Source organism: Aristolochia californica, unplaced genomic scaffold (genome assembly GCF_029961685.1).
Source record: "Aristolochia californica isolate CCGP_79_NKW_82.1479 unplaced genomic scaffold, dmAriCali1.0.hap1 SCAF_16, whole genome shotgun sequence".
Taxonomy (NCBI): Eukaryota; Viridiplantae; Streptophyta; class Magnoliopsida; order Piperales; family Aristolochiaceae; genus Aristolochia; species Aristolochia californica.
The window spans coordinates 2,282,076-2,343,023 of NW_027181837.1; the positions used below are offsets into that span (position 1 = coordinate 2,282,076).

At 39.2% G+C, this 60,948-nt stretch overlaps 6 protein-coding genes across 8 annotated transcripts in view; 2 read left to right on the forward strand and 4 right to left on the reverse strand.

Annotated features, from left to right (window-relative positions):
* The window catches only part of LOC137953533 (serine/threonine-protein kinase CTR1), a 10,733-nt gene extending 8,178 nt beyond the window's left edge, over positions 1–2,555 (reverse strand). The window contains exons 1-3 of the mRNA XM_068800960.1: positions 1,878–2,555; positions 1,346–1,644; positions 1,105–1,249 (exon numbers count right to left, since the gene is read on the reverse strand). Coding sequence (XP_068657061.1) covers positions 1,105–1,249; positions 1,346–1,644; positions 1,878–2,555 — 1,122 coding nt within the window. The remainder of the gene's footprint in view (positions 1–1,104; positions 1,250–1,345; positions 1,645–1,877) is intronic.
* A 5,399-nt stretch (positions 2,556–7,954) lies between these two features.
* On the reverse strand, positions 7,955–12,772 carry LOC137953070 (receptor-like cytosolic serine/threonine-protein kinase RBK1). Of its 2 annotated transcripts, XM_068800272.1 has the most exons (10): positions 12,719–12,772; positions 12,522–12,591; positions 12,110–12,197; positions 11,543–12,007; positions 10,717–10,971; positions 10,473–10,627; positions 9,990–10,069; positions 9,585–9,720; positions 8,777–8,926; positions 7,955–8,682 (listed from the first exon to the last, which is right to left on the reverse strand). In XM_068800272.1, the coding sequence occupies exons 3-10, from the start codon at positions 12,123–12,125 to the stop codon at positions 8,515–8,517; spliced, it is 1,425 nt and encodes a 474-aa protein (XP_068656373.1). In that variant the 5' UTR covers positions 12,126–12,197; positions 12,522–12,591; positions 12,719–12,772; the 3' UTR covers positions 7,955–8,514. The 2 variants fall into 2 exon arrangements, with proteins under 2 accessions (XP_068656373.1, XP_068656374.1); XM_068800273.1 differs by lacking the exon at positions 7,955–8,682 and having other exon boundaries at positions 8,817–8,926; positions 9,589–9,720.
* A 3,487-nt stretch (positions 12,773–16,259) lies between these two features.
* LOC137953722 (uncharacterized) lies at positions 16,260–17,378 on the forward strand. Its single transcript, XM_068801208.1, has one exon. The coding sequence runs from the start codon at positions 16,477–16,479 to the stop codon at positions 17,164–17,166; it is 690 nt and encodes a 229-aa protein (XP_068657309.1). The 5' UTR covers positions 16,260–16,476; the 3' UTR covers positions 17,167–17,378.
* Positions 17,379–26,130: 8,752 nt separating this feature from the next.
* Positions 26,131–34,762, forward strand: LOC137953731 (uncharacterized). Its single transcript, XM_068801221.1, has 6 exons — positions 26,131–26,310; positions 26,986–27,405; positions 30,188–30,498; positions 30,575–30,631; positions 32,057–32,541; positions 34,078–34,762. The coding sequence occupies exons 2-6, from the start codon at positions 26,987–26,989 to the stop codon at positions 34,426–34,428; spliced, it is 1,623 nt and encodes a 540-aa protein (XP_068657322.1). The 5' UTR covers positions 26,131–26,310; position 26,986; the 3' UTR covers positions 34,429–34,762.
* Positions 34,763–35,714: 952 nt separating this feature from the next.
* On the reverse strand, positions 35,715–37,091 carry LOC137953534 (serine/threonine-protein kinase WAG1-like). The gene has a single exon (XM_068800961.1). The coding sequence runs from the start codon at positions 37,089–37,091 to the stop codon at positions 35,715–35,717; it is 1,377 nt and encodes a 458-aa protein (XP_068657062.1).
* Positions 37,092–38,608: 1,517 nt separating this feature from the next.
* LOC137953729 (uncharacterized) lies at positions 38,609–60,329 on the reverse strand. Of its 2 annotated transcripts, none has more exons than XM_068801218.1 (4): positions 60,046–60,329; positions 57,940–58,202; positions 40,234–40,459; positions 38,609–39,992 (listed from the first exon to the last, which is right to left on the reverse strand). In XM_068801218.1, the coding sequence occupies exons 1-4, from the start codon at positions 60,068–60,070 to the stop codon at positions 38,824–38,826; spliced, it is 1,683 nt and encodes a 560-aa protein (XP_068657319.1). In that variant the 5' UTR covers positions 60,071–60,329; the 3' UTR covers positions 38,609–38,823. The 2 variants fall into 2 exon arrangements, with proteins under 2 accessions (XP_068657319.1, XP_068657320.1); XM_068801219.1 differs by lacking the exon at positions 60,046–60,329 and adding an exon at positions 53,570–54,725 and having other exon boundaries at positions 40,234–40,449; positions 57,940–58,018.
* Between the last annotated feature and the right edge of the window lie 619 nt (positions 60,330–60,948).

Genomic DNA, 60,948 nt, shown 5'->3' on the forward strand with positions numbered 1-60,948 from the left:
TCTATAAATGTTTAAAGGTGGGAAGAGCCCTCTTCTTTCTTCCCAAACATCAGATATGACTGGTTGAGACTATGGCACAACTTATTCTGGCTCCTCCAGCCCATGTTCTTCAGCAGGAATAAAGAATGTCCAACTTAAAGCCCAATTGCTCATTTGCCAGGCTGATAACCGTTTCATCTTTCATCCGTTATTAATAGTAAAAAAAACAACGTACTGAAAGATTAAGGATTCAAAACCATGATCAGGTCATGATGCTTAATAAAATATGGAAGTTTGATTCCCACAAGGAGGAAGAACAAAGAATTGAAAACTTCTAACCACCTATAGAACCTCAGAAATGGAGACACTAAACATAAGCTAGACTCTGCATTTTCAAAACCCTCATCATCATTTGTTTTTGTTTTTTTTTTTTTTGTCATTAGCACAATTTAAAATAAAGACAAAAATATTCTGGACAGAAAAAAAAAATGAAGTTGAGGCTTTTCACTAAGGTAGACTTTCTCCAATCTATTCCATTTTAATATACTTCAGTTATCATTACATTATATTTCTCAATTAAAATGCAACAGGAAACCACAGCCATCCAGTAGTTATACAGAATATTTCTATCCAAAAGAACTTTCATCAACACGTAATTAGAAAAACAGATATTCCGTCAACCAAGAATTCTCACAAGACATAAGGGATAATAGGACCTAAAGCATAAACTCGGAAGTCCAGGAGTCTATGAAAAAATGCATAGTAGATGCATCTCAGATAGGCTGATAGACAAGAGATTAGAGCAGTTCTATTGTCTCTGTTCCACAAAGTAGGACAGATTGTTGCGGCCATACAGTTAGACTGAGACGCGAGAAGATGACATCTAAAGACCTCCAGGGGACATTGATTCAAGTATCATCAATAACCTCAACAGAGGCGAACAGAGAAGAGGAACTGTGCTACTTAAACAAAAAACTGGAAAAGAATAATATGTTATTTTACACCTAAAACATAAGAGAGCACTCAAATATGCAGCGCAAATAAAAGGCAGTAGAGAAATCCACATTGCTCCTTTCAGAAAAAATAAATATTTAAAAAAAACAAATGCATCATACAAATCATCACCTTGAAAAGTATGGCACGGTGCCTACATAGCCCCACGGACAAGCAGCCAATTGGGTGAACTATGGATTTTTTACTTTCTCTCCATCTTTTGCTGCACAGTGTCCAATGAAAATAGATATCTCCATCTTCCGTTGCAGTTTGCCCGCTTCAAATCCAAGCCAATATAACATATTACTTTCAGTAAAGCTAATAGGACATGGCTCGAAGTAATTTCCAGAAGAAACCATGGTTGAACTCATACCCCATAAAGATAGAGACAAGTTTGGCAAGTTTTCCAGCTAACTCTAAGTTGTGTCCAGAAGCAAAATAAAGCTCCAATGCAACATCTTCCAGCTGTTTAAGGCGTATGTCTTTGCTCTTATCAACAAGAATCACCTCCATTGATGAATCGACTGGATCAACAGCTTTAAGTGCTGCAAGAGACGGTAATCTGCTTCCTTCTTCCAATTCATTGCACATTAGCCATATGTGAGGATTCATTCCCAATATGTTATAGAAACCATCTGATATCTTATCAGTATATGATAAGCCACCGGTAACCTGAAAAGGTATAAGTGAGCAAGAAAAAAAAAGAAAAAGAAAAATCAGTTAAAAAAGCTGAAATGAGCTTGCAGTAAACAGAGGATCCAACAACCCAAACAATAAAAACAAACTAATGGCAAATCCAGAAACTTAAGAAACAAAAACTATCTGATGATTCTAAGCACAGCCGTCACTTAAGAAATTTGGAATTCAAAATGTCGAATACGTGGTGAAACGAACAGGAGTCGTACCCACAGACGGTATGAAACAGCGTCCGTCACAGAGTCGGTATCAGTGGAAGCTTCAGAAACATTTGAACCTCTATCCTTCAAAAACGGGATCTCGTCGGTTAGATAGGCCTGAGATGCCAACCGAACAGTAAGAGCGAGCTGCAGATAATAACTTTCTTGTATCTTTTGGACCCAATTCCCTCCGCGACTTTCAGTTCCAACACCTCTTTCCACGTTCTGCACTCTGCTCAGCATCTCTGTATCCTTGGTATCACTTGAAACACTACCATCAACCGTGGAAAACAAGCTTCCAGCGAAACTGGTTCCACCTGCAGAAGCATGCCTGCAGATAAGTCTATCGCTACCTTCAATCATACCTGTCCCAAGCTCTGAATAACCATCGCGAATTCGAAGATACTGCAACGTATTCTGCTTCTCATTCAACATTCCATTGCCGAAAGCTGCAAACATTTCCCGGATATGCAAATGATCATCCGAGAGAACTTCGGACTTTTGGTTCACACAAGTGTCTCCAGTTGAAGCCTCCAAAATGACCGGAAGACACTGCCGATCATTTTCAGCATTAAATTTCGATCTAACTACCTTATTCCCGTGATCCTGGACCTGTTTTGGTGAAGTAGAAAGACGGGTATCGGGCGATTCTGTTAGAGAGATGTAGTTGCGCCGACTTTGAGGCATTTTCACGAGCCTCACGAGATTGAGTTTCCAAACCACCGAAACCTCTCCTCATCGTTCAAGCGCCTACCCTTTCCGCAGACCAAATTGATAATAATAAAAAACAAAAAGGTAAGTGCGGAGTAGCTTTGACAAGTACTACATCACAGGAAGAACGAGAAGAGATTACCCGAATCGTTCAGCCGACATTCAAAAATAATTTTTTGCTTTTTCGGCGAACGATTGAAAAATAAGATCGAGCTACGAATCACGATCAAGGCCGAAGTAGCTGACGTCATCAGGAGCTCCATTCAATAGGAAGAGATTTCATTTCATTCAACGAAGCACTCAAGTCGTCGAACAGAAAAAAATGCATTCCCGCGGTCCTCTGCGGTTCCATGCAAAATTACAAAACCTTATTGCGGTTCCGACAAATCATCTCTGAACGAAGTAGCGACCGTTTGGCAGCAGAAGTCCCTCTCCCCCTCTCCCTCTCTCCCTCTCTCGTCGAGGCTCGGTAACTTTTTTAAAGCTTCGAAGTGGACAAGGAAAGCGAAAGGAAAATTGAAAATTACGCGCGAGACTTTATCATGAGCGGAGGGGCGTGAAATGCGCACCCGTATGAGGTTGCGACCACGCAAGCACTAAAGCCGAGGAATGGAAGGGTGCGTGTTACGCATCGCGCGCAGATTAGAGAGGCGCGCGTCGAAGTAAACAGAGATACGGATTGGCTTGGCCTGCTACCCGCCTCAATTGGCAGGTTGGATTTTAGTGCCCTTCCGCTCTTGTCGCATGTCGGGCATCCACAAGTCATCCCAATAACGGATTTTGGCCCTACTCAAAAAGACTTTAAGTCCTTACCATGAGAAGCGTCTGCATATTAGTTTTGAACTGAATTCTATTCTTAAATCTTCTAACATATAATTCTTAATATCGGCTCTTATGTAAGTCATTTTTTTAATTAAATGTCGATCGAATAAATATTTTATTTTTATTAAAATATTTATTTTAAATTTTTACTCAATAAATTTGGACGGGCGCACTCCTCCCATGCATGGAAAGGTCGGGGTTCTCTTCTTCTACTTGAAATGTCTTTTACAGGATGAAAATAAGATCACCTATTTAAAGCATACCAAGTAAGTGACCCAAAGTTCCTCCACAAAATCAAATATTTATGCTAATCAGAATTTCTAATGAGTCGAACTAGCTTTTTTTGCCTATTTACAAAAAACTAACTTAACAATCATAGATCATTATAAAGTGATTGATCAATTAATCATGCGTAACAATTTATATTTTTGAAATAAATGACTTATAGATTAAGAGTTAAAACTCAATTAATAAGAACCTTACGCACCTATTGTTTTAAGTTTCAAGTCAAAGGCTTCTGAGAATGGTCAGATGAATGATGTTTCTAAGTGTCGATGTTAAACAAAAATTAATGGAACTGTTAAATAACCTTGTGTCATTGCCATAACTTTGGTTGACAAATATTTTAGGATGTTTTATATACTTTTTATGAAGTCAAAGACCAAGAATAAATCGATCAGATTAAAATTTTAAGCGCTTCTAAACTCGATGATTATAATTAGGTCGATGATTCTAGTTTTTTTATTAATTTTAAATATAATTAAAAAAATTCCATATTCTTACGTGAGTTTTAAAGAAAACCCGACGTTTTATTTTCTTAAAGACATCTTGAAAATTTTGCTATTTGATCGTATGAAACCGCTTATAAAGACACAAAACTATTTTTTTTCTTTGTTATCAATAAAAAAACTTAAAACTAAGATGTAAAAATTAATTTCAATTAAGATATAAACCATGATTTATCTGGTTTAAGAAAAAGCTTCTCATGCGCTTCTCACCCAAATGATGATATGCCACTATCTCTTCCCAACCCCAATGATAACCCGTGCCTCATTTTATCTTCTTCAAGGGATAAGCGTGAAGTGAGTTTGAGATATCTCAGAGAAAGTGCAGAAACTACCATTAATTGGTCGATCGAGCTCTCCTAATTTAGCAAGCCGAAGGCATCTTGTGGACTAAAAACCAAAAGTGCCTGCCAGAAAAGCTGAGGAGGGTTGGTATTTACAGAAAGAATCAGCTTTCAACGGTTCCCGATTCCCGAAGAGGCAGGTCGGCCATGGCGCACTTTCTTCTTCAGGAGGCCAATGGGGATCGATTTTAAAGCAATCAATATAGAAAAGGCTTCAGCGAATCAAGAAATGAGAGAGAACTGATTGGCTCGATGAAAACGGAGTTTGAGGAATGACTACCGTGTCGGTGCTGTCTCCGCCATATATATATATTTTTTGGGAAAGCGTCGCCGCCGAGCTTTGTCCGTCGCCTCACGCCTGCCGATTGGGCGAGACAGCGGCTCTCTAATGAGAATTCTCTACAGAACCTCCAAATTGTTCATCTTCTACGTCATCAGATTTACTGGTTCGCTTTGTTTCCTCTTCAAGTAGACGATAAAGATTTCTGGTAAATTCTGTAAATTCATAACATAACTCACAAAAGATAAAAAGATTTTGGGAGTCTCTAGCTGATATTTTTAGATCTACAAGAATCCTCAAGGAAGCAAATATGATTTTCCCTCTTATCTTCAATCCAATCCCTAGGTTAAAACTAGAGAAATTGGATAGAGTATGTGACTCCTTAATCTATTTTCTAATCATGGCCATTACTTGACAATTCAATATTATGTTAATCCATTTTAGCTTCTTTTGTTTGTCTTCTATTTTGGGTAGGACTATCTTTGTCTTGATTGATCATATTAAGTTAAATAATGCTTTTTGTGGGCAATTAAAGAGTTTGCATGGGGTAAGTTAAATCGATAATCCACATTTTACTCATTGGCCAAAAGTAGGGATAAGGTCATGAACTTCTCATCCTATGGGGGCGGAGTTCCACTAAATGGGAAAGAGATGAGTTGGTAAAAATGGTTAGGATTCTACTCTCATCTTTGTGTTTTCATGGGGATAAGTTTATCGGTTAGGTTTGGAAAGCTACGTCAGGGTTTCAAAGACTCGTCTCAAACCTAACCATTGGGCATCTTCATTAGCAAGTCACACCCAGATACAACAATATCATCATTATACACAATTAAGATAACAATACATGTGGTTTTCCTTAATATAAATATAGACTACCTAGAGGTTGCTCGATGTACATTTCTTCTTTTAGCTCCTCATATAAGAATGCAATTTTTACATCAAGTTGTAAGAGGAGCCACCCTCGATTCATTGCCATAGAAATTAAAATATATATTGAAGTAAGGTGAGCAACAGGTAAGAAGGTTTTAAAAAAATCAAGTCTAAATGTTTGTGTATAGCCCTTGGCTACTATCTTGCCTTATACCGCTCTATAATACTATTAACATTTTATTTAATGGTATAGACCCAATGACACCCTACAACTACTACCCTTGATGGCAAGCCACAGGCAAAACCATAGCCCCCTTAACTGAATGGGGTACAAAAGATATAGACACGGACATAGTGAAGGATTTGTAGGACGGATGTAAAGAGTCAAGGCAAACAAATTTAGATATGGGATGAGAGGTACAAACTTAGTTACTGTTTTTTGAAGACTAATAGCGTGATGTAACCCGCACATAGTTAAATCTAGATGCGAAGAGGAAGAAGACAGGTCCTGAGTGATGAGTTCATTTATTGGAAGATCATCAGGTAGCACTGGCATAGACAGTAGATGATGAGACATCTGAAATGGAGGGGTGATTCCTATAGGAGGTGCCTCTATAATAGCAATAGGAACTGGGTGATTAATAGAAAAATCAAAGAAGGAAAATAACTTAAAAGAAGAAGAAAAATAAGGTGTATTTTCAAAGAAGATAACATCAAAGGATACTTTTTTTTTTTTGATTGGATTGTAACATTTTTATCTTTTTTTATGATGAGAGTAACAAAGAAAAACACACTTCACAACTCGAGGAGATAATTTGTCCACAGAAGGACGAAACATGTACATCCAAAAATACGAGGCACAATATTAAATAATTACTTCATAGAGGGACTTGTCCTTATAACAAAAAAGAGGACGATTAATCAAGTAACAAGCTACTAAAACTGCATCTCCCCAAAAATATTTGGGAACGTTCAAATGAAATAATAAAGTAATGGGTTACCTCTAGGAGATGCTTGTTTTTACACTTAGCTACCCCATTCGGTTGGGATGAGTACACACATGAGGTCTGATGAGTAATTCCACAAGATGCACCAAAGTTACTAAATTTATGATTTAGAAAATCAAGCCAATTACCAGTATGCAAAGTATTGACATGTGCATCAAACTGATTTTTATTTAATTGAAGAAGTTCACTAATGCATCAAAGACCTTAGATTTTTCATATAAAAGATACAATTATGTGACTCGACTAAAGTCATCAATAAAGGACACAAAGTACTTAAAACCAAAAGAACTATGGACTCTATAATGATTCCATACATCTGAATGAAACAACTCAAAAATACAAGAACTATGAATAGTACTAACTGGGAAACTAGTTATATGATGTTTTCCCAATTGACATGACTCACACTCAAATGAAACATTAGGTGGCAAGGATAATTAAGATTGACATAGTTTCACCGGTGATAGATACCCCCAATCTTAAGTGCAAGTCATGAAGAGGTGAAAAGTGTTTACTTTTTGTAGAACCTCTCTCACCTCAGTGAAATAATCTGTAACTATCCGATCACCTCTCTACAAATTAATGTACTGAACATATAACTCATAAATACGTGCCAAATTACTCTTCTCTGATAAAAGAGAGGCTAAAGTATTCTATATCTCTTTTGTTGTCTCACAACTTACGATTTGGTCATTAAATCTGGATTCCATATTGTTCAATAACCAAGTCATAACTTGGTTGTCTTCGGAGCTCTCAACAAGTTTGAAAACAAAAGAAAACATGGAAGTTATATCTCGAATGTTAGTTTTTTCATTGATGGCATCATATCTAAAGAAAGCTTTAGTTTGTTTCTTCATTTTGGCACCATTCCATGTTTCATTGAAAATGATTGGACTCAAAATGTTTTTACTTCTTAGCCAGGAACATGATTTGACTCACGATTGACCTAGATATAGAACTTCTTCAGGAAAAAACAGAAAACATCGAACCAGATGAACTGACCTGTGCAAGAACTATGCAATTCGAATTGAACAGAACCATCTCGAGTCAGAAAGGATTAGAGTCTAGAGATGCTAATGGAAATTACTTTTTATTAGGACAAAGTATAAAATACAAATAAAAAAGTTAAAATCAGAAAATCAGATTCACTAGGTCATTTTATGGAGACAGAAGGTGCAAATGCAAGCACAAATTTTTTTTCTTCAAAGTAATTCCAAAAGAATAGTTATATGAAAACAAAAAGCTGAAAAGTGAAAGCAGCCCGGCAGTTTCGGATGGACCATAAGTCCAGGTTAAGATTGTGTTCAAGAGATTGTACAAAAGATGCAGATCACTAGTAAAATCTCAAATAGTAACAGGTTTGCAATTTCCTGTTCAGTTTGGTACAAGTAATTCTTCTCTCTATCATTTTCCCTGTCCTATTTAGAGATCGTTACAATCAATACACACTAGATGTGAGCAAACTGCAAGTGGTCTGCATGTCTGTAGTGGAATATAGATGAATATATAACAGATGTCTTGCTATAGCCTGTAGCAGTGGAAGACTCTTTTATCTTCACTGTACTGCAGAGAAATGCAGCTGAGCTAGAAGACAATCAAAATCCTCTACAAATTTGCCTCTTGCAGAGGCATAAAAGCGCATATCATCAATCAGATTACTGCTACACGCAGTGTGATCAGCCAAACACATTGGTAAAGGATTGGAAGCATGGCACCAAGATGGCAGCAGTTGAATGAATCTGATTCACGATGGATACAAACTTGAAGACCGAAGGAAAAACTGGAGAAAAGCAAGACACGCTCCGCTAAGTGGATGCAGAGAAATTTCTATTCCAAAGCAAGTTGTTTATAGCGGTTGAGGTCACTGAGATAGTTGGAGCGAGAGTAGTCTTCCAAATCAAAAGTGTCAAGTAGAAGTGCCTTTACTGCAACAGGTTTTGCTTCTCTTCCTGGCAACTCTACCAAACCATCCTCACCCTTCAGCAGTCTTACAACCTGCATACCCAGCCATTTAGATGGAGAAAGAGAGAGAGAGAGAGAGAGAGAGAGAGAGAGTGCAGGAGAGAGTTTTAGAGAGAAAGAGACTTGCCTGATTCATGTGGGGTCTCATATTTGCCGCATGGCGAATACACGTTGAAGCAGTTGTCATCAGGCGCTTCATCTGGATAGGGTCATATGTGTCCTGTAGAATTGGATCCACTAATGCTTTGTCATTCTTGGTCTCTAGCAATGGTTTTGCCTAGTCAAGAGGTGAAATATCACCAAAACAAAATACAGAGTTAGTCATCAATCATGAATCAACTGAAAAATATAAACAAGAGAAGAATACACTACACAAAAATTAATTCATAAAGTAAACTCCAATTTACGTGTATGTTACACCATATGGCATACACCATATGGCCTATCTAGTATTGAACTCTGTTCCAGGAAAAGCACTAGCAAGTATGACAGAGGAGGTCCGAGATGATATGATTAGCTGGCATACACGTATGGGTTAGTTTGGTCTTGAAGTCAAGGTTTCAGGTTAATAAGCTAAGTGAGCTCTACTGAAACTTCAGCAGCATGAGAGTCAAATCATCTTGGCCTGGTCCAGTTTTAACCTTAATTTAATACTTGATTGAAGCTTAGTGTTTTTGTTTGATAACTTCTATTACTGAATATATATTATTTGTTTGCTGAACTGCTGAACTGGTAGAACTCTCCTCTGTTTAGCCAAAAAATGCTTTAACAAGAGGCAACTGCTCTAGAAAATTGGTACCCATCATCCTTTTCTGCTCCTTCATAAAAATATGAAAAAGAAAATATCTTAATTTGGCAAATCACCACCACAATCATCATACTTAAAAAGTGATTTATTAATTTCATTTTTTCTTTCACTTTCTTGGAAAACATACCCACATGACTAGGCTTTGCCGACAAGAGTCAACTGCTCGACGCCCTGTGATAAGCTCCAGAAGCAACACTCCATATGCAAAGACATCAGTTTTTTCGTCAACAATACCATGCATAAAGTATTCCGGGGCCAAATATCTGAAACAAAAGGGGACAAATCCATTAACTTTTGCTAAAAAGTTTTTTGTGAACAGTCTAATGCAGAACCTCAGGTGCATTTCATATGGATGCAATCCTGAAACAACCACGTTGATCATATTGAAAGTTTCTGTAGATGCTGTTGAAGAAGCTTTTCAAACATAATAGAATCAATGATAACTTGCAGTTCCTAAAAGCAGCTGTATGCATGAAAATAACAACGTACATGGCACGATGATTTGGTTGTACACAACATTCTTCTAACTTACCCAAATGTGCCTTCAATGGGGAAAACTATGTGGTGTGTCCAGTGCTGCGGAAGCCACTTTGCCAATCCGAAATCAGATATCTGCACAGAAAAATGGTAAGTCCCATTTCAAAAGAAAAATTAAAAGGACATGACACTTTCCCGATCCAAATCAGTTTACTAAATTGAACCTAGGACAGATTTCCTCAGTTCAGGCAAGTACATCAATGAACTGACCAATGCAGATGTTAGGCAATGTCTGATTTGCTCATTAAGCCAGACAAATATCAAATCGTAGTTTCTTAAACACTGGTGAGTCAGCCTATGCAGATGAATCATGTGCAAAGAATCTCTCCATCCCATTGGAGGATAATAGCAAGTTTTCAATATCTCTAGGGTCATACTGGTTTCCATGAAATTGTGACAAATACCAGAATGCAGACACACTAGTTCTAAGAATATATGCAAACATCCTATAGGCAAGATAATGTAGACAGTGAGCCACCTGAGGTTCATAATCTTGAGTGAGCAAAATGTTGGATGCCTTGATGTCTCTATGAATGATTCGTCTGTGGCACCCCTGGTGAAGATACGACAAGCCTTCAGCCACTCCTAGAGCGACCTTTAACCGGATCCCCCATTGAAGACTCTCCTTAGAACCTGAAAAACTGAAAGTCTTCTCAGCAATAAACTCAACCCATTCACAACCAGTAGCTTACAGGGGGGGAATGGAGAAAAAGGGGACATACCATGGAGCAAGGAAGCCAGGCTTCCATGTGGAGAGAACTGTAGGACGAGGTGGAGGCCCCTGTCCACTCCAAATCCAAGCAACCGCGCAGCATTTGGATGATTGATATGAGCAATAATCCCAAGCTCAGACAGAAAATCTCCCACTCTTTCCTCCTCGCTCTCTTTCTTAATCAATCGCTTCACTGCAACAACTTCACCATCTGGCAGGCACCCTTTGTATACCTCCGCATGCCCACCCTTCCCGATCAATTTCTCTGCAGCAGTATTTGAATTATTCCTAAATCAGTATTAGTTACTAATTGTTGTTTACAGGCGGACTTGAAGTGGGTCCCTCCGTATACGAATCCCGTTGACTGAAAATGATTGACGGCGACAGGAACTCGAGCGGGAGCAAGAAACCCGTCGATCGCGGCGAAGAAGCCGCCGTCTTTGACCGTAGTCCAAAAAGTTTGACAGAGGAACGACATTGGGGCCCACTTGGCAGCGCAAACAAAAGCACAAGGGCGGCAAAGATTGTCATGCGCCGTCGCCGCGAATGGCGGGTAAGGGCACGCCTGTTGAACAAAGATTCTCGTTACGTTCCCACACGCCAGATATTATTCCCTCCTGTGGGCACGTTTTCACGCGTGTCGGCTTCAGGTCGGATTACCGAGGCACGATCCACGATGAAGAAGGGAGTGGATTCAGTATAAACGGCTAAGATCATTTGGTTCGACGAGATTGGGCCGACTCGAGGATTCGCATTTCAGAATCTTAACTTCAAGGGTATTATTGTAAATACATGAATTAAGGGGCGGAGGAGAACGGACTACAGAGAGGTCTCACCTGGGCTGAAGTTACCGGTGGCAGCAGCGAGCTCCTCGTAATCGAAGCACCTCCATGGAGGTTTCCGAATCTCCGACAGGTCGACGCCTTCGATACTGTTTTCGACCCAACGAAGCTGAGCTAATTTCCTGTTTAAATTCCTTTTCGAAATCTCCGAGCCCATCAGTGGCGGGAAGGTTGAAAGCCGTTTCATGGATTTCTTCTTCAGGACGCTTATGAGACTCTTCCACTGTAGTCCGTGAGATCCTCGAATGAAGGATTCGCTTCTGATGGCTTTCTCCGTACAGGAACTGTTTGAACTGCTACTGTTGTCAGAATCGGCGCCAGAGACCGGCACGTCGAACACGCTTCGAGGGGAGTGATCTTCCATGGTGGAACTTGAATCAGATTTCTCTGCATCCCTTTGAACTTCAGATTTTTCTGAACCCCTTTGAGAGTCTATTTTTGGGTGTTCATCATGAGCTCCTGATTCCGGGCAAACGTGATGTGGTTCAACACTCAAAAACAACGAATAAACTAATTAACAGAGTAGAATTTCTCGATTGCTCCCACTATCCAGACGCTTACCTCGCTCAAAAGTCATTGTAATTTTGCTCGGAGAACCTCTGATACTTCGCCTCTTTGGAAAGAAACCAAAATTTTGATTTTTGCCTACCTGGGTCGTCACAAATATGTTGTCAATGATCAAAACAACATAAAAAGAGGAAATTCTAGGACAACATGAACCCAGCCTAGAATTATCCGTTTTTAACATGAAGAGGAAATCTCACTCGTTGAAAGCTGGCTTATCCGTTTATTGTAGACTAAACGGATTTTAACTCAAGATCACAAAATCACTCCGTTTTTACTACTGGGGTTGGCTGGATACCTTCAACGAGATATGAGTTAAACTCGATCTCAAAAACCTCCTTTCGATCGACTCCAGACACGGAAAGAAACCCGGAATGCAGAATTTTCAGCAAGACAAAATGAGTTTTACCTTCTTCTCGTATTCCCAACTTATTTGGGTGTTCGGCAGATTAACGGATCTCAATCCGTCCTCTCTTCCCCTGTTTTACATAGCAAAAAAAAAATGTAAAAGGCTTCCAAATTTTTTTATAAAAATAACCCGAGGAAGACGAACGAAAGGAAGAAAAAACAGAGAAGAGGATTACAGTTGCAGAGGCAGAGGCTTACTTGAAGGCTGAACGAATACCCGACAAGGCATTTCTTCCATGGCAGGTAACGGGTATTCTCAATATCTCGTCGAGGGAAGACGCGAATGTAAGTGTATTTATAACAACAATGGGAGGATAGGGCTAGCTTTCCATTTGTATTTTTATTAATTCTTACCTTCAATCTTATTACTAATTTAACCTAAAAATTATGAGTTTGGGAGTTTGTTCATGGGTTTGTGCTTTCAATTTGCTACTACTTTGCCCACATTTGTGAACACTTATTTTTCATCTAATTTTTTACCGACTTAGTCGTGTCACCTTCGAAATCTATCGAATAAGTTTAGGGTTTTAGTCGAAGGGACGGTAATTGGTGTGGAATCATCCGTTTTCTCTTAGTCATTCTTTCTTGAATCAACCTTAAGTTCTATGTTCGAGTACTCAGAGTGACTCGACCTGACCTAAATTTTTAACGACTGAGTTAATTTCCAAATATCTTAATTTTTTTAATTTTATTACCAAGATTTTTTCTATTTTTTATTTTTTAATTTCTAAAAGCATAAAATTTTATTTTTTGGAAACAATAAATAAAATTTTATTTATAATTCTCTATTTTATATTTTAAATTATTAAATAGAAAAATTAATTATTTGGGGTAACTAGAAATTTAGAATGTTTTCATTCCTCATATACTAATTTATTTTCTATTTACAGTTACAAATATCTTGACAATCAAAATGTGTTAGGATTCCTTTTGAAATTGTCTTTTTTTTTAATCTTTAATCCATTTACCAAAGTTTTTATTCAAGCTGTAAACTTAAAGCTAGTCAGATAATCTCCAATGATGTGCATAACCGATCGAGGAGCAATTTTACCTAATTATCTATTCTACCAGTCTACTCGTCTGCTTATAAAAAAGAGTTATAAAAATTAAATTTTTTATTAATATAAAATAAATATAGGTAAAAAATTCTCATCTTATTGTCAATATAAAAATAAGGGTATTTTCTATTTTTTAAAATTATTTTTAAAGCACCCATTAGCGAGTATCGCTAATCGACATTATGCCTATTAAACCTACATTAAACCCAAATAAGAAGGGTTTAAGGTGAAAATTATATTAAACCAAAAAAAAAAACAGGGTTTTGGTTAGTTATGAGTGGAGCAGGGGAAGTGGGTGAACTAAACCCGTTATTTGTAGTTAGAGAGTTAGAAGTTAAAAGGCTCGACCAACCCTTTGGACTGCGAGAGATGTGGACGCGAGCTTTACTTTGGAATTTCGATTACGTACTCCCTCGGTCCACCAATTCCACGTCAGCAGTCAAGATCCGACGTGACTCCCTCTTTGACCTTTAATCTGAAGCAAGCTCATGATCATGGAGTAGCAAGCAAGGGCAACCGAGAGATTAACACATGGAGATGTCGCCCAGAAGAAAAACAGAGATTCAGTAAGCTCATGATCATGGAGTAGCAGCAAGGGCAGCCGAGAGATTAACACATGGAGATGTCGCCCAGAAGAAAACCAGAGATTCAGTACGCCATCTGCAAGAACTACTTCTCCGGTAAGATTTCGACCAAATTCGATCCTTTAATCCCATCTATCCCGGCCGAATTACCGAGCCGAAGGGAAGAACAGATGAAAGGGAGTCTCACGAGCGTCTGACTTGAGGTGAAACTCTGAATAGTTTGTCGCTGTTGAAAGGGAAAGGGAGCAAATGGTTGATGGTTGATCTGATTAGGTGAGCGGAGAGACTTTTTGAACAGAAAAGATGTGGCCCACGTAGGCTAGGGCTGGATTTGGTACTCCTAACTCATCTCTGGGGAAAGATAACGGGAATTAGGGTTGTTGGCAAGAAACGACATTTGGTCAATTTATGCCACGGGTCCGCCAAACAAAAGGGTAGGGGCCTAGCCAATACTCCCCAAAAAAGCCAACCTGATAAGTGTAGAAAGGTACCGCTTACACCCACCGTTCTCATTCCCCGTCGTTGCACTCCAGGATTCGAACGCAGAACGTGGTGAAAGGTACGAAAACTATGTCAAACGCCTAGCCAATACTCCAACTGACCTATCAAAATCTTCACACATTTCATTTGTATTATTTTATTTGTAATTATCGTTTTAATCTAATGTTTGTTCTTATAAAAAAGGAGGAGCATATTGGAGTGAGATATCAGGATCTCTCTAAGTGCCCTAATTTTGATGATAACAAACCTTGAAGATTAATCATAGCATACAAGTGTAATTTTATTAAAAAAAAAAGAAGGGCAGTTTATAATTTGAGTAAAAATTTCAACTACAAACATAAGAGTCAACTACTTCGATAGGAAAATGAAATTTGTAGGTCTCCAAGTAATTTAAGTGACACGCCATTGTGTTTAGTAGCGGATACACGATTTATTGAATATTTTTGAATTTTTTGGACCTAGGTTTGTGAATTTTTAAAGCTCCCAAGCCTTCTCACATCAAATTTCATTTTTATAATAATTTTAAAATCATATCTATAATAGAAATTACAATTCGAATACTTGATCAATCACAAAAACAAGTTTTAAAAGTTATTGTTGTAGATGTCATTTGACTTTAATTTACTGAATTCAACTCCAAGGTGCAAACACTTTAGTGTTGGATGTACAATCTCAAGTAGGGTTTTGAATTACTATAAAAATATCAGTGTATTCTTGATTGCTCGTGTTGATTGCTTTGATTTGAGATGAAATTTAAATTTACCTGTTAAAAATTTGGTAAACCTATTCACCCCCTCCCGAAACTTTCGGTTTATCCTTGTAGGATCTATATTGCACCCTTGTATCGAGTTACATTTTACAACCTCTTTACAAATATATATAAATAGTAAGTATTAAATACTATAGATTACTATTAAACAATTATAAATAAAAATGTCAAGAAATTTAAATTAAATTAATCTTCTCACACTAAACTAATGTTATTTTTTATAGTAAATATTAAAGGATTGATTACTAACATTAACATAATTTTAAATTAATCATTTTTTTATAAATAAATCATTTAAAATAAATATTATGCTTAAGTTACTTACTAGAATTAGCATCTATATTAAGTATTTAATGATATGGATTATTAATAAATATTTGATTAATTTTTATAATTTCTTTTGAATTTTAAAATTTTTGTGCCCCTTATAATCCCTAACCTTTGGTAGGCCAATATAGATGTCAAATGCTTAGCCAATTGATATCAGAGTGGGAACCCACATCGTGAGTTCGAATCCCGGTGTAAGCAAACTTAGCGGAGGGGGTAACCTAGAGGCTGGATTAAAATTACTGGTAGGGTCACAAAAAAGTAGGTCGGGCTAGTGTGGGTCATCGCTATATAGCAGAGTTCCTGAATACTCTCGAAAAAGGCAACCTATTAGGGAGTGTAAAGCCAAATACCTAACCCAACAAGGGTGGACAGAACTACCTAACTCTAACACCCACCGTTCCTGTTCCCTACCATTTTTGCCGGGATTCAAACATGTCTGTTAGGTGCGAAAAACACAACACTTAACCCATATCACAAACTCTAACAATAGAATCCAATACGTCTCCCCACATATCCCATATGAATCAGTTATTTGGATAGCCGATACATATCGGTTTTCCGACACGCCCACCTGTTAACGAATACGTGCTTGATTGGAGGCTTGAACATTGAAGGGTAAGACCGAAAGGGGGAGAAGACCCAGGTATCTTCCGTCTTCACGTCTCTTAGCAGTAAGCCTTCCTAATACCTAGGACTCGAGGGGAAGGAGATCAAATGGTAGAGTTGGGAGGAGGAGGATTAGTAGCTAGAATGCAAAAGAGCTGGAAGGAGATGGCTCCCGACACCCTGATCCAAGGTGCCATCCTCTTGCTAACACTCGCCATGTTTTACTTCCTCCAGACGGTCCCCCAGAAGGCCATGGCCGTTTTCCGCCGGCGAAACCGCTCCTCCATACAAGCCAAGCGCCATTTCGTCGCGGGCGCCCAGCAGCTGGCCCGTGCACGCGCTGCCCGGGATCGCCACTCCATAGCCTCGTTTGCAAAAGCCGCCTCCCTCGAGGCCGACAAGGCCCTCGCCCTCGATCCCAGAGATGCCGCTGCTCACATCCTCAAGGCACTCTCCCTAGATCTTCAGAATCATAAAACTGCAGCTCTTCGCTCCCTCGATGCTGCGCTTTCAACTCCGGCCGTCAAATCCCTCTCCAGTCGAGAACGGGGGGATGCACTCTTCAAGCGAGCCCAGATACAGATCGACATCAACCGGCGGCGGAGACTGGATTCTGCTGTGACTGACCTCGTTGAGGCGGTCAAGCTCAGTCCGGAGAACGCCAAGGCGTTCTGCTTGCTGGGCAATTGTTATGAGCTGAAGGAGATGAGAGGGGAGGCAAAAAATGCATACGAGGCAGCAGTTAGAATTGATGCCTCTTCAGACGAGGCAACAGAGGCGTTAAAACGGCTAAGTTGAATTTTAAGAGTTTTTGGTTAAAGAATTTGTTCCTGATTTGCACTGGTGGAGCTCCATATAATCTGGAACTAGTGAGTTTTTCTTCGCGTCTTTCCATAAGATTTCACGATACTTGGCGGAATGCACTCTTCTGTATCTATATATATACTTTAATGTGATCGAAACTGATTCTTTTACAGTTCTCTACTCTAGACGTAGTGGTAAAGTTTGATTTTTAACTTAATTACTTTTTTGTTTCATTCTGGTAATAGGATCATGATCTCTTGTGGAGGTTTAGAGAGAGATAAACTAGAAAAACTTCGAAATTGAACAGGTCCAGTTTTTGTTTTTGGGTGGCTATTTACAATGTTCTGCTCTACCCAGCATCCAAATCGTTCATTAATTTGGTGTATTCCCACATCTCCCTATTAACTGATGTTCTTTGAAGAATTAATCTTTTTCGTGACAAAGGATTGTTGACAGTTGTCTTGGTCGCTTTCTTTCCATTTGGAACTGATTTAGCTATTACTTTCCACAGCCAATCTAGATTACTCAGAACACCCAAGTCAAGAGAAAGTCGCTTTGTCTGAATGTTTTGTAGTGTGAGGTAACAACCCCAAATTTCTCTGGAAAATAACTTGCACTTTAGTCCTGCGTCTAACAGAAAAAGTAGCATTAGTATGAGGAAATAATCACCTACCAATCACCACACTTCCTCCTTTCAGATAATTTTAAAAATTTGTTTCCAAGCCATCCTTGGTTCACATTTTTTTTTTGTTTTTTGTTTTTTTTTTGTTTTTATGAAATGTGATTTTATTAAGAGAGCAAAAAAAGAGGAGCTAACTCCTAACAACACGAGAATGCAAGGAGGCTCCTTGCTTGGCTAAAGCATCAACTACAAAATTTGTTGATCTCAGAATGAGAGACCAAAAACAACAAAAAAGATTGACAATATCCAAAATTTCAAAAAAGGCATCCCAATGGCGCCACGGAGGTGAAGAGGCATTCTCGCACCAGCCGATCACCACCATAGAGTCTCCCTCGATTAGGATTGGCCCGGAGCAATGATCACGAAAAACACAAAGTCCATTAAGAAGACTTTGAAGCTCGGTTGTCATGGAGTTCGCAATACCGAGAGGGCCGGAGAAGGAGATGATCTGGCTCCCAAGAGAATCACGAATCATGTCACCGAAACCCACTAAGCCAGGGTTATGAAGAGAAAATCCGTTAAAATTCAACTTAAGGACACCAACAGGTGGCGGGGTCCACTCACAGATGATAGGGGACTTCGAAGAAGTGTGGAGCTGGGCAAGGCACTTCCAATTATTTTTGATGGATGATCCCGAGTCTTTTGTCTACCTACTTAGTGTTGGTTGGTAAATGTTTTCTTTGATTTAAAAGTATTTCTATTCAATTTGGAATTTAGTTCTGCATGCTACATTTTTTGTGTCCTCAAATCTGTTTTACAAATTGATGAAGTGATCCAAAGAAAAAGTAAATGTCTCAAAAGATTTATGCCAATGAGGAGCATCTGATTTTTAAGCTAATAGATGGATTCAGTATTATATGAGTAATACAGGATTATATCATCCAGGAGTATGAAAACCTCAGAATGCTGGTTTAAATTTTGGATGGCAATATTGTTCTTTTTTATTATTCACTGTCCGTGTGTTGACCGTTTGGCTAAATAGTCATGACATTTTTAATAAAAGGTCTTGAGTTCAATATCACAAGAAACCCAGTGGCAGTGGGCCCTTTCATTGTTTGTTCACCGTATAAGATATCTTCTTGTTTTTGGAATTTTTTGTACAAAGCCTTTACATGAATAGCGCCCAAAGACACAATGAAATGGTTTTGTTTAGTCTTGGGGAGCTTTCAATGGCTTTGCTTTACCAAAACAAGTACAAGGGTATTTTGGTCATTTGCCTCATCTTTATTTATATGTATTGATGGAATCTTGTTTTGTATGTCCAACTATGTCTATGGACCAAGTTTCATGTAAAGAGGACACGTAGAATAGAAAATATAGAGAGATTAAGGTTTACACTTAAGTACCCCTCTTATTAATAGAGGTTGGGGATGTGCAGGTCCCCCAACGTAGTTCAGTTTCACTTTCTCTTTATCCAACCCTCTTTCTTCTTAACTTTTTCATAGTATCAGAGTAGTAGGTTGCATCTGGGAAGACTTTTTGTCAACTTTTTCATCCTTTTGAAGCAGATATCTACATAAAGGAAGGATCTTTATCCAATTTTTTGGCTACGGGTTAGTAAAAATCCAATTTTTTGGCCTTTTCTCCAGTTTCAGTCCAATGGTAATAACATCTTGAGTGAGGAACTGGTCCAATCTACTACGAGGATTGAAGCGACTGGTGCATTTGGATGGGTGGAAATTCACCCATATATGTGCTGCCCGATCTCGAGAGAAGATAAACTTCTTGTTTAGCGGGAATAAAAGATGAAGTTGGTTCTAGTTCTACTGTTCTAAGAACAGATTATAATGTTCTAAACTGCCCAAAAGAGGTATTTTATGTTGATCTAGAGATGTTCACCAATTTCCAGACCTGTCGGTGCTGACATCATTTTTGGCATATGCTGATGTCAGCCCTAGTGCTGCTCTCAGTGCACTGTATCATCTGGAATTTGATCCATGTGTTGGATTTTTGGATCTCTTGACTTGTGCACATCATCTATCTGCCCTAACCGTAATTTTATGTGGTGGGGCCCACTTAAGCTGATTGATTTGGAACTTTTTGGAAGTTTTATTTGATTTTTTTGGTATTCTTATATATCTGATATGCCTGATTCTGGTAAAGTTTATTATCATCTCTGAAAAGTTGAATGGTGATAATTACCTTACTTGGTCCAGATCTGTTATAATGTACTTAAAGAGCAGAAAACACTGAAATTTATTAGGGATGACCCTCTGTCCCTCAAGATGATGATTACAGACAGTCAAGTGATGACTTGGATTGTCAACAGTATGGAATCTACTATTAGGTGCCAAGTTATGAATTTTGAAGCTGCCAGAGCCCTATGGCTGTCTTTTGAAGCTCTTTATGGACAAGAGAGCAATCTTTCCAGGGTTTATGAACTATATACAAATCTCTTTGGCTTGAAAGGGGTAATAGAACTGTGATAGAATATTATAGTTCTTTTCGGAGTATTTGGCAGAAGATCAATGTCTTTCATCCATTTACTACGGATGAACAGAAATTTTGAAAATAGCAGAGTCAACTCCTTGTGGCTAAATTTCTAGATGGTTTGGGTGCTGAATTTGACAATTTAAAGGCACAAATTCTAGCCTCTGATGAAGTACTTATCCTCTCTACTACCTTTAATAGGGTACTTACTGGAAAATATACCAAAGTGGGTGAAGCTACTGCCCTTAATATATAATCTACAACATTTGATTCCACTGAGACGTCCAAAGGATGCATAGGAACTGGCAGAAGCGGAGGTAGAGATAACTCAGGCAGAGGATGAGGCCAAGGAAAGGGTAAACTTGAGCGCAAGTGCGTTCACTGTGGACGCACAAATCATTACTTGGATAGATGTTGAATAAATTTTGGGAAGCTTGCGTCGGCAAACACTATTACACACGAGAGTACAACCCCAAGGTTTGAAACTACAACATCAGTCCCTCTAGGTGCTCCAGATGAATTACAAAAATTAATCCAACAATAACAACAAATCTCACAACAGTGGTAATAGATCTCACAATGTATGGCACAACTATCTATTCCTTTTATATCCTTGGCACATACGACTTCTCCCACAGGTATGTTTGCATTCTTAGTATCTCATTTCCCATCTTGGGTCCTTGATTCCGGTGCCACAAAACACATGTCAGATATGTCCTCACTATTTTCAAACTTATAAAGAGTTTGGTCTCTTTAAGCATGTTACCCTTGCTGATGGGTTAGTTTCACCAGTATAGGCAATGAGAAATGTTACTCCTGCTCCTTTTCTTTCCCCTCAATCTACACTGTTAGTTCCAAAATTTCCTTTAAATTTGTTGTCCATCAGTCAGGTGGCTAAGCCCATGAATTGCTCTCTAAACTTTTGTCCTAGTCATTGTGTCTTTCAGAATCTTGTGACGAGGAAGATGATTGGTTCCACTCGTGAGAGAGGGGCACTGTAGAATCTGGACAACCACAACCCAGATAGTACTTTGCATGCACTATGCACAGTTGATTCACCTTTTTAGTGACATCTCAGACTCAATCATCTATCTCCTGTAAAATTGATTCAAGTAGCTCCAAACTTTCCTTCTAGTATTACTTTTCAGTGCGAGTAATGTCAATTGGACAAGCATCACCAAAGCTCTTTTCTTGTTTCATCTCATAAGACAAGTAAACTATTTGAGCTTGTCCACTCAGATGTCTTGGGTCTTTGTCTGTGACTAGTCAGTTTAGTCATAGGTATTTTATTTCGTTTATTGATGATTTTAGCATATGTACTTGGATTTATTTCATGCGAGAAAAATCTGAAGCCTTGGATGTATTTCAACTATTTTATAATGAAATAAATAATCAGTTTGCAACCTCCTATTTGTATCTTGCGTACAAACAATGGTTTTGAATTTATGAATCATAAATTTGACTATTTTTGTCAATCACAAGGACTTATTCATCAGACTTCTTGTATGTTCAATCCACATCAAAATGGAGTTTCTGAATGCAATAATCGTCACTTACTTGAGGTAGCTCGCACTATGTTAATTCATATGAATGTACCTAAGCCATACTAGGGTGATGCAGTTCTTACTACATCTTTTTTGATAAAGAGAATGCTGTCTTCTGCTCTTGATGGCAAGATTCCTATTCAGATTGTTTTACCCACTGCACCTCTTTTTCTTTTATCACCTGGTGTGTTTGGGTGTGTATGTTTTGCACGTATCTTTGATCCCTCCAAGGATAAATTGTCTCATTGTTCTGTTAAATGTATATTTCTGGGATATTCTCGGACACAAAAAGGATACAAATGTTACTGTCCGTCTATGAGGAAAACATTTGTATCTGCAGATATTACTTTCTTCGAGGATGTTTCATTTTTTGAATCTTCCAGGTTTGAGTCAGTTCCTCCTGTACCTAGTCCTGTTATTCTTATTCCAATCGATAAATTTGTTCCGACTTCACATGATGATCCTACTAAGAAACTACTGCAAGTATATCAACGCTGACAACAACCATCTCATCCTGCTCTAGACCGCCCACTCCCACCAAATCATGATTCTTCGTCTTCTCTTGATCCTGAGGTAAGTGATCTTCACCTTCCTATCGCTCTTCTGAAAGGTGTTCGCAAAGGTACTCGCCACTCTCTATTCACTTAGTCTCTTTTGATTCCTTGTCTGATTATTATCGTAAGTTTGTTTTATCCATCTCCACTTGCACTATTCCCTCTTCAGTGCAAAAGTGGAATATAGAGTAATGGCCCATAACGTCAGTGAACTAATGTGGGTAAAATCTGTTATCCAGGAATTAAGCTTCTATCAAAAGGATCCTAAGACTAGGTATTGTGATAACGAGGCAACAATCTTCATTGCAAACTATCCGGTCTTTCATAAAAGGATGAAGCATATAGAGGTAGATTGTCATTTTATCTGGGATGTGGTAATGAGGAAAGAGGTAAACACTCCATCTGTTCGGTTTGGTGATCAACTCAATGATATCTTAACTAAAGCATTGGGAAAGCATGGATTGTTGAACTTTTGTGGCAAGCTGGGACTATTTGATATATACTCTCCATCTTGAGGGGGAGTGTTGAAAAACAAGTACAAAGGTATTTTGGTCATTTTACCTTATCTTTATTTATGTCTTGATGTAATCTTGTTTTGTATGTTCAACTACATCTATGAACCAAGTTTCATGTAAAGAGGATACATAGAATTGGAGATATAGAGAGATTAGGGTTTACACTTTAAGTAAGGGCATTTTTGTAATTGTACCCTACTTTTATTATAAATAGAGGTTGGGTGACATGCAGGCCCCTCGATGCAGATCAGTTTCATTTTCTCTCATTCTCTCTTCTTAACTTTTTCAGTCTTTGTGATTGCTTAGTCAATTGATTATCTGCTTCCACTAGGCTGCAGATTTCAGCAACAACCTTGTGGATGAGGGGGTGGGTTTGGGGTTCCTTGAAATAAAATTTGCTAATCTTTTACCTCTTGGTTATTCCCTTTTACCTGTGTGCCATTGCATGAGTCTTAAGGTATCTCCTTAGCTCTCTTAGCATTCCACATGCATGTAGTTCTTCTATTATTCAACCAATCTTATTGCCATTTCCAGAAAGCCAAATTCCTTTTGGATTTCAAATATCGTTCTTTCTAATTTTTTTTGAAATACAAAGAGTAGTTTCTTTTCTGTCTTTGAGGATTTTAAAATTCATGCACACATATTTTGAAAATTGTTATCAGAAAGATGCTGCATTAGACAAGTAAGAAACCTGTAGATGTTTTTTAACTTTTTTAAAACCAATATCTCATAATATGTTTCTTAGATTTTGAGCTTCATGAAGATTTTTGAGTTTTTTTTGTGTTATATACCTTTTCCTCTTTTCCTTTTTCCTGATTGTGATTAGCTTGATCCCTATTCTCGCTGTTTAAAAAACAATGTCACTTTTTTTCTCTTTTTTCTTTGGTTGGGGAATATGCTATTTTCAAAACAGTCTTTCAAAAAATGTGAGACATTTTGACACACACACACACACAGAATGATATTCTCATCCTTGTAGCTGTAGAGAGTGGATCAGGCTTGTTTCCAGGCCAATGCACAAAAAATATATCCAGACATGATGTAACTGTATTCCACACCATCCGTGTTTTACTCTCTTTTGTATTTCCAAAACACCTATGCTAGTTTTTATGACAATGGCGAGACCGGAGCAAAATGGAAAACAAGAATATAGGAGAGAAGACTGTCATCTTGCATGATGTTATCTTTATATTATGCTGACTAATGTAAAATAGTTGGAAGACCTTCTAATTTTTGAATGACTACACTCTTCCCCATGCATAGTTTTTTTGTTCAATTGCTACAATGGGTTTGGTCTTTAAGTTCAAGCTTCACGAGGGTCTAGAGTCCAGATTGTAGTGGTCAACCTCCAAAAAATTATTCTGACCCCCCTTAAATGTCAAAATCACAATAATTTCCTAAAAAATCATATATTTCTGTTATTGCCCTGAATTTAAAAAAACTATTGCAGTACCCTTGGCTTGATTAATGTGAACAGAACTATTTTTTTTAGAAAGGGTGTTTTTTGTTAAGTCCGAAGGCAAAAAGAAGAAAATATCAATGAGGGGGACTCCCAACAATGAGGGTTTGGAGGGTCACCCCTTCTTTAGTTAGAGAATCAGCTAAACCATTAGCCAAAAACAAACCAAATCCTTAACATTTCCAATGACTCAAAGGAAGATCCTCTTTTCCTAAACACCAGCCAATGACAATTCTGGAATCACCTTCAACATGGATGCTACCATGAAAACTTTTGTGGAAAATCTTCAAGCCATGTCTTAAAGCCTGGATTTCAGCAGTTGTAGAGTCTGAAAGCCAAAGGGGTGCAGTACAGGATGCTAACTTTTCACCTCTTGAATTCCTAAAGATTCCCCCCAAATCTAGAAGAGCCTGGTTACCAATAGAAAAACTGTCGAAATCCAATTTTATAATCCCATCTTCAGGCAGCTTCCAATCTGTGGTAGGGGAATGCTTAGGCATTGAAAGAGAAGCAACTATAGGAGAGCACCCTTCATATCTTCCAAAGCCTCAAGAGCACTCGCACTCAACCAAGCATTCACATGCTTCAAAATTCTGGTAGAAACAGAATCCCAAGAGGAAGAATGTTGATTGAAACAGCTTTGTTTTCTCTCCAGCCAAATTCCCCAAGGAATGCACATTATGCAAGCTTTGCACATGATCTTACCCAACATAGGAAGAGATACTCCAAGACAAGAAACAAGGTCCAGCAATGCATGAGCAGGTGGTTAATTGATTCATCCATCTGACAACAAAAAAGACAAGAAATGCTTCGAATGTTTGAACCACTCCTAATCAGATTGTACCTGGTAAAAATTCTACCATGAAGATCACTCCAGATGAAAAACTTTAACATATGCAAACCAGAAGGCTTCCATGCAACTGATGCAACATGGAAGGAGTCATCAACGATTGTGAGCCTCTCATAGTAAGAAGCTACAGAGAACTGCCCATCAGATGAGGGCCGCCAGATCAACATATCAGGTTACAAACTTCAATTGCCTCTTCATCATTCAGCGCCTGTTTGAAATGTATACTCCAATCTACTATCTGGATGCTCCCATTTTCTAAAATCTCTGGGCGAGAAGCATTCTGATTTCTGTCAAGGCTGAAAAGACTAGGAAATCGATAACCAAAACTTAATTCTCTCCTAGGGGTGGGTGCAGGTCGGGTTGGGTTCAGTATATTGAAATCCAAATCCCGACCCTGAAATCCGAATCCAAAAACAAATCGAAACCTCAAACCTGACTTAACCCAATCCCCATCCCAACAACCTTGTCCCTGCCCTGTCCACGTAAACCTGACTTAAACCCGACCCTGTCCCCTCCCCGTTCCTGCTCTGTTCCTACCCCATTTCTTATCCCCTCCGTGGACCAGGTCTGACTCGAAACCCGATGGGTTTTTTAAAAATAAGGTCCGGCATGAATTAATATAAATCAGATGTGAGTTGACTCATCAAATCGACTTGGCTCTTCTGTTCTAGCTAAATCACATCCTTCTTGCCCCCATTCCGGTTCCCGAACGGGCAAGTCCTGAGTTGATTTGACTCAGATTTTCATGTATCCAAGTTCGGTCCCGAGTCCGAGTATAGGAGTCTCTGGGTCGGATCTACCCAGACCCGAGAACCGAAACAATGGGTCCACAATCAACAAATCGGATCTTTAGGGTCGGCGGCTTGGCGCCTCTTGGTCCCTACGATTTGGCCTTGTTCTGAAAGACAAAATTACTCTTGGAAACTGGAAGGTGCCGCTGTTTTGTTGCAGAGATTTTCACTAAAACTTCAGCTGCTGATCGTCGCCGGCGGGTTTCGTTCCAGTTGTTACTTCAGTTCTTTCAGCGCTATTGCGTGCGCAGCCGTTTTGACTTCTTTCTCATCGGTCTATTTCCATCGTCATACTAGTTGCTAATAGTTGCGAGTAAGTTTATTGATCTCTTGTGCACTCTTCCGAGTGCTAAGCGAGTTATTCTTTGATAGAATGTTTTTCTCTTTCGTTCTCGTGAGTTGCCTCCCCTTTTTGCCTCTGTCTCGTAAGAGTACTTGACTGCTGGAGACAGGGAAGCGTCCTTCAAAGTGCCAAGACGGAAGTGAACTGAATCGTTGTTGGCTCCATTTAAGCAGCCAAATTTTCGTCTTGGCGATTGGTGGAGACCTGTCATTATTGTCAATTCTCTCCTTCTCAGAGATGACAAAAACTCTAGGGAGTGGTTATGCTCGCTAGATGTATGATGATATTCTTGGTTAGGGAAATGGTCTCTTGCAGTTTGAGAAGTATAAAGTCACCCTGAGTGAAATCTAGTTGAGTTTGGGAGTCTTCTGAGGACGTAAAGCATTGTATTATCAACTTCAGCCTAAAGATTGCATTAGTAAATTCAATTCATGAAGAGCATGGGAGAGTGGGCTTGTATCAGCTAAATCGACACACGAAGTTCTAGTTTTTTTCTCATTCCCCCCTTCTTGAGGTTACTGTTTTCCTTAGTGAAAATTTGGTGGCCAAGAAGTGGAAGTATATTGTTTCTTTCATGAGTTAGAGTAGTTAAATGTAACCAAAACAAGAAGAATGAATGCAATCTGTTTTGATTTAATTTGACAGCATGGCACCTGCTCAAGCATTTGTTGATATAGAGGCAGAAATTCCTGAAATTTCCCTGAAATCCATCAGCCAGAGGGAAATTGAGGATATTTTTGAAGTCAATGACGAGGAAAACTTTAGATGCACAGACAATTGTGAGGATAGCACTTTTGACATGGAAACTTTATTTGGTCAAGATCAAGTAGAAGAAACGGACAAGTTGGACGTTGACATTGCATATTGTACAGATACCACTGGTATGATTGTGCAGGAGGAAGATCCGGATGCCACTGAATATTCAAGTTCGTTTGGTGGCACCATATCTGGATCACAAGAGGGTTTGAAGTTTAATTCTAGTGATGTTGAAGTGGAGTCTCAATATCATGTTGAAAATGAGGCTTCTGCCATTTTTTATGGATTCAGCAGATTGTTTCCGCTATGGTATGTCTACCTCTCAAAATTCTATTTACAGTTGATGTTTTTGTTGTGCTTATTTATAGCTCAGATCATGTATGGTCTTATCTTGATTGCTGAGACTAACAATTGATGTTTTCGTTGTTTTTATTTATAGCTCAGATCATGTATATCCTGATCTTGATTGCTGAAACTAAGTCGCAGTATAGTTATTTGTAGGATTGGCTACACTAATGTGAGGGAGTATTTAAGCAAACTATAGGGCAAATAACTCTAAGAGGGGTCACTGATGATTGTAAGCATGTTTGAACCCACTCTCATGTAAAGGCTTCCAGCTTATGGGCTTTGGATCTCCAATAGGAGGCTGTATTTTATCAATGGCCTGGCAGATGAAGATTGCTTCCTTGTGTTTGAGGCGAAATCTTGTTCAATGATTCAATTCCTTATGAATTTTTTTTACAGAAAGTCATTTGAAAAATAAAATCACAAAGTCACCAGTTTGATTGAGTGATTGTAAATACATCACTTACTTTTATAAGGAAAGGCTTTTATTACAAACTCTAAACCTACTCCTTTGAAATGAACTGAAGATGCTTATAATTCTTCTCTTCAGGTTACTGGTTTTGGAGTGCAAGAGCTTTGATGAACTTTAGGTCTTGGTTGTAGAGCAGCAGTACACCAATAATCCTTCTCTCTGTGCTTCCTAATTTCGTTTTTTTGAAACATTTCTGATCCCCCTTTCTGGTTTTTTCTTCCCCTTCTTCTAGATTTTTTCCATACTCGTTATGATGAAAGGACATGGATGTTAGTTACAAGACTTACAAACTCCCAAGGGTCAGGAAAGGTTTCTTGTTTTTTGGTTATCTCCTAGGTTGTGTTAGGTCAAGTTGGGTTGGGTCGGGTTGGCTTGTGCCAAACCTGGTTTCGTTCAAGTTGGTTTGATCGAGTCAAGTTGGAGTCAAGCTTCTTGATTTGACTGCCCAATGACGGGCTTTCTGTTGGATTCTTTCATTGTTGGATTTTCAGAGCTCCAGTGGACATTTTGGACTAACTTTCCCTTTTGTATAAATGACCAAAAGGCCCATAGACATCAGAATTACAAAAAAAGCCACATTATGCCCACTTTGACTCATATACAATAATTCTAGGCTGAAGATACTTTGTATGATTGTATGGTAAATTTACCAAAATAACCTGAGTCACTCTGCAAATGCTTTTTTGCGGGAGCTGAAGAATGGCTTTTATGTTTTTTGCTATGGGAGTCACGCTTGAATCAGGGTCAGATAGATTTGTGTTGATGCCCCCCCCCCCCCCCCCCCCACCCCCCATGATGCTGATTTTTATTAAGACAAAATCTCAAAAGAGCAAATTACAATGGAGGGAAGCCTTCTCAAACAATGAGAGATTATTGGGAAGTTCCGAATTTTGCCAATTTATCAGCCAAAGAGTTGAGGCCCCTTTTGGAGGCATTGGTTTGTTTTCAACCAGATTTCTGATATTCTTCCTCTATTTAATTGTACTTTGGCGCATGTGCCTCGTTCTGAAAAATCTCTAGCTGATTCCCTTGCTAAGAGAGGCCCTACCCTCCAATCCCTTGTTGTAAAGGGAGGGCCCCCTCTAGTTAGGTTGGTATTTCTTCCCTTGGAATAAAATTTTGCCTTTATATAAAAGAAAAGTCGGTATCACAAGATCCTGTTTATCAGTTGGAGATTCTCACTCCGGGGGCTCTCCTCCCCTCTTCTTTTGAATCTCTTTCTAGATAAATGAAATCACCATTTTCAAAAAAAAGATTTTGCTGTCTGATGCTTGAGAAGATAAATGAGATAGTACTAGTGGTATCTTGAATGGTCATATGTTCAAGTAATTCTTATTCATGCAACTTCTGGATGAGTTAGTACAATGTTTATGTTCATCTCACTTACTTAAGATTCAACAAAGTATGAAACTGCTTCTGGAAAAAAAAGCTTGATGAATTAATGTTTCTCTTTTTGTTTCTTCCCTCTCTTAAGAACAAGTTTCCAGCCCATTTAACTGGGAAGTGAAAAGCATGCCTCAAAAACTTTGAAATTGACCTTAGAGTATGGACAGAAGAACAATGAAGATTCTGTAACTTAGGGGAGTATGTATCCCAATGATTATATACTAACATGACACAAGCTTTGATGTTTGAAAGGGCTTGAGAAAGTCACTAATAAAAAAAAATTCCCACAAAAATTCTCTGTGGGAATTTTTTTTTAAATTTCCTGATAAAATTGACTGATTTTCAGCTAAATAATTTTTTTTTAAATAGTGTTGAGTTATATTAAAAGGCTCAAAAGAGTAAGGTTACAAGGAGGGTGAACCATCCCAAACAATGAGAGGTTACTGGGATGTTCCAAATTTAGCTAACCTATCAGCCAAAGCCAAGGAGTTGGCTGATCTAGGAATGTGATTCCATGTATAAGTAATTGAGGTTACAATATCTGCAATAGAGGAAATAATTGGCCAATGCCACCAGGGGGGGAGCTGGAGTACCAACTAATGACAACTTTTAGAATCCCCCTCAATCAGCGTCTTCCCATGAAGACGGTCCTTGAAAATCTAAAAAAGTCGAGTTGTGTCTGAAGAATCAGCTAAATAAATTTGAATGCGTTGTTTCATTCATATCTCATCTAAGCTGCTAAATCCTATTATGTGCCCTACTTATTATTACTCCAGTACATCATCATTGTTTTAGTCCATCATAAAAATTGGAACTTATGAATTGGTTTATTGGAACTTTGAGTTTCGGTGCTTACACTTTTTAATTGTTATGCCTGTTATGCTGCAGGAAAAGAAGGTTGACTGTCCATTGGAGACGTTATATTCGTCCTTTGATGTGGCGATGCAAATGGATAGAGCTAAAAGTTAAGGAACTTCAGTTGCAGGCATCAAAATATGATCAAGAACTTCTAGCCTATGCTAATGAAAAGCAAGCAAGGATGGGCGAAGTTGCCATACAGAGTTCGGTTGCTAGGTCAATGCCTCTGTTTGGACAAAGTCACAGGCAAAAAGCCATGAAGAGGAGAAAAAGGACAAGAATGGAAGAAACAGTTGATATACCATCATATTTGCAACGCCACAATCTTTTTGCGTATTATGGTACTCTTGGTTGCTTTATAAATATTGTCACCTTAGTCAAAGTATAACTTTTTAACTGAGTGATGATGTTTTGCAGAAAATAAGAAACATGAAGCTGATGGTGGTGCTATTGATGATGATCGTAGTAATCAAGGTATGCTCTTCTGTTCTGTCCCTTCAAAAAAAAATTGTTGGGCCGGTTGAAATTAACTAGCCTGATATGTGGAACCTGTACAACCATTGTTATAAAACCCTAACCAGCAGTTGGACTGTTTCAGATGTCATTACTTAAAAATTCCAGTTGAACCTAGTTCAATTGGCCGCTCCGCTCCAGGTTTGATAACACTGCAAACAAGTATATGTGAAGTTGGGACTATTCCTTAACAGTCTAGATTGGAGATTTTTTTAATATTATTATACATACAAAGGTTCAGTAGTTGGGTACTAGAGAAATGAAAATGGTGTAATCGATGTTGTCCATGCCCTTATTTGCTAAAAAACCTGGGCTTGAGAGCAGTTTTCGAGCTCCAGCTTGAATTATTTTTGTGTCTGAGATAGAGAAAGTTGGACGATAAGAGAACGGTAGCTCAGGCATAGAAACCCATGAAACAAGACAAACAAATTTAGTTGGGGCTCAAGCTGAGTTTCCCTCATAGATGTGCATGCATGTATAGGCTCATAATCAGCTACAGATTGGTGGTTCCCACATGGCTGTGGACACCCCTTATAAGCAAAACCCTAGCAAATCTTACAATAATTCCAAAAATGCCTCTGTGCCATCTGCTTTTGCTGCTAGTGCTTAATTTCAATTTAAAACTTCAAAAATTATCAATTTACACGTTTTAATCCTGTTTAATGAAATGTCATACCTAATAATTACATTGAAAATGTGACTATTATCTTTTTGTCCAGATGCATAAACTATTATACAGGAGATTGCCACATTTAGTTTATGTTATAATGGCCCCCTTTCTAACCCAAAAAGATGATAATAAAGAAGAATGAGAAATTTTGGATAATCTAGGGCAGGTGGCTTACATCAGTGGTCATTATATTCTATTTTTCTATCAAACAAGCTGGCAAGCATCGTCATACATTAGAAAGTAAAAATGAAATATGACATTTTCCAGTTGATAGCAAAAAGTCAAAATATTTAAAGCAACACTATAGGTGGCAGTTTGAGAGAAGAAGGAAAGAAAACAGTTGCTTCTGATTATGTGCTTTTGTAATGACATTTTCTCTAAATTCTTTGGTCCTCTCACATGTTGTTTAGCTCTATTCAAATTCAGCAAGTTTGTGGTCTTCATTTCGTATGATGGGCAACACAGAATTAGTTAATAGGATGCCTGAAGAGTGGGTCTCGGTTTTATCTAAATTTACGTAAAAAAGGGTATTTTTAATCATTTATATGATCCTCTGATTCACTGGAGGCACTCCATTTGCATATGCAAACTCTGTTTTTTTTTTTTTTTTTTGAAAGGTATTACATATGCAAACAGTTTCAAATTATGCTGAACTACGTCATTCTGATGCTTCTTTGGTTTCTTATTATTTTATTTGTTTCTATTGTTTTGATTAGTGACTCCTGCAAACATGCCCAATAATTATGCTGATGATTTGAAGTTTATCCCTGAATCGTTCCAACATAAGTCAGGAGATGGTAATTCCTCTTTGGAGCAGTTTCTTTGGAACATTGAACTCCTGCAATCTCGGGTTGCAAAGTTGAAAACTCAACTTGATAAGGTGGTCTCTAAAAATGTTGGACAATCTTCTTCAATGGAGAATTTGAGTAACTGCTTGCCTAATGACTTCCCAAGTGCCTCTACACTGAGCCCTACCATCTCTCCTGCCAATGGGGGCCAGATGCCTGTTGGAGCATTATATATGTCACCTAGCCACCATATATCTGAATATGAAATTGGAGATTTGGTTATGACGGGAAGTGCAGTTTCAAGTTTTGGAGATGCCACTCCTCTTCCAGATGTCATTGAAAGCACAGTGGGGCTATTATCTGCTGCTGATAGGTCCCTTGATTTGCCTCTATCTGGAGAGTCTCCTGAATACGTAAGCTTTTTTATTTTCTGGATAATGTACCTATCTTAGCAAGAAAATATTAATACTATAAAACCTTCAAAATGGGAAGGAAAAGAGTCTGTTAATGATTTCTAAAAGAGGGCATATGTCTGGGAAGTTTCCAGAGGACTTTGATGATGGTTAATCAGGGTAGACCATTAACATAGAGGCTGATGCAGGGGTAGATTTGTAATTCAAGTGATAGGAGGGGATATTTCACTTTTTTTCTCTTTTTAAATCTGTTTAGAATAATCTCATATGGATCAAATATTATAAAAATCTAATGCTTCTTAGATAGGAAAAGGTCTCCTACGGCTAGACATTTTTGGGTGGACCTGGACCCGGACCCAACTTTAACATGGTATCAGAGTAGGTATCTTTACATGGGTCTCCACTCCAAAACATTCCATATGTAGGAGACACAAAGATGACCCACTAATGAGGTTGTATGTTACGAATGTTTTCAGATGAATCAAATATTAGAAAGCTTCAGTGCATATTAGTTGGGAAGAGACATCCTAATTTGGCTAATTATTTAGGAAATAATTTTTTTTGTGTAACATTATTTAATATTTGAGGTAGCCTATATTTCTTCGGGAAACTTGTAGTTGTACCCCTCTTTTGGGAACACTGCACTAATACCCCTTTTAGGATTCCTAGAATTGTAATCCCTCATGTGGAAATGGAGCATTACTTTATATGTTGAAATGATAAATTGTAGTCTTGGAAACTAATTGAGTATGAAAAGCAAAATCTCCTGTGCTCTTGCGACTCACTGCTGCGAGGATCTTTCATTTCCTCTTACTGTAATTGAGACATTATGACCTCCTAAGACTTTGACTTGATGTGTATGCATGATTCTCTTGAAGGTACAACTATGTAATGTAAATAACATAGATACAACCTTCCACATGTTCCTGTGACAGATTTGGAAATATTGTTAGCTCTAGCAACTGTATGCTGACTTTTGCTTCTTCTGGTGACGTCAATTTTTTTTACTGTCCTATAATTCTTACCAGCCTACATATTCTCCATGTCTTGGGCAATGCGGATAGCCGGGGGCGGGGTTGTCTGAGATAAATTAATATTGGTCTATCAGTGTGTGTCAAATTTATATATAGACAGATCCATGCATAAGGATTCCACGATGCCCCACTGATTAACTAGTTCCCATCTGTTCTCGCACTTGGTGAAGGTTAAGTATTTCTTGCCAGGGCAGTGGGGATGTTTCTGGTCACAGATCTTTCATAAAACTGTGTCAGACTTATAAGTTTTGGAGGCTTCTTTTGTTGGCTTATTGAACAGGACAAAGCTGTCTGATCTCCAGGTTAGCTTGTCATGTTCTCATCTTCAAAGTTGAACATAATATTCTGAAGGTGGTGTTTACACCAAAGAGGGTTTCATGCATGAGATAACAATGCGTAGTTTGCTATTGAAATGGAAAATTATTTTGTGACTTTGATATTTGAAGCTTACGTGCTTTATATTTTGTGGAGACATTCGACTTACTTCAGCTGTTGACTGCAGTTTGCTGATGACATTCTGATACATAAACACGCAGTGGAGGAAGAATTGCACGATTTTGAGACGGTTGCACTGTCTGGAGGAAGATTGCAAGAACCTTTTAAAGGTCACGATAATGAGAAAGTTGGTATGAATGTTTCAACTCCAGAAACAGACCCAATGCCACCACTTACTTCTGCTGAAGAACCTGAAGAAGGTTCAGCTCTAAAAGATGGAACAGATAAATCAATTTCAAGGACTTGGCTGGCACATGGGGTGTCTGCTCCCAAGAGTAAGAGAAAGAGGATGGCACTCAAAACGGGTTCAGGCCGCTGGAATCATGGGAAAGTTTACAAACGGAGGAGGTCTAAGTGAACTCAAAGGTTTTAGTGTGCTTCTAAACCTGTTCAGAGATTGGTCTCCTGAATGAGATTCATTCTTAAAAAATCTCACATTGACTCCCATTCAGGGTACAATATCTGCTGGATAAGTTTCAGAGGCAGGGTGAGACTCTTGGAAGCTAGATCTTTTATTTTCACAAAGCTACTTTCTTTTTCCCATAAAGCAAGAAATTTTTTGTTCTCCACTCAAACTTTTTTTCTTAGGCAATTACTGGCATAATTGTATTGTTGAAAAACAATTACATTGGCATTTTAATCATTTTATTTTATCTTTACATATATGTTTTGATGTAACCTACTTCTGTATATCCAATTATGTCTACAGTCTAAGTTACATGTAAAGAGGACACAGAGAATGGGACATACGAGATTACAGTTTCGCTTAAGTAAGGGCATATTTATAATTGTACTCGAGTATCGTTATAAATAGAGGTTGGGGGAAATTTCCAAAAAATTTCATGTAGTTTCCTAGTAAAGCACAAATAGGATTTTATCTTAAGGTTTATAGGAAATGTGTATCGTAGGAAAGGTATTTCTAACTTTTCTTTGGAAATAAATTTCGAACCAAGAGTACTAACAGGGCTTTAGAGAAGAAAAAAAAAAAAATGATTTTCTCTTATGGGGATGCCTATGAAAAATGTGGGAAAAAATAGAAGAGAAATATACTTTCTTGGAAAATATAAAAAAGAAAATTAATAATGTTTTAAAATTTTTCTCAAATTTCTATTTCTTTTTTTCCACCCAAATTCTATCATTTAGTGAAAGAAATTTAGTAATTTTCTCAATGATTCTCCACTAACTAACAATAGAAAATAATTTTCTCTCCGTTCTTCTTTTATTCTTTTATGTGGGTTCAAACACGTAACCCCATATAAAATAAAAAAAATAAGAATTTGATTGTTATTATTTTCAAAAATAGTTATTAAAAGGTAATTTTAAATATTATCTTATTTTTACTAATTATTTTTTAATAATAATAATCAAAAAATTTCCAGGGGACAGACCATTAATAAGGACATCCCTAACTTGGAACATGGGCACATGTAACAAGAAAAGCCCCTCCTTAAGCCTACCATGTGATGTGCCTCTTTATTTTAATAATGGTTGAAGCTGCATTGATTTAAAATATTGCATCGAGGGCAATTACGTAATTATTTTATAAAAAATCCTCTCAATTAAAAAAAGAAATTCTCTACAAAATAATTGATATTTTTTCTGATCTTTTTCTCTTTACACTACTCGCCGTTTCATGAGTAAAATTCACGACCGTTTTCCTCCCATAGTGTTTTTACGATTCAAGACCTGCTGAAACCTCTTATTACTATAATGCCACACTCTCCTCAGCGGCCATCTCCTTCTCCTCTTCCCCTCGATCCCGCTGCTCACGCGGACATCACGCGACGATGACGTACGGATTCCAGGCGGCTTGTAGCTGCGGATCAATGGCCAATTTATACCGGTGAAAAATGGGTGGCGTTTGATCTCCGCTGCACCCCTGGCGCAGCCTAGTCTCCTTCGAGGATCCTTCACCAGCAGCCGTTCAATTAAATCCTTGGCCTCCGTCATCCCTTCTTCTTTGGCGGCGGAGGCGTCGGCATCCGGGAACCGCAGCCCCTTTGTGTGGATATTGCACAGAGTGGCCTCCTTGCTCGCTCCCCTGAATGGCGAACGCCCGTATAGCATCTCGTACAAGAAGACCCCGAAGGCCCACCAATCCACGCCACTGCCATGGCCTTTGCCGTTCACCACCTCCGGCGCCAGGTACTCGTGGGTCCCGACGCACGACGTCGAGTATGCCTGCGTCGGCTCTACCACAATCTCACTCTCTACCTCCGTTGTCCGTCGGCGGCGCCTACCGAAGCAGTCGCATTGAAAATTTCCATCGTCAGGCGTTACCACATCAAGAGACTCGACCGTAGGGACAACGTCCGCCTGGAAGCACAAATCGAAGTCCGACAGCATGATGTGCCCATCCGCGCGGACTAAAATGTTCTCGGGCTTAAGGTCCCTGTACACGATCCCTTTACAGTGCAAGTACTCCAGCGCCAGCAAGACCTCCGCCGCGTAGAACCGCGCCGTGGCTAGTGTGAAACGGTTTCCCGGCCGCGCGCGCATCAGGGAGTGGAGGTCCCCCCGCGCGCAGTAGTCTATCAGCAGACAAGAATAATGCGACACCTCGAGCTGCGCATACAGGGTTGGCAGAAAAGGGTGATCCAAAAGGGAAAGCACGCTGGCCTCCGTCCTCGCCTGCGCCAGTTTCTTACTCGACAGCGCGTCGCGGTCGACCACCTTGAGGGCGAAGTCGGCGTCCTCGAAGTCCTTGAGTTGACAGTGAAAGACCCGCCCCAAGTTGCCGCTGCCGAGGCGACGCAAGAGCTTCAAGTGATGAAGCTGGAGAACCCCATGGGAGGAGATATTGATGGCGGCAACAATGGCCAACCAACGGGGGTCGGACTCACTGTGCCGACGACGCTGCCCTTCCGACAACACGCGGATCGGGTCAGCAACGCTGAGACTGCTACGCGCGCTGGAGGAAGCGAATGTCCGGTCGGTCGACGCATTCGACGTGTAACTGGTGAAACTCAAATCCAAATCGGAATCGGAGGGGAAGTAAGAGTCCCGCTCTTCTCGCTCCATCGAACTCTGCGTCCTGTACAGAGGTCTCCTCAACTTCGCCGATACGTAGTAGTCTGGAGCCAATTGGGTTTCTTCCTCCATGGTTTGTCGATGCAACATGAACAACCTTCCCCCCTTCCAATATATACAGTAGAGAGAGGAGAGAAAGATTGGAAGGAGTTGACTCCCCTCATTTTTGCGCACTTAAAAAAATAGAAAAGGATGATGGAGGAAGGGAGACGGGAACATGCTGACATGGTTCTTGGAACTCCGAAGCCGCGTTCTACTGTATCGGAAGCTGTGAGAAGAGTAAAAGCCGACGCACCGAACGGCTTCATCGTTGATGGGTCGGTCGTTTTTCTCAGTTAAAAAATCGTTTTAAGAAAAAATTATCTTTAATCTCTCCTTCTTCCTCCCGTCACCGAGTCAATGGCTCGCCTTTGGATCCAATGCCATTAATCTAAAATTGTTGAATTCAACTATTGCTGTATCTAATAAAAGCACCCGTTTATTTGATTTTCTGCAAGTATTCTTTGGTGCGAAACTGAGATAAAAAGCACCCATTGTTAACACGGCTGAGATAACCGCCGTTGGTGGTGATTGAACAGCTGAGATAACCGTTCTTTAGATGGTTGATATAGTCGTTAATTATGATCGAACAACTTAGATAACCGTTTGATGGGACAATTGAAAACCATTTCACACCAAATAATTTTTCGTATTGAATTATGTATCTGATATAATTCATCCACGGTCTCATTTCTGCATAAGATAGTAACAGGAGCAGAATGGTTTTCTCCCTCCTGCTGCCATCTTTAATAAACAGATGCATTGCATTTGATCAAAATCGGCTCATTTGGACAGAGCAAGGAGGAGTTTTTGTAAGCATCCAACCTTTCTTGATGCTCTCTATTGAAGTCTCATCACGTTCTCACATGCCCAGAAAACCAGTAACAAGAACCATTTTATTTGTATACCAACCTCAGCCTCTAATCATGAGCTTCCAATCATAACTCCACATAACTAATTTTTCTGGAAGGAGGGACAAGGGGGGTGCACCCATCCGCTGCCCTTTGCCCCACCACCCAGACAAGCTCCATTGATGAACTTGAGCTGTGATTGGTAGGAGATGATGCCTCAACGTGTCAGAGTTGGAGAGTGTTGGTTAAAAAACAAACCTGATTCCTACACCCGACAACAGTTTGATCTAGATCCAAAGCAGCAATGGTGTTCGTCACTTGTGATTTCAATATGTCGTTGCTGCAAGCAAGCAATAGAAAAATTATTAGAAAAATGAAGGAAGAGACATATCTCATCTTCTGAGCTGGATTAGCTTACGAGCATTGAAGGAGAAACGGTGGCTACTAAGATTCTTCCAACTAGGAACTGCTCAATCATTCATCATGTGTTAACTACAAATTGGTCTTTTTTTTTTTTTTTTTTTTGTTGAAAAAGAACTACAAATTGCTCTTAACCTGCATCAGAATCATCACATGGAAAGTGTCAATGTTGATGGTTGACATTAAAATTTCCCTAAAACACCAAACAGTTTATAAGACAGCTTTCATTTAAGAGTAATATGTCCTTCATCAGTCTCAAAATTGTGACTCACATAACATACATTCAAGTGAGATCATACATCCAGATTTTGACACTTGAACTCACTGCATTTCCAATTGTGCCTCGTATCACACAGCTCCATTGATACAATATGTAATAATCAAAGATATCTGTACTGTATGTCAACTCCTTGTTAAAAAGACTCGTGACAACAATTAGACAAGCTCATAGCGGCATCCTCAACTTCGATTGGTTGAGAGGGTTCAGAAAGAATCTGCATTTCTTCCACCTGTTTGACATATCCAGTCCCTGATGAGTTCACAACAGCATCCCCAACTGGGAACCATTCAGAAGTTCCAACAGGCACCTGCCATACTACTTCTTTGAAATATCCAATCTCTGAGGAGCTAGCGTTGGCATCCCTGACCGATGCTAGTGCAGATGGTCCAGCAGGCTCCTGCAGTACTACTTGTTCATCATATCCAATGTCTGGTGAGTTCTCACCAGCATCCACAACTGAGCTTGATTTGGATAATCGAGCTGAAACATGAATTGAGTCTTGTTTGACACATTCAAATCCTGAGGACTCGTGATAATTGGCAGAAAACTTATTTTCGCATCCTTCCTCTTGCTTTGCATGTTCTAACTCCATCGGTTCACTCTGTGGCTTTTGGCAGTTTCTCTCCTCAACTTTAATGGGGTGTGAATGAATTTTCATGCCTACACCACTCTCAGGCGCAACCATGCTTGAACTGGAGATTATCAAACCAGTACCAGCATCATCAGAAACAGTATTTTCTCCTGGGACCAATGTTATATCTTTACAAATGTTTTGATTGTTAGGAGCTTCAACTTTTCCATCTTCAGAAACATCGCTTGCTGTTATGTCTAAAATTTTCTTATCCGTACCATGGGCATCAGATGCGTTTTCCATATTTGGGATTGCACCATTTTGGTTGGAATCAAATCCCTCATGTGACACAAGGAACTCCTTATTCTTTGACTTGCTTTGTCCATCTCGAGAATCTTGTATGTTAGTGCTTCCTTGAACATTTCGTTTGTCCTCTGAGCTTCCAATTTGTCCTTCTTGAGAAGTCACTATAGCCTTCAAAACTTCCAAATATTTCTCTGGCCCTGCCAATGAATCTTCTCCATTTGCATTTTCATGCTGGCTTTGGTTGGTTTTCGAGCGATCACCTTTAATCCGATGGAACCTCCTTTTAGACCATTTCTTTTTGAAACCAGCTCTCTTAGGCTTTAGGGGTTTTGCTGCTTCACTTCGTGTTTCTAATTCCCTTGCCTTCTTTTTGCATGGAAGCACGGTATAGGCATAGCCACCTTCCTGTTTGCCTCCAGATTTACCTATCAAAAGGAATAGTAAAGCACTGAGAATAGATGGTTCATGCGTAAGCACCTTAAAGCGTTCATATGATTCAAAATGCAGGCTGCCCTGGAATATTAAAAATGAGAGAAAAGGACCACATAAAACATTAGAATATTGTACATAGGACACTGAACACCATTTTCACCTGCCTGTGTACTACTTAATGCCTCTTTCTGTTCCCCAGTTCTGAGACAAGAAAAGAAAGTATAACTTACACACCTGTACTTGACTGAATTGCCAAAAGGGCAGTTCGAGCAGCCTTTATTTCTGCTTCTTTTTTCGTTCTAGCAGCAGCTCCAATATATTGAATCCCACCAATCTCGACAGTACAGGAGAAGGGCAACTTGCCTGTCGTGACTTGCTTGACTGTTGTATAAGCAGGAATTGCATAGTTCATTTTCTGTGCATACTCCTGGAGCAAATTTTTACACAAACCTGTTTCATGCTGAAGACAATAGTATTAGATGTAAGAAAAACAACCCACTCAAAGTAAGGGTCCTAATGATTCAAATAACTAAAACCCATAAAACACGAAATTGAAGTATAGAAATGAGAAACAGGTGCAGAAATAATTCCAGGCAGATAAACAGCAGCCTGGATCACAATATTTTGTCATAACTGATATCAGAAAATGGGCCATGGATCAGTAACCTCCAGCTATTAAATTTCATGCTTCATTGCAGTTTGACAGTCACAATCAGGTGGTAGAAACAGAAGTAATGAGTAAGACTCCTCCATGGATGCTGACCAGAAACTTTTAAGATCAGCAGTGCACAGAGTAACATTATTGCAATATTTTTCTGTCCTTTTTTTAGTGCTGTGTCACTGAAAGGTAGTACTGTCGTTGATGTAGGTTAGTCTTTTACTGAGAAGGGTGATGTACTTAATGCAATGGGGAATATTTTGCCCTATTTTAGTCTTTCCTCACTCCAGAAGCCCACCCACTTGATTTGCTTGTCCCTAAGAGGGAGGAAGATTTTTATTTTGATTCATATATGACTTTTAATTTAGCGTTGGTTGTCATGTTCATGAGGTTGAATGTAACCTTTTGTTTAGTCTTTTTCTCACTCCAGAAGCCCACCCACTTTAAATTTGTGGAAGAAAAAGAAGAATTTGAACTTTTCTTTTAGTTTAGTTTTGAACTTAATGATATTATATTAATTAATATCATTGTCTTCAAGATTATGGTTTTGCACGTGGTAATTCCACCTATGTCGGAGCATGAATTCCACCTCTATACACCTGATGTTCTAAAAGATGATCTCGTGCTAATGTTTGCCTTCTTTCTGGCAAATGTGGGATTGACTAAAAAAGGGTTTTGGAACGATGTCACCCATGAGTCTCCATATTTTATTGTTGTATTTTGGCCGATCTCAATATGCGTGCAAAATGCATCTCATGATCCATGGTAGTGCGTTGTATGATATCTTTCTCTATCTGCTATGGAAACAACTTTTTTGTCTTTTTCTTCCTATGTCTGAGACCTATAGCATATATCAATTTTATAACCAATCTCCTAAACTTAGTAAGATCATTCAATGCCAAGTAATTTAAATCTTTCACTTTACACTCCATTCTAGTCTCTTCTTATGCAACATACCCAGAACTTTGTTCCATATAAAACTCCACATTGAGACCTCCATAAAGAAATAATTTTTGACATCATGTTGAATATGGGTCCTTCATAGACAGCCACTGAGATGATAATTCTTTTTCAATAAAAAGCAATGATTTTCTTTGAGATAGTGAAACAGAAGATTTTGACCTTGAGAAGTGATTTGCCTTGGAAAAGACAGTGCCTTGGAAAAGACAGTGCCTTGGAGAAGTTGTGATTTGCCTTGTCATCATATTCCAAGATCAGCTAACTCTTCAGCCGATAGATTAGCTAAATTTGGGACCACCCTACAATCTCTCACTGTTTGGGACGGTCCCCCTAATATGTAATTTAGCTCTGTTGTAGCTTTCTCTATTAATAAAATCAGCACTATTTCAAAAAAAGATAGTGCCTGACTTGCCCATGGAAATCGGTGATTTGGCCAGAAAAATCACTGATTTTCACAAAAAAATCATTGATTTTCATAAAGAATCACTGATTTGGCTAGAAAAAGCAATGATTCAGTGGGTGACTCCAGTGCTTGTGGTCGACTCAGCCTGATTTGAGCGACTCCATAGAAATCCATGTTTTGGCCAGAAAATCACTGATTTTTAAATGAAGCACTTTAATTAATTAAAATCATAGAGTTCTTTCAATTGATAAGCTTTTTATTCCTATACTATATATGAATATTCAGGTACATGTAGTAGGAGACAAATGTTCCTACTTTAAATTATCCATTTCTTTAACTATTTACCCGACCATTTACCCATTTACCCAGGGGTAAAGGGGTAGATAACAGCACAGATCAAAGGTAAACAGAACGGGTAACGGTAAACCCTTTACCTGTTCTGTCCATTACCTGTTGTCATCCCTACTCTCTAGTCCCGGTCAACAAGGTTGGAGGAGCTACATTGTCGAGCACAGCACCTTCGGTAATTGAATCCACCTATCCTTGCAATAGTTTTTTTTCTGGTTACTTGTACTTGGTAATTCATCTAGTGGAATTTGTAATGGAACTAAGGAAGAAAGGACCCAATCGGAGAAACACTATTTTTTTTTTTTTTTAAATAGTTGAAGAAACACTATTTATGAATTGGAAATACAACATACACTCAAAGAATGTGACATCAGCAAAAACATAAACTTTCAAAGAGATTGCATCATAGCAATTAGACACAATAGCCTTTCCGATACAATCATATCCCAAGAATATACACTTTTTTCCCCGAGTGAAGTGAAATTTTATTATTCCCAAGAATATACACTTGATAGACCATAGGGTCAATTTATGCAAGGTAGTGTCAACAACACCCAAAGACTTGATGAGGAAGTTAAAACAATACATCTTGAGTGGAACTTGACCACTCAAAATAGTAGAGGGCATACAATCAATTAAGAACCTAGCAGTTAAAACTACATCCCCCAAAAACCCTGTAGAATATGCATCTAAAAAGAAAAGGTTGAGTAATGGCATTTTTACCTTTCAGCAACCCATTTTGTTGAAGGTGGAAGCACACGAAGTTAGATGTATAAATGTCACAAGATGAGCAAAAATGGAAAAGAACTATTTATATACTCAAAGCCATTATCAACATATAAAATAAGAATACTAACACGAAACTGATTCTTTATTTCATTGAAGAAATTAAAATATACATCAAATACCTCAGGTTTGTCTGTCATGAGGTAGACCCTAGTTAAATGATTGTGATCATCAACACAGGACTCAAAGTGCTTAAAAACCAAAAGCATAAGGGACACAACTAAGATCCCATACATCTGAAGAAACAAAATTAATAGGTTTTGTACTTCTTTTGACTCGAAGTTGGAATTGTAGTTTTGTGATGTTTTCCAAACAGACAGGCTTCACAATCAAAGGACAAAGATGAACTAAAGGAAAGTATTATTGCAGTTTTGCTAAGGACAAATGGCAGAGATGAAGATGCCATTGGGATGAAGACACTGAAGCTTTCATGCAGTAGTTTTCTTGTCAACATCTTCATCCCAGTAATATAATTCATCTTGATAGCCCTACCAATCATCGTCCTCATCTTGAGATCTTGAAACGATGATACAAAGGAAAGAAATGACAAAACAATCGATTTGTCTAATATTTGGTAGATAGATAATGGACTAACTAAAGTTTTGAAAAATATATAATATAGATGATAAAGACAAGGAGGAAGTAACCCGAACTACCTCCTCAGCACAAATGCATGAGGAACCATCAGCAAGTATAGCATGAGCAAGAGAAGATGGACTAAAAAGGGAGAGCTAAGATGAGGTACCTATCATGTAAGCTGAAGCCCCAGAATCAATGAGGAAGTTACTTGCAGGAAGAACATGAAGTGCAGGCATACATGTGTGAGCCAAGGTGGCAAATGCTGAAGTAAGACAGACCAGTCTATCCAATTGGTTTTGTGGAAGGAGTAGTAGTTAGTCCCAATCGCTGCATAAGTCTCATCAGCTCTTATTTAATATTCATAGTTGGTTTACTCTAGGCATTACACTGGACCACCAATGGTGCAACACAACATACAAATAACCTAGGGAACAAAAATTGAGCTTCAACCCATGCACACATTCTGCTCTGATACCATTGTTAGGATGAACACAACTCCATCCTAAAATGACTAGCTATTTAGAAGACCATTAACCTTTCTTATCACTTCTCGATATGTAATTTTTCCCACTTAACAACTAATAAACTAAGTGAGAGAGGACCAAACTTAGCTATTATAGCTATAAATATTAAAGACAAAATTACCCTTGGGGTTACAATCGAAGACTCCCCCCTCAAGCTAGAGCGCATATATTAAATGGCACCAATCTACTAAAAAAAGATGAAATTTTTTGTTTCCCTAGGGCTTTGGTATAGATATCTCCAAGCTTATCAATGGAAAAAAAATGGAACTATACTTTTACAACTCATCACTGTCTCAAATGAAAGATTGGATTATTGGTAGTGAAGATGGTTGTTTGGGTAGCACACCACATCAGCATCAGATACTTTGCTTCAAAACCAAATCCTACCATGATAGATTTAACCCATGTCAACTCACAGGCAGTTGGGAGATTGGTGCTGATAAGATTCTGCATCATGTGATTGCTTGGCTTTGCACTCTAGGTGTCGTTGAGGACATTTAAGGGAGGTATCAATTTGGGAAGTTAGTGGCTGATGCTTCTGGGAGTAAACATCCATTGGTTGCTGAATGGAAACCGCAATTTTTATGGCACCTCTTTTGGCCAACCCTAGTCCCTCCAGATGTTGAGGAGTTTTTAGAAATTCCAACAAGGAGGTGTTAGCTTCCTTTGCTGGCCCGCTTGGTATGTCTGAGTCAACATTTGTTGAGATTCAAGCTTTGCATCAGGGTATAAGGATACCTTGTGACCATTTTCACGGAGGCTACCTGTTTAAGGCGATTCTAGCAGCGTCATCAGTTGGTATTCGATCAGAAAGGATCTTTGGCGCCATTGGTCTAGTTTCTACGAAATTCAAGACTTGTCTTTTGATGTAGCCCATTTCAGGTCTCATGTTCCTCGCTTTGCTACTAGGTTGGCTGACTCATTTGCTAAAGAGGGGGTTTCCCTTGCTTGATTGTTTGTTATCTTCGGACTTTATTAATGAATCAATTCACTAGGCAGTGTGTGTCATTGCCTTGCATGCAATTTCAACTATGACTCTTGCATCAAACGTTGTTTAATACTTTTCCAAGTAACCAAACTTCCTCCAACGAAGGTGCAATAGCTAGAAGTAGAACTTATATTTAGTTTGGAGCTTGCATAGTCTGCATAAAAAAACTGTGCATTTTTAGTACAGCCCTTTTCCATGAGTTCTCTTCAAATATTTCAGAATTTTGAAAACAGCCTCTAATTATATTGTTGACAAACCAGTACAAGGCCATTTTGGTCATTTCACCTTATCCTCATATTCATAGTATTATGTAATCTTGTTCTCTATGTTGAATTATGTCTATAGTCCAAATTCCTGTACATAGGACGTATAGAATGAGAGATATAAGGAAATTAGGGTTTCACTTAAGTGAGGGGCAATTTTGTAATTCAGAAAGGCCAACTTAATTAAATAGGTTGGGAGTCATGCACGATCCCCAATGCAGCTCATTCTTGAGCCTTTCTCTCTCTCTTCATCTCTCTCTACTCTTACTTTTACATATATTCTCCAAGAAGTCTCTACATATTTGACTCACACTAGATTGAAACCCAATTTAAAATTGGATCGAGCGGGATGCGACGTCGTTGGGAGGAACGCTCCCCCCCAACCCCCACGACACATCTTCCCCAAGTATCGTTGCCTGGGAAGTTTCTGAACCTCCACTACCACCGACGAGAACCACGACGACGACGACGATGACGAAGCTCCCCAAATCCTCCAGCATTGTTGGGGAGCCCACCACTGAGAAGTCGAATGACAACCTCCTAGACCTTGATGTTGGAATATGTTGGTGATCTGTGTTATGACCTGGTCTTCCGCACCTTAAACGGTTAACCTTTTCGGGTCGCATTGGCTAGCTGTCTTACATGGTATCAGAGCAGGTTTCGCCCGTCCCGCCTTCGAATCCCCGCGCGTTCGCATGTTTGGCACGGGGATTTTGCATTTGCATTTGTATTTGGAATTTATCCTGGGTTTAACCCAGGGGTTTGGTTTGCGTGGGAGTGTTGGAATATGTTGGTGATCTGTGTTATGACCTGGTCTTCCACACCTAAAACGGTTAACCTTTTTAGGTCGCATTGGCTAGCTGTCTTACACTTGACCAAGCTACGCCGAAGGAAGATGGGCAATGGTGTACAGTAAAGGGGAGAAATTTAGAGAAGAAAGTAAACGGAAAGAAGGGGATGCTTCGTGGATTTGTGGAAACTCGGAAATCTCGATGGAGCTGAAGCTAGGGAGATTCAACAAGGTGATTCTCTTAACCATCAGAATGGAAGAAGGCGGTCTTTCATTTTGATCCCGCTGGCCGCAATCTCCGATTTCGAGCATTGTTTCGTAGATGAGGAATCGGCGAGGGCTCCCCGACTCGGGGAGATCAGAGTAGGAGAAATCTCTTTCTCTGTCTCAGTGTTCCGAAAGAGGGGGATTTGAGAGCTCAAAACCGTCCAGAGAAAGAGGACGCTTATCATGGCTCGAATCTACCTCCTAGAGATGTTCGGAATGTTGTCCTTTTGAAACTTCACGATGGTGGCCAAGTCCGACGTTTGGAATAACGAATCTCTCGCTTCTTGGATCTGCGATAAGGTACAACTTGATTACCTACCCAAATCTTCCTAGTTGGGCCCTCAGAAGTGGTTAATTTCTCTCAACTCGAGGGAAGATGAGGAGACTGCCCTGGAAGCCAAGATATGGGAGCACGAAACGGAGGTGGAAGTGTCAGAATGGGAGGTGACCGCTTTGAGTCATCCCCTCAACCAATGGATTTCCATCAAAGACCTTCCGATTGAGCTTTGGTCGGAGGAGGTTCTGCGCTGAGTCTTCCGTACATTCAGGAACGTAATACATTGGGCAGAAGACACGACGGAGAGATGAAAGCTCGACATTGCCATGGCTTTCGTTGCCCCAACCTTGCGATGGTCCGAGACTCTCTTCGTGGAACTGATTTTTGGCGGGCATTTTGTTTGGATTGAGGTCTCTTTCAGAGACATTGGGATTCTGCGATCGCTGGACTCAAAGGGGACGACCCTTTTCGGAGTCGGCCTCACCTCCCAACCGGGTCAACTCTGGGTTCAACCCTTCATGCTCAGGTGAGTCAACATCTTTACTGAGTTACGGTTCTAACTCATTTCCAAATTTAAATTCTCGGGGAAGCATTTCGAGACCTGTATTGTCAGATGACAGTCAGGCTTTCGAAGCCTCTATGGAGCCTTCAAATTCAAACCCAAATCGTGTATCCCATAAAGAAGTAGCTCCTTACCAGGCTCAATGTCCAAAGCTGGACAGATTCTCAAAGACATTATGGAGTGTCCAAATTCAAAGCATGTGTCCCAAAAAGGAATAGCTGGCTCCTTACTAGACTCAACGTCCAAAGCTGGACCCGTTTTCGAAGCCTTTATGGAACTTTCAAATTCAAATTCAAAGCGTGCATCCCGCTCCTCAAGGTCCAATCCAACCCATGCACCCCGAGACCTCGAGATATGTTAATCCCGGGAAACCCCCCGATCAAAGCCCTTCTATTAATTTTGGTAATGACTCTCGGTCTCGGCCTGACATCATTACCGGGACTCATCTCATTGGCGAGTGTGCAGAGGAAGTAAAACAAAACTCTGCCAACGGAGGTTTCTTTCCCAGCGTTGTTTCTTTCAGGGAATGGAATCCCCATGTGTATGCAAATGATTTTGGTACCTCCAGCTTCCCTCCTACCCCTGTTGAGCAAATCTCTCCTCGTTTGAGATCAGGAATGTCGTCAACATCCCCTTGCCCCTTCACCCACCCATGGATCCTGAAAATCCTGATCCTGAACCACATTTAAACCCAAATTCTCCCCCTGTCATCGCTACTTATCAAAGAAGAAGACGGCAACAGGATATTGCTATCACTCGGGAAAATTCAAGTTCGGCAAATCTCCAAATTCCTGAGAGATCTGATAATACTCAGCCCTCCCCTCTCTCACCTGATAGACCTGATCGTCTAGTGGAGGAACTCCAAGTTGAGCGTCATAGATATGACGACGAGACATGGCAGCAAATGATGAATCAGGCACGTCTTATGGGAGGGGTATATAGAGGTCAGCTGCCTAGGGACAGAACTACGTTGGGAGTCCAGAAGCATGGTAACAAATGATTGTCTTATCCTGGAACGTTAGAGGAATCGGTGCCGTCCGGAAGCGGGGAGTGATTTCGAGCTTTCTCTCTCAATTCAAACCCTCTATTGTTATCTTCCAAGAGACAAAATGTCAAGAGATGTCTGATGCCATTGTCAAGGAGCTCTGGTCGAACCCTTCAATGAAGTGGGTGGCTGTTAATGCTGCTGGCCACTCAGGTGGTATCCTAGTCGCTTGGGATTCGACTTATTTTGACTCTCTTCAGGTGTTTGAAGGTCGTTTCTCATTGGGAATCCAACTCGGGGATCTTTCCTCCGATAGAATATGGTGTGTGGGAGGGAGTTTATGGCTTGACTAGATATCGTGAGTGTGCCTTCTTATGGGAAGAGCTCAGTGAGCTTTATCAGTTTTGGAGACTCCCATGGCTTTTTGCGGGTGATTTCAATGTTATCTGATACTGCAATGAGAAGAAACCGCCAACCAACCGCATATCTGCCTCTATGCGCTCAGATTTCATTGGCGGATGTGGGCTGGATGAGATTTCTCTCTCTGGGAAAAATTATACATGGTCGAACAGCCAACAACAGCCAATTCTATCAAAATTAGATCGTTTTTTGGCATATCCAGACTGGTTGCAGCTCTTTGGGAATGTCTCTGGCCGTGTTTTAAACAAGGTGGGGTCAGATCATTGGCCTATCATGTTGACCACCTCTTTTGAGAAATGGCTGCAAAAAAAATTGATGCCCTTACTGATGGTCCAAGTCTGGGCAGACAGGAGTGGGCTTTCCCTCTGAAGCTCCGATTTTTAAAAGAACAAATCAAAGAATGGGCCACAAGCCATCGTTGCTCTCTAGTTGCCGAGAAGGTTTCTCTCCTTTCTCAAGTTGCGGACCTAGACCTAGCGGAAGAACAGAGGTATTTAACTCCAGCGGAGTTTTCTTCCCGAGTTTCTCTTAATTCTATCCTACATCAAGAGAAGATTCGTTGGAAGCAACGTGCCAAATTTAAATGGCTAAAGGAGGGAGATAAAAATACAAAAAATTTCCATGTCGTGGCATCTGCAAAGCGAAGGTCCAATCAAATTACCTCATTATGTACCAATAATGAGGTAACATCGTTTTGGACTTCGATTACTAATGTGTTGCTTAAGTTTTTTATAGACCTATATTCGGAGGAATACCCTAATAGGCTAAAGATTGAACACATCAATCTCTCTTGGCTCTCTCCAGCAGATGCCTCTTTTTTAGAGCTACCTTTTTCGGTCGGAGAAGTTGAACATGTTGTTTTAGGCATGGAAAGTGATAGGGCACCGGGCCCTGATGGCTTCAATGGAGATTTTTTAAAAAGACTTTGGCCTCAGCTCAAGGAGGATATCATAGCAATGATTCATGGCTTCTTCAGCAATGGTATCACCTCTTGCAGTATCGGCGCATCTTTTATTATTTTGGTTCCGAAAAAAGCTAGTGTTGAGAAGCCAGAGGATTTCCAACCTAACAGTCTCGTCACAAGTGCTTACAAGATTATAGCCAAAATTTTGGCTCATCGTTTAAAATTTCTGCTCCCAATAGTCATCCATAGAGAGCAAGGCACTTTCCTCTAAAGGAAGAGAGATTTTAGACTCCACTATGGCAGTTCATGAACTCATTGATCATTTTCGCCGTAACAAGAATCCAAGAATTGTCCTAAAGTTTGATCTCGAAAAGGCCTTCGACAGAGTGAATTGGATCCTTCTCGATGAGATAATGGAAAATTTGGGTTTTGGCAAAAGATGGAGATTCTGGATCAGAAGTTGTGTGGGCTCAGCCTCTTATTCTCTTCTCTTCAATGGCTCAGTTTGTGGATATTTCAAAGGGGCCAAAGGAATCAAATAGGGTGATCTGCTTTCCCCGCTTCTATTCAATATGGTTGGTGAATTCCTATCTGTTATGTTTTACTCGGCGGGCAATCTTGGGTGGCTCCCTCTTACTAGTACCCAACAGGCCTTTAATATTCCCATACTCTAGTATGCAGATGATACCATCATATTTGGAATCGGTAACACTGATGGTGCTGGAAAGATTAAAGCGGTTTTGGGTCTCTTCGAATTAGCCTCTGGTCAGAAAGTCATTGGGAAAATACCTCTCTCATGGGCTTCAATGTTAGCCTTGAGCTCCTTGCAGAGATGGCAAATATATTTGATTGCACAACAAGCTACCTACCAGCAACCTATCTTGGCCTGCCATTATTCAATGGTCGTATTTGCATAAGTCTTTGGAATCCAGTGGTTCAGAAAATGAATCCCGACTAGCAAAACCTAGAAGGGGCGTCTACTTAGTAAGGCTGGGAGGCTCATCCTCCTCAAGTCTTGCATTGCAAGCATTCCAAACTATGTTCTATCTTTTATGTCATGTCCTACATCCATGTGTAAGTCTATGGATAAGCTCAAACAAAGATTTCTATGGAGGGGATCGAGCGATGCCTTTAAATATCATCTGGTCAGATGGGATGATGTATGCTTGCCAAAAAATATAGGTGGACTAGGGATTCGGAAATCCAAGGATATGAACCAAGCACTGCTACTAAAATGGTTATGGAAGTTCAATACCCTTTCTTCAAATCTTTGGAAGGAAATGGTTCTTGCCAAGCTTGGTGGTGACACTCATTGGTGGATGTCAGGAGGTAATCAGAGAGGTTTATCCTCAATATGGAGAGCATTATACCTTCTACTTCCAAAATTTTCTTCCGCTAGTAGATTCTATGTTGGAAACGACAGATCCCTCAAGTTTTGGGAAGATTTGTGGATGGGGCAGGTGCCATTACAGATTGCCTTCAGCAGTCTATTTCTCCTCTCTACTCGTAGAGACATATCAGTAGTCGATGTTTTTGAGGGGGTGGTATGTGCCTACACCCTAGAAGGGGTCTTTCGGGCTTTGGATGCCAGTCGCTTGATGGACTCAGTTATCTCGGTTAAAATTCATCCTTCGGAGGCAAACAAGCTCATTTGGTGGCCAGATAAAAGTGGCACTTTCACTGTATCATCTGCATATGGTTTCATTAATGGTTGGAATCCGTCTCTGAGGGAGCATGAGATCTATTTCGTATGGTGTCTATGTGCTCCTTCAAAGATTCTTCATGTGGAGTGCCTGTCAAAGCAAGATTCTCTCGATAGACGTGCTTAGAAGAGAAGGTCACCCTCAATTGACCCCCTGTGCCCTCTTTGTAACACTAAAGCTTAAGCCACAAGCCACATTTTGCTTCAATGTATATTCCCTTGGAAGGTGTGGACTTCCATTCTTAGTATGTTGGGGTTACAATTCTGCATGGCAGCTGATTTGATCTCGTTCAGTAAGTCGCTCATTGGTACCCCTCTGCCTGACCTCAGAAAAGTGATGCTCTCTGCTTGTGCTAGTTTCATTCCGCGGAGGCTTTGGAATGAGCGCAATCGAAGACGATTTGATGCAAAAAGTGAACCTACGGATCGGCTCGCGGACCGAATGGTGGGTCATATCTACTTGACTTCTGACTAAGAAGTCTTTCTCCTCATTTGTGGGCACCCCTATCCATGAAAACTGAAGAAATTTGGTAATGATGCACTCTGGGACAAAGGTCCCGGTTTTGTAGGAATGGATTCCTCCTGAACCCAATTACCTTAAGTTAAACTTTGATGACTCTTCTCTTGGTAATCCTGGGATTTCTAGTTGCGGAGGGGTTATTTCGAATCATTCCAGTAATCAGTTTTTCTCATATGCTGGCCCTCTTGGCATATCCGACTCTACATCAGCAGAGCTTCATGGCCTCCTCTCTGGGCTCCGTGTCTTTAGAGACAAGTGCAGCGGTCCTCTTCATATCGAAGGAGACTCAAAGGTGGTCATTGGATGGTATGAATATGCATCCCCTCCCCCGTGGCGACATTGGGATATGTTTCGGGAGATATCAGAAATTACGTCAATTGTATCTTGTATTTGGTCTCACATTCCGAGATCCGCTAATTCGGCAGCAGATGTGTTTGCCAAGCAGGGAGCTACCCTACAATCATTGGTTGTAAGGGATATGCTCCCTCCTCTTTTGTAATTTCTCTTGTTTATATAAATACATTTTTATAAAAAAAAAACATATTTGACTCACAACTTTAGTATTCTTTTAAAACAATGAGAATTTCATTGAGAGAAAGGGTTACAAATTAAACAAACATAGCTGAAAAAGACAGCAACAGGATAACTAAAGGGCATAGAAACTACAAAACCATCAATATAGAATAACCCCACAATAAAACAAATCGATTCATTACACTTACTGCATATGCAATGTTTGGTCTCGTGATTGTGACATAAATTAGTTTTCCACCCACTCTCCTATATCTTGAGTTAGAATTTAGAACTAGGATTTAATCATCATGAAGACAAGTGTAAGTTTCCATAGAAGCATCAACAAGCTTGTAACATACTTTCTCTATGATAGAACCACTCTTGAATTACTGCTGACTACCTCGATTCACAGAAAGTATCCCAACATTCCCAAATCCTTAGTTTAAAGATGACTCTTCAGATGATTTTTCACTTCCTCTAATCCTTCACTATCACTTTCTGATACTCTATCATCAATGTGTACGATCGAAATAATCGCACAAGCAGTTAGACAAGAATAAAGACAAAGTGATTAGCTTAACAACACCATGCTATATTTCTTGAACCAAACCCTTGAACTCTGTTTGAGGCGATTCTTCAACCTACAAACTTTTCCAGCTTCCCCATAGCAATATACTATAGAGTTGCCCCTCACAGAAAAGTATTTTTTATATTTAGTAGGTACAATGGCCACCTTTTATTCATTGCAACAAATTTGAGAATTCTGATTGAACGTGATCTCACAACAGGGGAGAACATCTGAAAGTTATCCACTTCATACATTTGAGTGTACCTATTGGCTACGAATTCTGCTTTATACTTTCCTATAAAACCATTTGGATTTATTTACACCCATTGACATACCAACATAGCTACATCGTCAGGACAATCACCCAACTCCTAAGTCTGCCTGGACCTTACATATACACATCCTCTTCTATAGATTGTTTCACTTTGGATGCATCATGGCTTCCCATACTAACTTAAGAATGGAGAACAAGATAAGAAAGTAACAAAGATGATGGAGAGAGGATGTCAAATTAAACATATCAAGATAAAAGATGATGAGTACGCAACCTTACCCCTTTTAGAGTAATTGGCAGATCAATATCCCAAGGAGCAGTATCCTCAAGCGAAGAAGATGACGATGGAGGAGCAACTTCTGGTGGACTTGTCTTAATTTCCACAATATTTTCTACTTGATTGGACCTGAAAAGGCTACTCTATCGGATACCAAATGTTCATCTCAAGGGATGAAAAGAATGGAATACTTTCAAAAAATGTAATATTTGTTGAAATATACTTTTTCCTGGCCTTAGGGGTCAATACTTTCAAAAAATATAATATTTGTTGAAATATACTTTTTCCTGGCCTTAGGGTCATGCACTTAGACTCCTTTCGATGTCAAGAATAGCCAAAAAAAGACACATTTGAGTAACCTTTGGGACAACTTATCAGTTACTGATCCAAAAACATGAACCAAAACAAATACACCCAAATACACATGTGTAGTAAGTAAAACAAATCAACCCTTGGATGAAGAAGAATGGAAATTTGACCATCAAAAGTGAAGGAAAAAAGTTACTAGGATAGCAAACAGTTAACACGACATCCCCCTAGAAATGTCTAATGGCTAGTATTTGAAACATTGAAGTCCTAGCAATAAAAAGGTGTATATTTTTCCTATCATAGACCCCATTCTATTGGGGGTATATGCACATGATGTTTGATGAATCATCCCACATGAGAATAAAAAAGTAGAAAATATGCAGGCATTCACAATCATCGTTCGGACGCAAAGCATGTATGGAAACGCCAAACGGAGTTTTATTTGACCATAAAATGTCAAGAATACATAAAAAAAAAAACTTTTGATGTTTCCTTCATGAGGAAAACATAACTAACCCAACAAAAATCATCAATAAATAACACAAAGTACCCAAATAGACTCGGTACCCTACAAGGTCCCCAAACATCAGAGTGGACTAACTCAAATGGAGACAAACATCTTTTATTGACACTGATTAAAAACGACGAGCAAAGATGTTTGCCAAGTTGGCAAGCTTCACTAAAGAAAGGATAAACTTGAACTCAAAGAGGGAAATAAAACACAAAGTTTGCATTGGTATCATGAAGTACTAGTTTGCATTGTCTGTGATACTTCTCAGCAACATCTTCCAAATAGTATAGTGCATCAAGCTCACATACTCCATCAATCATCCTCCTCATCTTGAGGTCCTGGAAAAAAAAAAAACAATAGTAGGAAAGAAAGTTATAGATCAATTTAGTGTTTTGACGACTAAATGAAAGTAAACTAACTAAAAATTTGGGACATATAATACAAATGATAACAATAAGGAGGGAGTAGCAAGAACCACCCCGCTAACCCAAATGCGAGAAAAGGACCCTTCCGCGAAAACAACCGATATTGTTGACGAAGACTAAGTGAAAGAAGAAAAAAGAAATGAAGTACCCATCATGTGAATAGACGAATCGATTTGCTATTTATTGCTAGGTGTGGCAAGAAATGCAAGCATTCTTGATTGCATCAAAGTAGCACTTTTTTTTTTTAATATAGCGTATATTGATAAGAAAAAGAAGAAAACTACAAACCTAGCCTTGGGGGCATGTCTCTACAACAAAGTGTTGATCAAAGTAGCACTTGTAGTGGAGGAAAAAGCCGGTTGTTCACCACAGGATGAGGAAGACATCTGATCAAAATGTTGTACTAGTTTCACCATCGTTTCTCTCAATCCCGACATAACCACACTATCATAAGCACCAGAGCCGCTATTACTAGAACAGTGTAGCTGGTCCACACTGGTTTTCAAGCTTGTCACAACCCCTATCAGAATAGTGATTTGTTCTCCCACAATGATCACATTTCCTCTGACTACACCCATGGCCTCTTCCCCCACTGTCTTGACCTCTACCTCCACCAACTCTAGCTCACCATCCAGGTGCACCAAATCAATTTTGGTTAAGGTTGTATTAAGGGCTGATGCATTGACTTACTTGCTATTCGAACCCAGAGGAAACCTCATACTTGGCTCTCATGACCTAGCATATGCTTTAGTAAAAGATGCATTTGTCCTAGCCAGCATCTGAGCTTTGATAGACTAATATTTTGGGCCTAACCCATGCAAAAACCCGTGCACAATGATCTCTTCCTCTTGTCATAAGGTCTTTCCATCCATAGTAAATGGATGATATATGCTAATTTCTTGGAGCACTCCACTCATTTCACTGAAATACTCAGTGACACTCATTAAGTAGGGTAAATAGCTTTGCGTCAAGGCCTTCCACATCTCTCTAGCAATCTTACAAGAAAAAGATAAATGGTATATTAACTCAGTAAAAAAAAGTCTAAGCAAAATAACAAGAAGAAAAAATTTTGCCCTTTTATATTAATTCAAGTAAAATAGTACGAAAAGACTATTATGCCCTTCTCTCTCTAATACATGTATGCAACATAATTCTAAGTAAATAATCAGGAAACTAAATACATGACATCAAATATCTAAGCCACTTAGTACTTTGGTTGTGTAATTGCAGTCTATTTCTTTCACATATATGATTAAAATAACAATGTCAAAATTTCTCTTTGGCACAAATACTGAGTGGTCATAGGGACTTTTCAAGAACCCAAAACTCATGACAACTTCGTTCAACTTTTTTTTTTTTTGAATAAGGTGAATTTTATTCAAGCCAAAGCAAGAACAAAACAACAAACAGGCCTAGGCAAGGAGACCTCCCGAAACAATGAGAGATGAGCGAGAGACTCCTTGGCTTGATGAGCGAGAGACTCCTTTCAAGCCAAGGAGTCTCTCCAACTTTGTTGAACTTTTCAAACCAAGCCCTCCAGATTTGATAGAGATTTTAAATAGCTTTCTGCAGTTTATTTTGTCCTTCTCCCCTGGACCAACTTAGCCTAATGGTTGTTCCATATAACCTTATTTCATCAAGGTCACCATAGAGGAAAGAGTTTTTGAAATCTAATAGGAAAAGCAGAAGCCTTGGTTAACAGCAACTGAAAGTAAAATACAAATTGGATTCAACTAAGCAACTGGTGGATCTCCCAAAAAAAAAAAAAACACTTAAGCAACTGGTGAAATTTCTCAAGATAGTCCACCACATAAGTCTAGGTATGACCTTTTGCAACCAGGTGGACCTTGTATCTCCACTAATCCATCAAGGTTAGTCATCACTTAAATTAATGCCAAAAATATTTGCTTTATGTCGTTTTACTCTTGACTGCAATGAGGCCTTGACATTTAGAACTCACTATACAAAACCATCACAAAAACAAATGACATTATCAATGGAGATGGCAATGTGGAACCTGGACCAACTCAACCCGCTTGAAGTGGAGACAGGTTTCTCATTTTACCCTGTGCGGTGGGGATGGAGTTAGTCCTAAAAGTGGATCCAACCGTATATATACTCATTACAAACATACTTCTTACCTTAGGTTAATGACAATATAAAATGTAAGAGAATGTGTGGGGCTCAAAGGGGACTCAATGGTGTTCGTAGAGATGGGTTCGCAAAAACAGGCACACAAGGAGGATTTGTAGGGGGCAATCAAGTTTCCCCAAATCCAAACCCCACCTGACCCATTGACATCCCTAATCATTAGCAGATCAAAACAATGGAATAAAAAAATCTGAGCAACAAAGAGAAAAAACCAGTGTGATCTACTCAGCCATCAACCCATATATTAAAAAGAATACTTAACCCTTTACCAACTAAATTAAACAGAAGAGGTGATAAGGGACTTCCTTGTCTAACTCCCCTAGTGCTTTTAAAGTAACCTTTCACCGTTCCATTCAGAGGGAGTGTCAAGACATATTGAGAGCAGTAAAGTAGTTTTTTTCTTATGAAAATTAGAAAAATATTTCATTAAGAGAGATGCCCTAAGGAGAAGAAAGATACATCATGGGGTGAATTTACAATGAAAGAAAAAAAGAGGTAAAGAAGTACCAATACCAAGGTGCCATGCCCAGTGGCTCCTTCCTAACTAGAGAGCCAGCCAACTCATTTGCAATTCTAGATGTGTGGTAATGAAATTATTTTAAAATAGTCAGATTTCATTAAATAAAAAGTGAGGATTACAAAAGATTACAAAAGATTACAAAAAAGTAGCAAAAAAATTGAGATTTCAAGCTATTTAATTTTTTAAATAATCATATTTGGTGTCATAACTTATTGAATGGGTCATAAGAGACTCGCATGAGGGGCACTCTGGTAGGACCTTGTAACTTTCATAAAGTGAATGAATAACAGAAAGCATGGTCAACCAGTAGTGAGCTCACCTCTCTTTCTTTTGATGCAACTTACTATTGCTCTGACTTCTCTCTCTACTTTGCATTGTTCTACATTCAAAGCTTAACTCACACCAATTTTAATGAGGGAGATAAAATTTCAAAATAGTAGGTGAAAGTGAACGTACCACTGGATGAGAAATGTATTCAGACATGCTGCCTGATTTAAGGATCTCCATGAAAGCAATTTCAGCTGCTGACTGTTCTGCTGCTTTACGATTGAAAAACCCAGGTAAAGAATCAAATCTGACATTGTTTACAATCACTGTAGACCTGAAACTTGGTTCATGTGAAGGGCCTTCCTTAACAGTTTCATAAACAGGAGTTGGAATTCCAGCCTTCTGAGCATATTCCTGTAACCGGCTTTTGAACACATAGCAATTGGACACCCCTGAAAGCATAGAATGCATGAAAGTTCAAGAGAAATTTAAACCAGGGATACAAAACTAAAATGGTTATATAGTTTATTTATATGCTCGGGTATAAGAAGTCATATTGTTTATATGCATTGTTGGACTAATGAAACTGAATAAAAAAGGAACAGAAAGAAAAATTATAACTAGATTAACAATAACAAGTTTGAAAAGGGAGCCATTAGAGAACAATACGTTAAAGTTGTGTCCGGGTCCAACCCAAAATAACTAACCAAAGTTAAGTCTTTTTTCCAACTAATAACGTCAACATTTTCCTTTGCATTAATCTACATGGGATTGTTCCCACTAACTTCCCCCTCAAGTCCAGGCATGCATAAATAAACAACAGACTTGAGACGTCGACAATACAGACAAGATACAAACTAAACAGAACACGAACTAAGCCCAATTGAACAGATGCCTTTCTCCCACACCATCAATACGAGTTTAAAACTCACTTAAACCATCAGCCAATGCCAATGGCGCACAAAATACTAAAGAAAGAAAAGGTCTTAGAGGTCCACACAAAATAAAAAATTTGATTTTGCCACCATGTAGGCTTACCCATACCAATAAGAGGAAGAAAGAAAGTAGAAAAGGAAAAATCTCATTAAGGGCCAAATCTCATCTGATATATGTCAAAGCTGGATTCAGGTCTATCCCAAAATGACTAACCAAAGTTAAGATTTTTTTTCCTACTAATAACAATAGGATTCTCCCTATCATTATTCTATCTGAAATTATTCCAACTAACACGGTAAAATAGAAAAATTCAGAAGGAGACTACTATGATGTAGATTATCAGTTAATTCTGGGCTCCTTGATGAAACCCTGCTCTCAATAAAGCCCAAAAAGGTACAGACCTAGGTTCATATCATCTATACAGGCAACAATTTTGACTTCGAGCTGTTGCCATTAGCGAGTCAAATAAAAATTTGAACAATTACACATCAAGGAATCAAGACCCTCATCAAGCATGACATATATATATATATATATATATATAAAGTGCAAGAGCTGACGTCTATATTTTGTGACAAATAAGTCTTCTCCAAGTTCCCGTTTTACCACAGCCAAATCTCTTCCCAAATTATGAAGTGAATTTTAAAATTATTACAAGCTCTACGCAGATATTGTACAAATGCATGCATCTCATCAAACAGAACATAATTCAGACAATAAATCGAAAATTGACTGTATATATAGCTTGGTGAGACAAGCCATACAAGAAAACAAGTTCCTCAAAAGCATAGACACCGCAGTACAAGCAAACAGGTGGAAAATCAAAGACGTAGAGAATTAGTTTTCTAACATGGTCCGATGGCAAACCCCATGTCACGAACAAACCCAAATATCTAAGAGAACTCGACTAAAACATAACTTAGACAGCTCAATGATCGGACAAGCAGTATTCTTCCCTGGAACGCATGAAAGAAACGAACTTCTCGAAATTGCAAAAGGCAGACACATTAGTTATGCTCTCAGAAAGAAAGCCCAACACAAGTAAAACTAGAAAAATTATATTAAAAAAGGAACACAACCTGCAATGATATTAAACGAACCCAAGGTAGCAGTCGAGAATGGAGCGATGGTCAATAGAAGAGGGAAGAAAACTTAATGATTGGAAAAAACCAACAAATACCACAATCTCCACGCAGAGCCCAATAGAATAATAGAAAATGACTGCTTAGTATCGGTCGACAAATAAAATGATTCGTCGAAGTCACACGAACTAAGGCTATTTTCTCCCCAAACGAAACTAGCAGATAGGAAGAACTACAATAAAAAATAAACGGGAGCAATAGAAAAACGGATTCTAACCCGAAAAATGGTCTCTGGAAGACATTCTCCTGTATCAGGAAAGTTTGACACTATTCTCCGAATGTAATCGCGGAAGAAAATGGCCTCACCGGCTTTCAAGTAGGCCCTTTTCAGAGCGCCAAATTTTGTATCGGATTGAAGGCACTTTTGGGCTTCGACACAACTCAACTGGAAGAGAAGTGCAGAAGAAAACGCAGGAAGAACAAAAAGAGAATATAATAACAACAAGGGACAGACAAAAACTTCAAAAGGGCGACTCCATTGCGCAGAGTAAGGGACCCCAGTCAGCCACTTGCCCACGAGGCACAGGCAAGAGAATCAAAAATGGAATTTTATGGAATTGACTGGAAACGTGAAGCTCATAACAAGGTAAGAGGGGCAACGAGTCTGGTCCCGGTCGAATCCACTGTTCTTCAGCGAACCCAAACCCAAACCCAAACCCAAACCCTCTAGCCCAGGTAAATCTACTTAAGAACATGATATAGTATATATAAAAAGACAAATTAACATAAATATTTTATAAAATTTTATTGGTAGATCAATTGCCTAAATAATCTAAATTATGAAAAAAATGGTCCCTTCAAGTTTGGTCTCATTTAATTATATCTGACTCTTTTAGGTTCCAACTATTTTGAATAGTTAAACTCGATCCGACAAACCCAACGGGTCCAATTAGTTTCAAACCTGAACCTAACCCAATTATTATGTGACCTAATTATTATTCGGGTTAAATGTATAAAATTAACCCGAATAATAATTAATTCATTTTTGTCTAAGCCATTAAGTTATAACACTAGATGGAATATCCATGATTCATGTAGGATGGAAGAGAATGTCAACCACTTCCTTTTTTCATTAAAAAAAAAAACCGAAAAGTCTATTGAAGATGCATGTCATTGCCTT

Excerpts from the sequence above, each read along its gene's own strand:
- LOC137953070 (XM_068800272.1), bottom strand. Across the intron at positions 9,721-9,989 it reads CCCATTGAAGGCACATTTGG|ATATTTGGCCCCGGAATACT; the intron begins GTAAGTTAGAAG and ends CTTTTGTTTCAG. Across the intron at positions 8,683-8,776 it reads TGAGACCCCACATGAATCAG|GTTGTAAGACTGCTGAAGGG; the intron begins GCAAGTCTCTTT and ends CTGGGTATGCAG.
- LOC137953731 (XM_068801221.1), top strand. The coding sequence starts at position 26,987 with ATGGCACCTGCTCAAGCATTTGTTGATATAGAGGCAGAAATTCCTGAA. Across the intron at positions 30,499-30,574 it reads CAATCTTTTTGCGTATTATG|AAAATAAGAAACATGAAGCT; the intron begins GTACTCTTGGTT and ends GATGTTTTGCAG. Across the intron at positions 32,542-34,077 it reads CTGGAGAGTCTCCTGAATAC|TTTGCTGATGACATTCTGAT; the intron begins GTAAGCTTTTTT and ends TGTTGACTGCAG.
- LOC137953534 (XM_068800961.1), bottom strand. The coding sequence starts at position 37,091 with ATGGAGCGAGAAGAGCGGGACTCTTACTTCCCCTCCGATTCCGATTTG.
- LOC137953722 (XM_068801208.1), top strand. The coding sequence starts at position 16,477 with ATGGTAGAGTTGGGAGGAGGAGGATTAGTAGCTAGAATGCAAAAGAGC.
- LOC137953729 (XM_068801218.1), bottom strand. The coding sequence starts at position 60,070 with ATGTCTTCCAGAGACCATTTTTCGG. Across the intron at positions 40,460-57,939 it reads AATACATTTCTCATCCAGTG|CATGAAACAGGTTTGTGTAA; the intron begins GTACGTTCACTT and ends TATTGTCTTCAG. Across the intron at positions 39,993-40,233 it reads GGCAATTCAGTCAAGTACAG|GTAAATCTGGAGGCAAACAG; the intron begins GTGTGTAAGTTA and ends TCCTTTTGATAG.